Source organism: Nelumbo lutea, chromosome 1 (genome assembly GCF_056320005.1).
Source record: "Nelumbo lutea isolate HS-2025 chromosome 1, American lotus-T2T, whole genome shotgun sequence".
Classification (NCBI taxonomy): domain Eukaryota; kingdom Viridiplantae; phylum Streptophyta; class Magnoliopsida; order Proteales; family Nelumbonaceae; genus Nelumbo; species Nelumbo lutea.
In genome coordinates this window covers 177,741,786-177,813,874 of record NC_142684.1, presented here as the reverse complement: position 1 = coordinate 177,813,874, position 72,089 = coordinate 177,741,786, and the positions used below count along the sequence as shown (strand labels likewise).

The 72,089-nt window shown below is 37.8% G+C and overlaps 3 protein-coding genes, 1 long non-coding RNA gene and 1 other non-coding gene across 13 annotated transcripts; 3 read left to right on the top strand and 2 right to left on the bottom strand.

The window, feature by feature from the left end:
* Window positions 1-5,047: 5,047 nt before the first annotated feature.
* LOC148879461 (urea-proton symporter DUR3-like) lies at window positions 5,048-9,414 on the top strand. The gene is given in 10 exon segments (XM_088960989.1): window positions 5,048-5,159; window positions 5,162-5,247; window positions 5,813-5,920; window positions 6,028-6,123; window positions 6,245-6,327; window positions 6,574-6,794; window positions 6,902-7,164; window positions 7,324-7,562; window positions 8,187-8,836; window positions 9,003-9,414. Coding segments are annotated over 10 exon segments (2,118 nt in total). The 5' UTR covers window positions 5,048-5,062; the 3' UTR covers window positions 9,278-9,414.
* Window positions 5,637-5,717, bottom strand: TRNAL-CAG (transfer RNA leucine (anticodon CAG)). The gene has a single exon. It is a non-coding gene; the product is annotated as a tRNA-Leu (tRNA).
* A 2,781-nt stretch (window positions 9,415-12,195) lies between the features above and the next one.
* Window positions 12,196-24,267, bottom strand: LOC148879460 (uncharacterized). Of its 3 annotated transcripts, none has more exons than XM_088960987.1 (10): window positions 23,711-24,267; window positions 22,533-22,899; window positions 22,125-22,249; window positions 20,702-21,540; window positions 18,576-19,999; window positions 15,125-15,204; window positions 14,944-15,039; window positions 14,785-14,858; window positions 14,236-14,368; window positions 12,196-12,415 (listed from the first exon to the last, which is right to left on the bottom strand). In XM_088960987.1, exons 2-10 carry the CDS (start codon window positions 22,609-22,611, stop codon window positions 12,335-12,337), a joined length of 2,931 nt encoding a protein of 976 aa, XP_088817113.1. In that variant the 5' UTR covers window positions 22,612-22,899; window positions 23,711-24,267; the 3' UTR covers window positions 12,196-12,334. The 3 variants fall into 3 exon arrangements, with proteins under 3 accessions (XP_088817113.1, XP_088817112.1, XP_088817114.1); XM_088960986.1 differs by having other exon boundaries at window positions 22,807-22,899; window positions 23,711-23,913; XM_088960988.1 differs by lacking the exon at window positions 23,711-24,267 and adding an exon at window positions 23,326-23,545.
* Window positions 24,268-24,578: 311 nt separating this feature from the next.
* On the top strand, window positions 24,579-32,033 carry LOC148879459 (uncharacterized). 5 transcript variants are annotated; one of them, XR_016104233.1, is made up of 6 exons: window positions 24,579-24,712; window positions 24,812-24,900; window positions 25,021-25,147; window positions 30,496-30,607; window positions 30,725-30,784; window positions 31,756-32,033. It is a non-coding gene; the product is annotated as an uncharacterized LOC148879459 (long non-coding RNA). The 5 variants fall into 5 exon arrangements; XR_016104234.1 differs by having other exon boundaries at window positions 24,582-24,712; window positions 24,812-24,881; XR_016104231.1 differs by having other exon boundaries at window positions 24,582-24,712; window positions 24,812-24,881; window positions 31,707-32,033.
* Window positions 32,034-37,933: 5,900 nt separating this feature from the next.
* Window positions 37,934-71,856, top strand: LOC148879458 (zinc finger protein CONSTANS-LIKE 9-like). 3 transcript variants are annotated; one of them, XM_088960995.1, is made up of 6 exons: window positions 37,934-38,189; window positions 39,086-39,782; window positions 48,058-48,273; window positions 55,117-55,332; window positions 69,889-70,199; window positions 70,402-71,856. In XM_088960995.1, exons 2-6 carry the CDS (start codon window positions 39,195-39,197, stop codon window positions 70,529-70,531), a joined length of 1,461 nt encoding a protein of 486 aa, XP_088817121.1. In that variant the 5' UTR covers window positions 37,934-38,189; window positions 39,086-39,194; the 3' UTR covers window positions 70,532-71,856. The 3 variants fall into 3 exon arrangements, with proteins under 3 accessions (XP_088817121.1, XP_088817118.1, XP_088817119.1); XM_088960992.1 differs by having other exon boundaries at window positions 37,991-38,330; XM_088960993.1 differs by having other exon boundaries at window positions 38,047-38,330; window positions 39,048-39,782.
* Window positions 71,857-72,089: the final 233 nt, after the last annotated feature.

Sequence of the window (72,089 nt, the reverse complement as noted above, 5' to 3'; positions counted from 1 at the left end):
GAGAAAAACTTATCTGAAGTTGTGCTCACATGTCCTCCATCGAATTCTTGTTGAATGATTCAGTTCTTGTGAAGAACCACCTGTTGATTTTGCTTCACCCTACATTGTATCATCTTCAGTGGGAGTAGTTTTTGGAGATCTCCTTGGGCGTGAACACCTTCATTGGGAGTTATTATTTCTCTGTATCAGGTATCTCCCTCTCCTACCCTTTTGGTTTCAGATCTGGTTCGGTTTAGGGTTCAAGACTAGTCCTTGAAAATGCAGTTTTCTAAAACAGAGAATATGATTCCCACACGGGAGAGAGAAAATTTTGAAATTTCGCCCTACCTACCTGCAGAGTTCGGCTATCCGTATGATAGATCTCTCATCCCTTCAAAATATGTTTGAATCTTTTCTAATAGGATTGTAAATTTTAATTTTTTTTATTTTTAAATAAAAAAGAAGCATAATAGTTGACATTATAAAGAATCACAGGGAGTGGGGATCCCCGTGGAGACAAGAATGGAGATAACTTTGTCCTCATTAGTGGGGATGGGGACAAGGACATGGATAGGGATTTTCACGGGGATGGGGATGGGGAGAGGCTCTTCGTCTTAGCCCCGCCCCGTTGCCATTCTAAATCAAACTAATGAAACTGACCAACCATATTTTGTTATTTAAGATATTTAGTTATTGAAATATTTAAATAATATATTATTTTTAATGTTATATTTTTATTATTTGAATAACATTTAGATTGAATAATCCAGAAACTCATAATTTATGATTCCCACACGGGAGAGAGAAAATTTTGAAATTTCGCCCTACCTACCTGCAGAGTTCGGCTATCCGTATGATAGATCTCTCATCCCTTCAAAATATGTTTGAATCTTTTCTAATAGGATTGTAAATTTTAATTATTTTTTTTATTTTTAAATAAAAAAGAAGCATAATAGTTGACATTATAAAGAATCACAGGGAGTGGGGATCCCCGTGGAGACAAGGATGGAGATAACTTTGTCCTCATTAGTGGGATGGGGACAAGGACATGGATGGGGATTTTCACGGGGATGGGGATGGGGAGAGGCTCTTCGTCTTAGCCCCGCCCCGTTGCCATTCTAAATCAAACTAATGAAACTGACCAACCATATTTTGTTATTTAAGATATTTAGTTATTGAAATATTTAAATAATATATTATTTTTAATGTTATATTTTTATTATTTGAATAACATTTAGATTGAATAATCCAGAAACTCATAATTTATATTGTCTGTACATAATTTCGTGATAACTTTTGTAAATATATATAATTATTAATAATATGAATATTATTAAATCTATTATAATTATTTTTTGTCTTTTTAATAAATATTTTAAAATTATTATATAATTTTGTTAGAATATTTAAATAATTCTTTAATTTTTTAATTTAAACTTTCTTTAGATAGATGTAGATAAAAAGTGAGGGAGAAGATAAATAAGAATTAGAGATAATTTAGGAAAGAAACTCTCTACTAAATTAGAGATAACTTAGGAGAAAGTTGTGGATAGTGGGGGAGATCGACTTCCCTCAGGGCAAGCCTATATCCACACCGTTCCAACCGCTATTTGCAACCTTGCATTGGGAATATCTCCCCATGAAATAAAGCACATAAGTATGGAGATATTCTCGATGCAAGGTTGTAAAGGCTGCTCTAATGGGCTTTGCCCTGAGAGAAGCTAAACTCATAGTGGGGGAGGTTGATTAGGAGAAATTTTAGAATGTTAGATTATTGGAACGTGTGTGTGGGGGGGGAGAGAGAGATAGATTTTAGGAAGATTTTTTTTTGGGAAAAAAGTAGAATTTCTAATTGGTAGTTTCGAAAATGACATGGATTAAAAAAATCAAAATTAAAAAAAAATGAAAAAAAATTCTAGACTTTCTTGTTTTAATATATACTAGCAGGACTCGTGCAATGCACGAGATTTATTAAGCGAAAGATAAATAATAGAAAGGATCATTTACTAAAATACCCTTATAGTTTCATGGATTTTCTAAAATCTACCCTATAATTAGCATTTTACTAAAACACCACTTATAGTTTGTAACGGATTTAATCAATCTTCCATTAGATGATAGAGGAAAATGACAATGTTGACCCTAATGTTCATTTAAATAAATTTAATCAAAAGAAAATAGAAATAAAATACCATTTTTGCCCTTAATAAGACACATACAACCACTCTATTGGTTATATTTGGCCAATTTTATCTTCTGTATAAAAAAGTGTTAAGGGTATTTTTGGAATAAAAATCATGGGCCTAATTGCAAAACAAACACTCCTTAATGAAAGGTTGATTAAGTAAATAAGTTGTAAAATATATGGGATGTTTTAGTAAAATGAAAAGTATAAGGTAGGTTTAAGTAAATATGTAAAACTATAAGGGGTGTTCTAGTAAATGACCCTAACAAAAACACATAAGAGTATATAATTGTTTTATATTTTCAACTTTTAAATAATTAATAATTATTTATATTTTATATACTACTTTTAATAAATTTTTTATAATATAAAAATAACAATAATTAATTTCAGTTATGTTTGTCCATCAAACTTATGAAACCGTCCAACCCGATCAACTCGACCTAATTTGGTCGGTTTTCTAGTATTTTATGTTGGCTTTGGTTCAAAAAATTCCCAATTCGACCAAGTTGGATCAGTTTCACTTTGACCATTTGTAAACCGACCAAAATCGAACAATATATATATATTCTAAATATAATTTTTAATATGAAAAAGTGAGAAATCTCTCATATTTCTTGGTCTAAAATGTTTTATTTCATAAATTTATTTTTTAATAATTGTACTATAATTTTGTAAAATTTAATTTAATTTTTAAGTTTAAATCTTTTGAACTGACTGACCTTTTGTGAAAACTAACCCAAACCTATACAACTTGAGTTGGTTAGTTTTCACAAAATGTCAGTCGGTTTCAGTTGACCAATTCCCCAACTTGATCAGGTCAATTTGGTTGGCCAAATAGCCTACGGCTGGGATCAAACCAACTCATGAACACTCATAATTTTAATTAAATTAATACTCTTATCTTTGATAAATAACAATGGTTTAATCTCCAATAATTATTGAAAATTTATAGCGAAAATACACAATTATTGAAAATATATTGATAATGAAAAGTACAATAAGTACTAAAAATAGTTTAATCTCAAATAAATAGTATAATCTCAAATAATAGTTTAATCTCTAATAAATATTAATTAATCAATAAGTTATAACAAAAATACAATAAATAAAATAAGTATAATAAATTAATTTAAAAAAAAATCAATAAGAATAGTTTAATCTCCAATAATTATTGAAAGTTTTCTGTTAAATAACAAAACAAATTAAATTTATACATAATCATTGAAAATACATATATCACAAAAAACAATAAATAATTATTGAAATACAATAAATATCAAATTAAGAGTTTAAAATTATTATTAGTAAATATTAAATTTTTTAAAGTTATTTTCTCGAATTATTACTTGATATAAGTGAAATTAGTTATTTACAATATTATGTAAAAATATTTAATTATTATTAATTTCAATATTATGTTATAATTATTTTTCTACTCTTTGGAATTTTTTTTAATTTATTATATAAATTCTTTATTTTAACTATTTAAAATCTAGTTATGTTAAATATTTAGTTATTTAAATACTTAAATAATATGTAAAATATTTAAATTTTAAAATATTAATTATTTATTGAATTTAATTATCCATAAAATCATAATTTATTCTATTATTATATAATTTCATTATTAATTGTTTAATATATTAAATTATTATTAATTTAAACATTATGTTATAATTATTTTTCTACTTTGAGTTAAATTTATTACATAATTCCATTTTTTTAACTATTTAAAATCTAGCTATGATAAATATTTAAATAATATATAAAATATTTAAAATTTTTCGTGATTTGATTTTTATTTATTTAAAGCTATTACATGTTATTAAATGTTTGAAAAACATTTAAATTGATAATCAGGAAAAACATAATTTAAATTATTAGTACATAATTTTGTGATATATTTTGTAAAAATATAAAATTATTTTTTGTATTTTTAATAAATATTTTAAAGTTATTATATAATTTTATTAGAATATTTAAATAATTCTTAATTTTTTTTTAATCCAAACTTTCTTTAGATAGATATAGATAAAAAGTATGGGAGAGGATACATAGGAATTAGAGATAATTTAGAAGATAAATAGGAGTTAGAGATAATTTTGGAGAAAGTGAGGGAGGTAGTTTAGGAGAAATTTTAGGAGAAAAGATTATTTAGGTGATGGGAAAGTGCATCTGATTGGTTGTTTAAAAAATGACATGGGATAAAAAAATCAAAAATCAAAAAAAGGAAAAACAGTAAATTACTAAAGAATGTCTTCATTTTAAACTATTAATTAATTCACCCATACAAATGGAGTTCACATGAATAAACAAATAACTTAATGAAAGCATAAAATTAGGTAATCCAAGCAAGGGGTATCGTTTGTATATCCACTGTGGATGAGGAGTGTTTGTCAATAATGGGATGGGATGTGCCGAAAATTAGGACCATAGCTGTTGGTTGAACAAAAACTGGAAACTATGGAGTGTTCCATCGAACAGTTCCACTCAAGAAGACCAATAAAATCCAGGCCGTATATTTTCATGATAAGATCCCAACCAAAACTGATTAACCATGGATGATGGGTCCACCATCAAGTGATGAGAATGATGATATTCATATTATGGGAGAGGAACAAAAGAGGTGAATATTCCAATTTGCCACTTGCGAGATTGAGATGAGACATGAGAGTGAGGGGTAGGCGGGTAGCGCCAAGCCAAGATTCCAAGACTTTTGCTTGTTTGACTTCCTCTGTATTCTTACCTACACTACACAACACAACACAGCCTACAGCTTTCCTCCGTCCACGTCCAACTATATTTATAATTGATGAAGGGAGATGAGATGGATAATTGATAGATAAATTAAGAGTTCCCCTCTTCCCCAGTCCCCCCCCCCCCCCCCCCTCGCTCATGGCTTCTTCTTCTTCTCAGTGTCCGCCGTTTGGATTCTCCGGCAAATACTACCATGTGGCGGATGGAGGTGGGTGCGTGCGGCAGAGTAGTTTCTTTGAGGGCAAACTGTTCTTAATCAGGGACTTGGCTATTCCGTTATTTTGGGTTTTGGGGCTTTGTTTGCCGTTTTTACTTCTTTCTTGGTACGTCTCTCTCTCTCTCTGTGTCTCCGTTAATTTGTTTCTGCACTACAGCACTGGTGTGGTGGTTGGCTTATCAAGAAGGCCCCGCCTAGATGAGATGAGCGCTTAACATAAGCAAGGTACATACAGACTTACAGAGAGATAAACACGTTGTGGTTGGCCTTTGTCCTATAAGGCTGTTTTCTGAGAGCCTGAGACATGGCCCCACCAAGTGGGCTTGGGCTCTTTCTTAATCTGACTCATCTTCTGTGGGACCCACTATCGAGCAGATCGTAAACTCCTTAATGGGGGCCCATGGCATCATGTTGGGTTCAGTTCTATCACGGCCGCATGCATGGTAATGGTATATTGGTAGCGCTTAGGCCTTAAACATGGGCGAAAAACAAATTTGTCAAGAATGGGATTCGAACCCATGCCCTTTCGGACTAGTACCTGAAACTAGCGCCTTAGACCAACTCGGCCATCTTGACAACCACACTATATTTTTGCGTCCCTCTTCTTTATATAGCTCATTCCTAGTAATCCATGGCTTTATTTGTTTGTGCACTCCATCTGGCTTAACCAGGTATGGCTTGAAAAGCGATATGTGGGATCTCGCCACACATCTGAATGGTTCAACACGGCTGGCAGAAATGTTAAGACAGGACTCATTGCCAGTGTGATTGTATCCCAGGTGTTTGTTCCTTGTTAACCAGAGGCACCTACATTCTTGAATCTTCTCCAAATTTTAGTTTAAATTGGACTACTCTTCACTTACAATTTTGATCTTGGAATTTGCAGTGGACCTGGGCTGCCACAATCCTGCAAAGTTCTAATGTTGCTTGGGAATATGGTATTAGTGGGCCATTTTGGTATGCAAGTGGGGCTACCATCCAGGTCTGTCTAGTATGAAATATTGTTCTTGTTTTATAGAATTAACTCACAGTTCTGTATTCTTCTTTCTTGGCAAGGAAAGAAGAAAACAATTCAATTGCTCTTATTCCATTCTGCCTTGTAGGTGCTCTTGTTTGGCATTATGGCTATAGAGATCAAAAGAAAAGCTCCTCATGCTCATACTGTCTGTGAAATTGTGAGAGCCAGGTAACTTATTACAGTCACATGGGTTTCCTACTTCTATGTCTATATTTTGGAGGTGAATTCCCCTGTGAAATCCATTGCAGACTGATTAATGATTATGAATCACTAAATGCACACAATTTAGGGTTTAGGCTGCAATCTCTATGTAGAAGGAAAAATAGGTTTCACATGATGGATGTACTGTACCTGTTATTTAGTCTTACAGGATGGATTTACTCTTCCTTTAATGCAATTGAATCTTCCTTTCAGATGGGGGACTGCTGCTCATATTGTCTTCCTCTGTTTCTGCTTTCTGACAAATATAATTGTGACGGCCATGCTTCTTCTTGGTGGTTCTGCTGTGGTAAATGCACTTACTGGGGTGGACATTTATGCTGCAAGCTTTTTAATTCCTCTGGGAGTGATAGTTTACACATTAGCTGGTGGACTAAAAGCTACTTTCTTGGCCAGCTACATACATTCTGCTATAGGTAGTCCTACCTCACATTAGATTTAGGCTGCACCCATATATCAAATGCTATATAGTGTCTAAATATCTGGATTTACAAATATTTTCTGCTTTTTATTCTACTCTCAGTGCATGTGGTTCTGGTCATCTTTGTCTACCTTGTTTATACGGCAAGTAGTGAGCTTGGCAGCCCACATGTTGTATATGATCGTCTCTTGGAAGTTGCCAGCAAATCAAGAATGTGTCAGGAACCATTTTCTCATGATGGACAGGCTTGTGGACCTGTTAGTGGAAACCACAAGGGTTCCTACTTGACAATGTTGAGTTCTGGTGGCCTTGTTTTCGGAATCATCAACATTGTTGGCAACTTCGGTACTGTCTTCGTCGACAATGTAAGTATTACTGTCCTCTTGGCAATTTCAATATGGCAATAATTTGTTAGAGTAATCAATTTCTAGTTATCTCCCAAGTGTTTAGATTTGCAATATGTAGTTGCTAAACTAACTAATATTTTCAGGTATATTTATGTTTTCCTCTGTCAAGTTTTACAGGGATATTGGGTTAGTGCCATTGCAGCACGGCCTTCATCAACTCATAAAGGCTATTTATTGGGTGGGCTGGTTTGGTTTGCTGTACCTTTCTCACTGGCAACATCATTGGGAATAGGAGCTCTAGCTCTTGATCTACCAATAACAGCAAGTGAAGCCAGTCATGGACTTGTCCCTCCTGCCACTGCTATAGCTTTGATGGGAAAAGGGGGTTCCATCCTACTTCTTACAATGCTTTTTATGTGAGTTTCTTGCATCTATATAACAGCCAACCTAGCTAACTTTAGTATTACAAAATGGAAACAAAAAATAAATACAGTTTTCTTGCTAAACTGAAAATATTTTCCTCTGTTGAGCTAATGGTGCATGCATGCTAACTATATCCAATTGGCCTCCAAAGTCATTCCTATCTGAAGAGTCTTCTCAAAATATAATTCATTCAGTTTTTTCTAATTAAATTTTCATAATTAAAATTTTCTATTTGTAGCGCACCAACCTTTTTTCCTCCCTGTTTTCTTAAACTCTTGGCATGCTTCTTTCAGTTAAACAGTCTTGATGGGTGTTATGAGCTACATGTTGAGTGTGGTCTATTGAAAAAATAAAACAAGAATATCAATGCAAGTAAACAAAAGTCTAGATGGCAGCAAATTACAATATGTTGCAATTACATCTATTGGCAAGAACATCAATGAGTTTTACACCAAATTTTCCATATAAGGAATATCAGAAAACAAGGTAAAGTGGCATTGAAAAGTAACATCTAAACCATGTAGAACTCTGGCCCAATGTATTCCCAGAATTTATTTGGTTCCTATGGCAATCCTGATAATGAGAAAGAAGCTAACTTGGATTTGCTTGCATTTCAGGGCTGTGACATCTGCTGGTTCCTCTGAGCTAATAGCTGTTTCTTCTTTATGCACATATGACATATACCGCACCTATATAAACCCAAATGCAACTGGGAAGCAAATTCTCAAAATTTCAAGGGGGGTTGTTCTAGGGTTTGGATCTTTCATGGGAGTGCTAGCAGTGGTTCTGAATAAGGCAGGAGTTTCACTTGGTTGGATGTATCTAGCCATGGGAGTACTCATTGGTTCAGCAGTTTTCCCTATAGCCTTCATGCTTCTATGGAAAAAGGCCAACTCAACAGGTGCCATTGTCGGAACCATCGTTGGCTGTATTCTTGGAATTATTACATGGTTATCAGTCACAAGCATTCAGTATGGTCGAGTTAATCTGGACACTACAGGCCGAAACTCGCCAATGCTTGCTGGAAATCTGGTTTCTATACTGACTGGTGGAGCTGTTCATGCTATATTTAGTCTTTTATGGCCTCAAAACTATGATTGGGGGACTACCAAGCAGATAACCATGGTTGAGAAGGAAAAGAGTGAGTTACCAGCTGGAGAGTTCAGAGAGGAAAAGCTGTTAAGAGCTAAAGCCTGGATAGCAAAATGGGGTGTTGCTTTTACTGTTGTCATCGTGATAGTATGGCCTATGCTCTCACTTCCAGCAGGTAAATTCATTTGTGGGCTGCTTTCAGTTCCTTGGATGTTGCATGAATACACAATTACCTTTACAGATGAACTAGTTAATGTTGACAGTTAAGGTATTTCCTTTTAAAATCTTTATTTATCTTCTATTATCATTTTATTGAGTCAATAATGATTTTGTTAATGCAGGAGAGTTCAATTTGGGGTACTTCACATTTTGGGCAGTCATTGCTATTGCTTGGGGTACCATTGCATCTGCTGTGATTATTGCTTTACCATTGATTGAAAGCTGGGAAACAATCCAAAATGTCCTTGTTGGCATGTTTACAAATGACAGACTAATTGAAAAGATTGAAGAAATTAATTTCAAAATGAATGCAATAATGTTAGCGATACCAGAGGCGGAACAAATGTACTTATTAGAGAAAGAGAAGGCTAAGAAACAAGAAGCTTTAGAGCATTGAATTAATTCTGTTTCAGCATAAAATCCAGCTCATAGACACTGTTGCCGTTAACTCCTTGTATTCTGGTGATGGTTAAGTTTTGAAGTGGCAAACTCAAATGGTATGATTACTTGCTTTGCATCATTTTCTTCTAAAAAGGGTTGTGCACTTGAAAGCTTAATCTTAGAGTTACAGATTAAAAATCGTTATGTTTTCTCATTTGTGATCATTGCTCTTGTCCTTGGTTACTCTAGAGAGAAATAACTGTTAAATGTTATATCCTTAGGCTTTTCTACCACCAAGCTTTGAAAAAAGATAGTAAGACTGGCTTTTATTAATTAGTTGAAAGATTACATATATATACCTCATATTGGACGAGTTTCATCTCTGTATCATGTCAACTCTTTTTTGTGGAAAATTAGGGTTCTAATCACTTTCCGTCCCAAGCCAGGAAAATGAGGGCTTTGTTAGGTTGGTAGCTGGGACTAAAACTTTTGCCAAACTCTTATATATATAGCCGACAGCATATGGTTGGGAGAAGGATTAGATGATGATGATGATGATGATGATGATCAAGGTTAAAAGTATCAATATGCCCGATATGCCGGTAGGGGTGCATCGAGCGATATCGGTAGCTTTTTTTTTCAAAAACCAGTTCAGGGGGGCCAGTTTAGGGCTTCTCCACCCCCTGAACCGATCAGACCCCGATACACCCACTAGGTGTATCGGAGAGGTCTCAGAATGATACATATCGGCCGATACGGGCCAATACGTAACAATTTTTTTTATCAAATCATATAGTTTATAGAGTAAAAAGGTAAAAAATAACAAAATATATGTATCATGTCTTTTGGCTCCTATGCCCTATGAGAGTGCCCCAATACCCACCAATGAGATTAATTCACATCAATTGTAACAACATCAGAATCAAGTGGGCAATTGACGGGGAAGTACGGTATCGTCCCTAGTAAGCAATGATATAGGCAATTGTGTCACAACCGATGGCCAAAAATATGTTTCGGGCAATGTTTTAAAAACTGACCTGGAATGGGAACCGCTTTGGCCACCGGTTTTCAGGCCAGCAATTCAACCGTCCGGTTTAAATAGATGACCTGTTTTAATTTAAAAAATAAAATAAAAAATAGCCAAAAGCCATTGTCTGGGTCAAACAAGATGCCAGTTTGACAACCCGGGTCAGTGGGTCACTTACTAAATCAATGGTTTTTGGCAAAAGACCAGGTCATAAGTGAAACGGAATCAGTTGCCTGGACGATTTCTGGACCGATCAGTCCAATCATATGGATCAACAGTTCGAAAACAATGGGGTTTTGGATACTCAAAAATGTGTTGGGGACCTTGGGGTGCAGTGCGTTCTTGGACAGGAGATCCAGTGATCGATTCGACCCTGGCCTTGTTATGATACCTCCAGAACCTCCAGATTGCCAGAGCTTAATAAGAGTTTGGGGGAGATTAAAGGTTTAGTTTTCCAACTTCTCTCCTTTCACAATTTGAACTATTTCCAAGGAGGCCAAATGGGTATGGAATGCTGATACTCCCGTGTTTTCTTAAGCAATCTGCAGACTGCAGGTATGGAACTGGGCATAGCCGATTCTTAATGCTAAAACTGGGCATGATAAGAGATTAGAACACCAGAAATCAAGTCATAGGCCCACTGATCCCTATCAGTCGTTTGCTTTCATTTCGTGGCCAGATTTTTCTTCTGGCTAAGAGGGAGGCAAAGGGGGATGGAGGATCCAGACAAACTCGATATTGGCCGCATATGCCTAGGCTAAATAGTCTTCAAATTTAAAGAAACATTCGTTAAAAACCAGATATTCGTAGAAGGGAGAAAATGATTCAAGATTCACATCTGAGAATAGAAAATTGGAGTCTCATAAATTAGAACCCATTACATTACATTCTATTGATGATGATAATACATCAACACCCCAATGTGTTAGTACATTAATACCAGTGTTGTCAGCAGGGGACTGGATACAATCATCGATTCATTCCCCATTTTGTTCACTAAACCATGGTTCAAACGGTCCAATTCAAGTATTCAACCATTAGACTAGTTCAAAAATTAATAATATATACTAAATGGCTCCATATTATCTTTCTAATCCATTAAATATAAAAAAAAAAAGAGTTTAAAAAAATGTTAGAGACAGTTCAGATAGGCTTGAACACGCCTAATATCCTTTTTCGGCTGCCGGATACCATTCTTCACGGTCCAGCAGTAGTCCAAGTCCAGCCCTAACAACATTGATTGATGTCGGTGCTTTGTTGTCGCTTCTATCGGGAAGAAATGGACAGCATTGAAGCTTAAAAATTAGGAAAAATTCTCGATTAGTACCCTGCACTTTGGGCCCAGTGCCACTTTGGTCCTCAAACTTTAAAATGCGACAATTCAGTACTCAAACTTTTAAACATGACAATCCAGTACCTGCCATTGACTAGCTATTAACAGCCGTTAAGTGGCATTTAAAAAAGATACAAATACCCTTCAAGTGTTACTTCATTTTCTTTATCAGCCATCTAAACATTGACAAAAAAATTGTCTCAAATCCTTGCCTTTTCCATTAAAGAAAGTTGGGGTCATGTTTGAGTGGGCATTCTGATGATCCCAACTTTGTTGAATAAAAGAGGCAAGGATCTAAAACTGTTAAATTTTTGTCAATGTTTGGATGATTGATAAAGAAAATTAATTAACACTCGAAGGGCATTTGTGTCTTTCAAATGTCACTTAATGGCTGGTTAACAGCTAGTTAACAACAAGTACTGGATTGTCATATTTTGAAAATTTGGGTACTGAATTGATGCATTTTAAAGTCCGGGGACCAAAGTGGCACTAGGCCTAAAGTACAGGTTACTAACCGGGAATTTTCCCTAAAAATTAAAAAGGAAAAAGAAAAGAAAAGAAACACCCAAAACAATAACAAAACTGCAGCGAGCTTTTATATGCCAAAAAAGGGCACATCGAAATAATTATACATCCCTGATTTGGAAATATGAATTTTCATTTTAACAGCCTTGGACAGGGAATTTCTGATCTCAGAAAAATAGTGAAATGCATCACGTGGGTTTGGTCCAAGTTGTCTCTGAGGTAAGCACATTCCCATAGTACACCTCTTTTGAGGAATCATCCCAATACGCCTGAAGATAAAGAACCGGAAACATGTTTAAGTAACTCAAATCTTCAAATTTTAAGAGCAAATGAAATAGAAACAATAACCCCGGCAATTCATCCTCTCTACCAGTCATCTGTAACCTCAGGGTACTCAACAAATAAACAATTTAGTCATGGCCTCAATAACTATGCATGATGAGACAAAATGAGAAGCAGACTTAAAACCTTATTGAACATATAGTTACAGTCATTCTATAATTTTAGTTGATTATGAAAAGGAAAATGTAAGTAGTACAGAAACAAATGAAAGAAACCAAGGAATAAGATAACAATTTTCTATCGATTCCACACCAAGTCATGGTTTTGGGTGACTTGATTTTTAATATGAGCCTTTTAATAATTACTTCCCAGTTTTAGGAATTGGTACACTTGTCTTTTATTGGTTCCATGAATAGGCATAGTTGTCAAGGCATCAATTAGATGCCTCTTATTTATTTATTAGTGTAGTAAATAACTAGACCCAAAACCCAGTCCAGCCCATGCTTACCCCTACTTCCACTACCCAGATAGATTGGGTAATGGCCTTTATATATCACTCGTGCTTTGTTTTAAGATTTTAGTATTGGAATTTAAAGATCCAAGGGTTTTAAGAAGAGAAAAAGGAAAGAAAGAAGACGGGTTTTGCTACAAAAAAGATATTTATTTTTATCATAAGTTTTCCCTCTTTTTTTCTATAACACTCTCTTTTATATAATAAAACTGCGGCTCCACCCCTTGTTCTTTTATCTTTTCCTTTGGATTTATCTTAAATCTTAAATTTTTATTATGCAATTGAATACTTTTTATGGATTTGTTATGGAATTACGCAATTGATACCTTTTATGGATTTGTATTTATCTTTTCCTTCACTAGTTGCTGATTTGTTATGGAATTACGCAATTGAATACTTTTTATGGATAACAATTACTCGATAAAATATTTATTATATTATAGTGTTGTTTTTGAAAATATTAATAAAGAAATTGCTATTTTCAGTTTATATGCACTTTAATTGGTTATTAAACAATGGAACTAACCTAGACCTAGAATTTAGTTTTTTGTTTTATAAAATTACATAGCCTCAGCTAAGTGATTAAGCACTAAACTGTCGCCAAAAATCACCAATATACCTCAACAACTATAGAACAAGGTACAATCATAGAATAGGGTTACCTCTCCTAAAGGATCATGATTAAGATGTTTTAGTATTTTGAAAACTTAAGATGGAATCATGTCATTTTTCTTTCAGCCTATTTCTCAAGGGTCAACATGATTGTGGTCCTCCCTCCCACTCATGATTTGAATCCTTAATTCCACTTTACCCTCAGTGTTCACCTCAGTAGGCATGTTCTCACAAACAAGAGTATCATTTTTGGTTGATGGATCAAGAAACATTTGTGAAGATATGACATTAAATATTCGATGTGCAAAAGGAGGAGAAGAAGAACAGAAGTTTACTATAGGAGGAGGAGCATTTGTAAAGTGCATTTAACATTTATTTTTATCATTATATATAATGATAAAAATAGACGATAGACAGAAATGTAGAGTGCATTTATGATGGTGGGCCGCCTATGACAATGTAATTGAAGTGAATCTTGAACTCACATCCTAACATTTTGGAATGCAATTTTATAACATATTTCTTGTGAAAGTATGAGTTCAAGCTCCCAGAGCAGGAGCACCATCTAATATGCACAGATTGGAGCACTGAGGTCTTTCTTCAAGTCTTTTCTGTTATGATACTATTTAATTTTCAATAAAACAAAAACAGATATTGAGAGCTGTGACATGTTTCTAAGCATACCTGCCATCCAGCTGGGAGATCTTTCGAGAGTTCAACTAAATCAGGTTGCTGTTTTTCATTAGCAGGTATCTCTGATTGAGTCTGCACACTCTCACTGATTAATTGGGCTCTCTTACGCTTCACCCGTTCGCGCCTAAACCAGATAATAAGACATCAGTGTAATAGGTAGAGGCATGGAAATGTAAATGACGATATACAGCAAATCCAGTGTACAGAAATGTGATTCAAACAGTGTTGAAAAATAAAAGGAAGGTTCAAATAAAGAAAAAAAGAAAAAGCAAATTTGAACAACATGATCTAAATCCTTGGCCAAGATTGTCTAGGCGTTATGCTTCTTGCTAGCATAGACTAGTAGTAAGCAGCTAGAAATTGCCCTTATTGTCAATAATTTGCGTTGACCTCACATGTTAAAAGTACTTTTTTTAAAAGGCATGTTAAAAGTATTTTTATGACCAGAGGATTAATATATATGAGTGCAATATATGACTGGTAAGATCATTCATAAAAAATAAATAAATGACTGATAAGGAGGGTCCAAAACCAACATACCAGTCTCCTCCAAGAGGTTGAAAATTAGCATTATCTTTAGCCTCTCCACTGGAAATCTGTTGTGCATGCCATTCCTACAGCAGACAAACTGAATTGTAAAACAGAAGATCCATGGAAGAACAGTGAGTCAACACAATATGGGAACAAGTTTGGAGATACCTCTATTTCTTTCTGCCGCTTCTTTTCTAACATCTCGTAAGCATTTTCCGGTTCATCTTCCTCATCTTCATGCAACTCCTCTTTCGCAGCCCTCCACTGGTAAGGAGAAATTAAGGTTTCATCTTTACAGTATTAAGTAATTAAACCATAACATAGAGAAAAAATATATTGCAAAATGCACCTTGTCCACCAGGCTGGAGACCTTCTTATTAGATCGCAAAGTAGGTGCAACAGCAATTGTTCGTTTCTTCCCACGTAGAGCTGGTAAAATGGGAAAAAAATCTTAAGGTCTAGCCTACAAAAATTTAAGAGAGCAAGAGACTGTTTGGTTGCAAAATTTAAGTGGTGCAGCATCAACTTAACTGTGGCACAGTTGATCAGATACAATGGGAGAAAAGAAAATATGAAATTTTAGCCCTTCAATAACTTTGCTTGCCAAGGATTAGAACTTGAAGGAGGAAAAAAATAGGACTTTTTAATGCAAAAAGAAGACTGGTTAAAATTTGAAAAGAATGAGAAATGCCAACAGTACAGAGAAGAGAGAGAGATAATAGGAAATAGGAACTATAACTCCTCTTCTATGTGCCCCCCCCCAACACAAGATAGGATTAGTTTAGTTTTTTTTTTTATCAGTAAAAACAGAGCAAGCTTTATGGAGAGCAGCCTTGGCTACCCTTGTGACAATAACAGGAAAAAAACAGAAAGACAAACCCAGAATTTTGCTATTTAAAATTACAACCATGCGCAGAAAGTCTGTTCTCTTCTAACCCCTTTGTTTTGCTAATTGATATACTAAATTGTTTGCCGACCTTGGAACCCACCGGATTGATATTTGCATATCTTTAGACAGACTTCTGAATGTTTTGATCTCATTTCTGAACCACCAAGGACTCTTTCTCTCCTCTCAACCAGCTTAGGGTCACTTTAGAGTCCCCTTCGATTATCAGTTTCTGAATGCCTAACTCCATTGCTGTAAGTCATACAGAACTGCCTCCAACTCAACTCTTGTGGAATTCCCTTCCCCAATTGGTCCCAAGAACAACCCCAAGATTTCTCCCTTATCAACACTCCTATTCCAAAAGAGCCTGGATTACCAACACTGCTCCTGTTAACATTCAGCTTGAGGAAATCAGATGTTGGTGGACCCCACTGCCACAAAAGGCTTTTCTTGGAGGATGAGAACCCTGCAATCACCCTCCAGTTTCTGAGTAAATCATCAGCAATAAATTCAGAGAACAAGCTCACTGTTTTTGCCCAATACACTACTTTCACCAGCACACAGTCGAGCACAAACTCTACACTTCTTTCCTTATCTTAGGATATTCTGACTACTGAAGTTTCTTTCTTCCCAAATCATCCATATTACAGCAGCCCTTGTGCACCTCCACATCATCCTCCCCCTATTTCTTGGCCACCTAAAGGTAGATGGATCAAAAAGCCTATCCAAACTTCTCAGAGAAGTCCACCTGCAACCAAAAAGAGCAAAAATTCTATCCTAAATTTAACCAGCAAAGGGGCAAGAAATGAAAAGATGAAAGGCAGATTCACCGTCTAAATTGCACAAGATACACCTGTTTGGAGAGAGGCACCAGCCAGGTCTTTTCCTTTGCAGCCTATTGCATGTCTTGATTGCACCATGGTGAACTTCCCAGCAAAAAGCACCCACTTTGGGGGGGAACAGGATGGTTCCAGACTTCCTTAACTGGGAAAGAGACTGATGGGAATTGTGGGGCAGACAAGGCTTCAAAAAAGGACAAAACACTAAAGACCCCTGAAAGATTACCAGTCCACACCCGAGTGTCTCCTCTATTACCGTCAAGGTACACCCCATTCAGTAAGAGAAGGAGATTGGATACATGAATCAATTCTGAGTCTCTGACATTTCTCGGGAATCCTAAATTCCACCCAAACCCCGAGAGCAAGGGAGAAGGAATTAAGAAGTCACAAATAGGTTCTACCCTTGAGAGATGATAAAGCAAACAAAGAGGGAAAAGAAATCTTCAAGGGATTTTCACCCACCCAAAGATCTTCTCAAAATCTTACTTTATTTCCCATGTTTAGGTCATACCTGATGTGATTGAGGAAAAGCAGAAGGACCTTGTGGATTGTTTTCCAAAGTGCAGCTCTGGAAGTCCTGCTAGAAACCCCAGCAACCCACATGTTCTCAAAGAGCCCATGAATGCTAGCCACCACTTTTGCCCAAAGTCTATCTGTTTCCCATGGGAATCTCCACACCTATTTGCCTAATAACGCCACATTTTTATCCTTAAGCCTTCCCAGTCCCAAACCACCATTCTTCTTCCCCTTACACACAATATCCTATCTAATGAGATGATCCGATTGATCCCTCTTCTCCTCTCCCGGTTCCCACAAGAAATCCCTCATGATCTTCTCTAATCTTTTGACAATGGGCTGAGGCATATCAAACACTGAGAGAAAATATACTGGGAGATTTGCTAAAGTGGATAAAATAAGAGTTATCCTACCCCCTAAGGAAATATAGTTCCTCTTCCAAATAGACAAACTTCTTCTCGAATCTTTCCACTATTGAATCTCAAGAAATTCAATGATCTAGGGTTAGCACCAAAAGGGAGTCCTAAATATTTCAATGGCCAATTGCTTGACCCACACCCCAATTCTCTAGCCCAAATGTCTATCTCCTCTTAACCCATGTTGATCCCTGCCACCACACTTTTGCTATCCATTTGCCACTGAAGGATGAAGCTATTCAGTAGCTTTGGCGATTGAGGCCCAGGTTCGATGAAAGGAAGCAGAGACCCCAACAACCTATTTCCAGGGGCAAAATAGTAAAGTAGGCAGTTATCAAATATTGAAAGAATACCCCAACACAAATACTCCTAATTCTCAAAGGCTCTGAAAAGCCAAAAAAAAACATATCTACCACTTTTTAGACATCAGACCTGAATAATAGATTTTTGACTTTTCAGACATCAGACTTCAGAGTTATCAAACGCCACATAAGAGGACAAAGAGCACTGTTGGTTCTTTTTTTCAGTAAATAACAGTACCTTTGGTTCCTTTCATCAAATTTTGAAAAAGGCATGGTTCAAAGTATCGATACACTTTTGTGTATTGGCATAGGTGTATTGATATTTTAACATACACCTTTTATTTTTTCTTAGTTTTTTTCTTTTTCAAAGTATTGATACACTTTTGTACACAGGTGAATATACGATTTGATACACCCCGTATTGGGCGTATCGTGTTGATACTTTGAACCTTGGAAACAGGGCACTGGATGTAGACACTTTACCATAACGTAAAGTCATTTTCATTCAAGATAGTTTCTCCATGTTGCAATAAGAATGTGATAATGTAAGTAAAAATACCAGATTGGTTGATTTTGGGGCATGTGACCGTTTCAAAAAAAAAAAAAAAAAAGATGGACTCCCTACAAGATACCTGGATACTCCAGTTTCCATGAGTTCTAACCATGGCACAGCTATGTCAATTGTTCATCCTAAAACTAGTAAAAAATATTCAGACCTTTAGAATTACTTAAAAGTAACCAGGATTATCCTGCACAGCAGATATACATTAGCCTAACATTACAGTTAATGTTGAACTTTTGAAGTCAAGTGTAGCAAAAGTTTTTCAGAAATTGTACATACCTTTAGATTGAGCCTTGGAAGCAGCTGAAGCAGAAGCAGTAGTTGCTGCTGGGGCAGGAGCACTCTCACATACTACAGTGATTGTTGATGCTTGAACTGCGGGTTGTATAGATGGAACCTGTGCACTGACTGAGTTTGTAGAAAAATTAGGTTCAACCTTTGCACTTGGTAATGAACTGGATCCAGACTCCGTAAGGGCCTCAGCAGATCCCATCTGAACAGAAGCAGCAGTATCATGATAACCTACAGAACCAGATTCACAATAGAAACCCAATGACTCCATGCTACTAACTACAGGTCCAGATTCATTGTAGAAACCAGCAGATTCTGAGCTAGTGATCACAGCTACAGGAGGCATTGTTCCATTAGGAAGGTCATAGTACACTACAGGTTCAGTAGGCACAGGATTGACCATTGCAGGAGCAGCTTCAGGATAGGCGTTCTGTACTGTATCATAATACTGTACTGGCTGGGGTTCAGCTAGCTGATGTGTTTCCCCATGAGAATAATAATTAGCCATTGGCACTTCTGTCATCGTGGTGCCATAGTAGTTAAAATTAGAAACTGGATAACCCAAATTGTATTGCTCTGCATAACTAAGAGAAGTAACTGTCTCAGAATATGGTGGGGGTGGAGGATATGAGGGGAGTGGTTCATCGGGTGGGGGTGGAGGAACTGGTTCAGTATAAGGTGGAGGTGGAGGAATCCACTCCTCATCTGGAGGTGGTGGGGCAGCAATTTCATTTCCAGGCTCTAAGGTTAGGCACTCCACAGAAGGTGGAGTCATCTGGTTTTGTTGCTCCAATGGAGGAAAGACTTTGATAACTAATGAATCTCCAGTTATGCTATTTGCAGGAGCTTCATCAACTTCCATTTCCACATCCATGTCTGTATCTCCAGTCCGGGTTGCATTTTTAGAAATAAATGCATCTAGGAGTGCTGTCTCATTGTCTTTTTCCATTTTTCCTTCCACTTCCTTGCTCAGTTCAGTGGGAAGTCCAGAAGACAATGCATGATTAGTCATTATATTGTCAACACGTATATGCCTACCATGAGCTTCTTTGTGAACCAGATTTAATTTATCAACATCTGGAGAAATGTGTTGTGTTTCATTAGCAGAAGTCAGTACTTGATCCTTCTCACCCACTTCAGATTCTCCTCCCATGCTTTGCAAGGAGATACCATCTCCTCTGAAGGATGAAACAGGATGATGTTCAACTTTGTTTAGCTGCTCAGACTTATAAAATTGCAAAACTTGATCATTAATGGCACAACCAAGTCGTTTAAACTGTGCTTCGCAATGCACCCAAAATGGAAGAAGAGGGGAACCATAAGCCAAAAGTGACTTGATATCAGAAAGTCTGACCTCAACTTCCATGGTGTACTTTGATATCCAGTCATATCTTTGGCCATGATCCTTGTATCTGAAAACCAAATATATACATCTGTTACATATGCAAAAAGCTTTAAAAACTAAGAATAAGCAAACATCTTTCCATGAATCAATATTCAAAAGAAAATTAACAGCAGAAGCAACTTTTGGAACAAAACCAGTCATATCCTTGGTCATGATACTTGTAACTGAAAACCAAACATATTCAGGTATTAAATGTGCAAAAAGCTTTAATGACTAAGAAAGAAAGCACAGAAACTTAAGCAAACAAACATCTTTTCATGTACCAATATTCAAAATAATAAACAGCAGAAGTGTTTTTCAGAACAAAACCAACATGTAATTTCCATTGCAGCACATAGAAGATATACAAATTTTGGATGGATTGGCCAAACTGCAATACCGTAAGAACTAAAATACTATTTATGTGCAGATAAAGGTTCACTTTTGGACAGTTGGCAGTCTAAAGTTCAAAAAGAGCCAAGTCTGGTTTTGTCCAATCTTAATTGTGTCCAATTTTCATACCAACGACACTGTTGCATGAGTTTACTATCCTAGTATTAGAGGCTTGCCTACATTCATTTTCCAAAGAGACCTTCAATCATAAGGTCAAAATTAACAATAGAGTATGGCAATACACTCATAATTGAGTCATAATTCTGGACCTAACCATATACATGCATACACATTTTGGAAAGAAAAATCACTAACAGTGATGCCAATAATATAATACCCTTCAAGTGACATCAACCGTTTTAACAGGCTTTCACCATATTTTACAAGAGAAGAAGAAAGAGCCACTGCTGACTCATGCTGCTCATTGACTACTGTTGGTTTTTCATCCTTATCATCATAAACTGTCGTAGCTGGACCAATTGTGCTAGAAAGAGCACTATTTGACTGCTGCACAGGAACATAATCACCTAATGACAAAGCTTGGTGATGCAATACAGTAAGTGTGACAGAACTCTCAGTCGATTCAATTTGTTCCATGTTGGAACTTGAATTTAGAATATCTTGACTTTCAACTCTGTGTCCATTCCATTTCTTCTGATGAAAGCCACTTTCACAGTTTTCTTGGGTTTCAGGAGCTAAGATGGAGCCTTCAGGTTCATTAATAGCAGACATGTTCGAATGAAAATTTGGGCTTGATGATGCATGCATATCTCGGGAAGCATTCTCCTTTTCTTCAGTAATATGAGATGTGTTCAGTTCAGTGGTTATTTCAGATCCCTGAGCCAACACATCAGGTGGTTCCCATGAAGTTTCTCCGGTCTCAGTATTCCAGTAATAATACCGACCACTCTCTTCATGCATCACTATTTTCCACCCAGAAGCCACTTCTCCAATGATTTGTACCCCATAAGACCCTGGATCAGAGACTTGTGCAGCTGCATCTGCTTGGTTGTGAGGTTCTCCTGAAACAGTAGCATCACTTCCTCTGATTTCATCATCATCCAGATTTGAACCAGCATCCTTCTCCACATCCTCTACCTTGGCCTGCTGAGCTGCAACGTCTTTGCCAGTATTGTTTTCTAAAACTCCAGATTCTGTATCACCAGCCTCCTTTACCTGCCAAAACAAATGTTTAAGTTAAACTAGCTGTCATTTTATACATGGCAATAGTACTACATAATTAAGACATACAATACCTAGGGGAGATGGGAGAGCTTAGAGCCTGTACTATAATGAACACATTTAAGACAGGGATGTTGGGAATTAGGATTTATAGTCATGCATGTATTAGAGAATTACAAGTACAGGAGAGAAGCCACAGTGCCAAGTGAGTATCAGTTTTTTACCAGATATCCACAAACAACAATCAAAAATTGAAAACAAAAGCAAATATTAATACAAGGATGTTGGTGCACAAATAAATAAAGACATAAAGAAGCAATGACACGCATCTTTGATTATTATTTTTATTATAGGGGCAGTTTATTGATGCAATGATAGTCATGCATGATAATGCAAGTCCAAGTATGAGAGCAGCCACTTCATATAAAATGTATGCCAAAGGTAAGCCCTGTATTCAGTCTTCCTTCCTAAGACCATAGATGGCCAGGAACATCATTGTGAAATGGCCCTTTTAGTATTCATGCATGTCAATAGATGCATTAGACTATCAAGTAAAGACCATGCAACATTCAGCTAACCTGTCCATTATCTTCAATCAATGAATTCTCAGTAACATCATTCTTAAGCCCCTTATTTGATTCATCCTCCAATTCATCGTCACTGTATTGTCCAAGTAACAGCAAAGGATTCTCCTGGTGTTGAGCTGAAGACAGAATAGCAACCCATTACATACTTCTCAACAAACAAAATATCTACTTAGCAATTTTTTTGATAATGAATATCTACTCAACAAACAAAAGTAATCTGCGAAAATCATCACTTGAGATGCAACCATGCAAGTATAAATAGTTTTAACAATATAGTAACTATTGACTGTTAAAGCCTATAATGAAATCCATAGAAACAATTTGACCATGGCCACCTGGAAGACACTTGAAGATATTGTTAGAACACACAAAACAAATAAAGACAGAGACAATACGAACCGATAAGGCAAAATTTCCCTGCTGAAATCTCCAAAACGCTTAGTTGCTGCCAAAAAGGGCATAACAGGTTGGGAGTCATTCAATATTTCATTGTGGCGGGGCTGACTTGATCTGACCATTGAATGTTCCCAAGACCTCAACCACCCTACAGTCTGAAAACCAAATTCTTTGGGCAAATAATATGACTTGTACAATATTTCCAATTTCCACCAAATATATGCTGTGAAGGCATGTCTTCTTTATATAGTCCTTGAAGATAACTGACGGAACCCACCTGAAGTAGATGGTGAATTGGGGACTCCATCACGATAACTCTGATCTAGATCCCCTCCAACTTCATCATGTGCAGAGGAGCCACCCAAATCCCCTAGAAAATTTATAAAAGCACTTCAAGTTAAAACAAGAACTCAGCAAATTAGCACTGACCGGTAGTCACCGCTTAGGCATATCCAAGTTACCGTGTTAGCAATACAAAAGCACCATCGTCGAGAATACGTAAACAAAAAAGTGAAAAATCAGAATACCCCGATTTTTGGCTAACATAAAAAGAAGAAAAAAAATTAAAGAAAAACAGAACCCCGTTTATCAATTCCAAATATGAGCACCAGAAAATTAGCATAGTTATCAAGTTAAAATTGCCAAAATGAATACAAAAAGTTCATCTGAAGTTTAACTTCAGCAAGCCCGACTATTTGCATATAATCACAATGAACATAAAATCCGAAATTTTCTACAACATTTATGATAACAAAAAAAAGGAGGCAAGAGTCGAAATTAGACTGATTCTATGTACTTGTTAATCTGAGAGGGAGAAGAAAAATCGTCCTTTCAGCATTATTTTCAAGACCAAGCGTCGTTTTCAAAAGAAGTAACGATAAGAAGAACAAATAATCAATAAAGACGCGCTCGAAACCTAAATAGAATAAACAGAATCGAAACTTTGTTGGCTGGCCCGTCAAGCTGACCGGGGGAGGGCCCGGAGGGGGATATATTGAACCTTAGTCCGTAGAGTCAAGCTAAACCCTAAAAATCAACCCCTTACATATTAAAGAAAAAACACTTAATATTACCAAAATAAAACTTGAGAAGGACAAAACAAAAATCAAGAATCAACAAAGAAATCCAAAAAAAAACATATTTTCAAGAGGAGAATAGAATGCATAGTTCGCAGTGAATACCAGAGGGTTCCGCAAAAAGATCGAGCTTTACTCTTCGACCAGCCGCGCTTAGAGCTGCGAGGCTGCGCTCCTTTCTCTTCCCCATCGATATGGAGTTTGGTCCCAGAAAAGATCACGAATTCGAGCTTTCTGAGTTCTCTGCAACAACGATTGAAACGGGCCGAAACGCGATGGCCTCTACTTACTTGCCCGATAAATCGCGCCGAATAATAGAAACGCTATATAGGTACTTGTTTTTCGAAATTACAAAAATATCCCCATTGAACTTGGAACCCGAGCGACCCGGAAACGGCCCAACCTCGGTAACCCACGTAAGCTAGAATTGGGATTTGATCTTCGCACCGACCTTACAAGGAATGGGATCTGATCGTCACATGGGCGTCTCATAATAACATACCGTGAATAATATTTTATAAGTACGAAAAGTGTTCCAAATACATGATAGGATGTGCATGTAAGATCAGTGTAAGGCGCCCTGTATAAGAAATAGAACCGATCTCACCTTACAGAACATCTGACATCCCACCGTGTACCAGAACACCTCCTACGAATACAACACAGGATAGGGAAGATGTTCTCGATTATATATATATTATTACGGAATGAATGTACTCTCCAGTAAATAGAATTTATTCGTGCGAGTAGATTGACGTTATCATGTGCAAGCAACTCGTGCGTGTATATAAAGCTAAACAGAGTGTTTGAGAGGGGAGTTTTCACCTTTCTCTAAATGGATTCTTTCTATTGTTTTACTATAGTTTGTAGCGACACGTGTGAATAGTTCGAGTTGTATGATTCATTGCATGGTGAGAACGTCCCATTTCTCTCTCCGTCCCTCATTTTTGCATTGCATGACACACACGTGTTCGGACTTCACTCTCCATCCATCATCTCTCGAATCACTTCTCCCATTTCTTCTTCGAAATGCTTCCTCCCACCCTCCCCATCTTCTCCCTCTATCTTCTCGTTGCCTATCTCCGTTCCACTCGGCCAACGCATTCGGTAAGCAACTAGCAATGGGTTTTAATTTAGAGCCAACTAACAATCGGTTTTAATTTGTTTATGGGTGTTCTTCTGTGGGGTGTTTCCCAACTCCTTCAGAATCGGAAACAACTTTGGGTTTTCTCTCTCTCTACAAGTCTTCACCATTGCTTCAACTAAGGGGAGAAAGGTGAAACCGTTGCATGTCTGTAAGGATTGATGTTTTTGTTTTAGGTTCCATTCGTTGTTCAGCTCCATTCATGATTGCTGAGCTTTCCAATCTGGTTTAAATTTAGAGCCAACTAACAATGGGTTTTAATTTGTTCCAGGGGTGTTTTTCTGTGGGGTGTTTCCCAACTCCTTCAGCATTGGAATCAACTTTGTGATCTCTCTCCCCCCCCCCCCCCCCCGCCTCCTCTACAAGTCTTCACTGTGGCTTCACCTAATGGGAGAAAGGTGAAACCGTTGCATATCTGTAATATGTTCCCATTTTCACTTACGGGTTTCTTGAGGATTAGATTTCTTCCAATTTTCCATTTCTTGAAATGGCTATATGAAGTTGGGTTCCCTCTGCATTTCAATTTTTGTATATACTCTCTTTTGTGTATGATATTAGGATGTTATTCGTGAATTCAACTGATGTGGGCATGCCAATGGAATTTGATGTAACCTTTTTCGGCCACGTACCAATGTTTTGTGATGTAAAATTTTTTGGCTAAGTACCTCGTTATTTGACCTGGTGGTGGCATGCCTTAGTGACGAGCTACTTGGTGGCGAACTCCCTGGGGGAGAATTGCTTGGTGACGAACTGCTTGGTGGCGAACTGCCCGGTGGCGAGCCCCCTAGTGGAGAGCTACTTGGTGACAAAATGTCGGGTGGCGAACTGCCTGGTGGTGCTCCCTGGTGGCGAACTGCCTGGGGGCGAACTGCCTGGTGGCGAACTGCTTGGTGGCGAACTGCCTGGGGCGAACTGCCTGGTGGCGAACTCCCTGGTGGCGAACTGCCTGGTGGTGAACTGCTTGGTGGCGAACTCCCTGGTGGCGAACTGCCTGGTGGCGAACTGCCTACTAGGCGGCCGATGCCTTAGAGAATGCTGGAGCTCCCTGGTGCGGCACAATCCGACTGCTCTCAGCATGAGGTGGTCTTCTTTCCTTTGTAGGCTGCGGGAGATGAGGGACCTGCGAGAACTTCATCTTTTCCTCCTCTTTGTAGGTGGCGGGAGCTGAGAGACCTGCAAGAACTCCATCTTTTCCTCCTCTTTGTAGGTGGCGGGAGCTGAGGAACCTCCAAGAACACCATCTTTTCCTCCTCCTTGTAGGTGGCGGGAGCTGAGGGACCTCCGAGAACTCCATCTTTTCCTCCTCTTCGTAGGCGGTGAGAGCTAAAGGACCTACGAGAACTGAATCAGAGGTCCCGAGGGTATTTTCCCGGTGGGGGCTCTCCGATGCTTAAGTTAGCACTCTTATTGTGGAGAGCTTTGAAGATAATATGAGAGAGCTAGAGAGAAGGGTTACTTCCCTTTTTTTTCATCCCTCTCCCCTTTGGGGGGTGAGGTCTTTATATACCAGAGTCCTAGCGGGTTAGGTGGGTGAAAAGCCTCCAAACGGTAAGATTCATCACATCCTATCAGAACCGGGGTACGGTGGTGAACTCCTCGAGGTCGTCAGGCTGGCGCTTGTGTCAGGCGGCCAGGTCGGCGCCTGGGCCGGGTTGTCAGAGGGGTGCCTGCGTCAATCGGCGGGTCAGTGTCTAGGCCAGGTCGTCAGGTCGGCGCCTGTGTCAGTCGGCGGGTCAGTGTCTAGATCAGGTCGTCAAGCTGGCGCCTGTGTCAGTCGGCGGGTCAGTGTCTAGGCCAGGTCCATCGGTGGGCACCTTGGTCGGATCATGCGCTAGGCTGGTCCAGGTCGGCCAGGTCGCGCAAGCCGTGCGCAGTTTGCACAGGCGCACGTCAGGTCACGCGCAGGTCGCGCCAGGCCGGCCAGACTGGTGCCCGGGTGGGTCACCAACTTTGTAAGTTTGTTGGCTGGGTGTTTTCCTAGTTGTCACGAGGTGCCACGTGTCACAATTTCACTGGAGGGCCAAATCTGCCCACATTAATAGCCCCCCACTCCCGAGCTGATAGTAACTCAGCGAAGGGAGTAGATTTCTTTTGGCCCGTAAGTCGATGAGTTAGTAAGTGTTGATCCAATTACTAGTGTGGCCCATAGGCTTTGGGAGCGACTCGTAGTCTACTCTTTTTTTACTTTGCCCCTACCGGAGGGGTGACCGGGTCTTAAGCAGTAATGTGGCCCGTAGGCTTTTGGGAGCGACTCGTAGTCTACTCTTTTTTGACTTTTGCCCGTGCCGGAGAGGCGACCGGGTCTTAAGCAGTAATGTGGCTCGTAGGATTTTGGGAGTGACTCGTAGTCTACTCTTTTTTGACTTCTGCCCGTGTCGGAGAGGCGACCGGGTCTTAAGCAATAATGTGGCCCGTAGGCTTTTGGGAGTGACTCGTAGTCTACTCTTTTTTTACTTTTGCCCGTGCCGGACAGGCGACCGGGTCTTAAGTAGTAATGTGGCCCGTAGGCTTTTGGGAGTGACTCGTAGTCTACTTTTTTTTTACTTATGCCCGTGCCGGAGAGGCGACCGAGTCTTAAGTAGTAATGTGGCCCGTAGGCTTTTGGGAGTGACTCGTAGTCTACTCTTTTTTTACTTTTGCCCGTGCCGGAGAGGCGACCGGGTCTTAAGTAGTAATGTGGCCCATAGGCTTTTGGGAGTGACTCGTAGTCTACTCTTTTTTGACTTTTGCCTGTGCTAGAGAGGCGACCGGGTCTTAAGTAGTGATGTGGCCCGTAGGCTTGGCCTGCATCAGCTTCGTAATGCCGGTCACCTACTCCTACAAGAAGCTACTAGGGGCTCGACCTTCGAGGGCAACACTACTAACTTTAGGTTGCCAGCTCACACGGGAGCCTTGAAAGGCTCGACCCGTAAGGGCGCCTATGTAGTCAGTTGGCCGCTAACTCCCGTGGAAGCCACGAAGAGCTCATCTTTGTAGGGGGGACCTTGCGGAGAGGAATGATGTGGCATTATCTGAATTGAAAGTAAGGTTGGTATTGCTACTTAGTCCGTTAGCTCCCTGCATAGTCTCTGAGTTCATAAAAAATGTAAACTATAAAGCGATAGCTTCAATTTATAAAAAGTGAGGACTTAGTTTTGGCAAGATGAGAACTTAGCTTTGGTAGGATGAGAACTTAGCTTTTTGTAGCGTGTTCCCACAGACGGCGCCAATTGATGTAACCGTTTTTGGCCACGTACCAATGTTTTGTGATGTAAAATTTTTTGGCTAAGTACCTTGTTATTTGACCCGGTGGTGGCGTGCCTTAGTGACGAGCTACTTGGTGGTGAACTCCCTGGGGGAGAACTGCTTGGTGACGAACTGCTTGGTGGCGAACTGCCCGGTAGCGAGCCCCCTAGTAGAGAGCTACTTGGTGACAAACTGCCGGGTGGCGAACTGCCTGGTGGTGCTCCCTAGTGGCGAACTGCCTGGTGGTGCTCCCTGGTGGTGAACTGCCTGGTGGCGAACTGCTTGGTGGTGAACTGCCTGGGGGCGAATTGCCTTGTGGCGAACTCCCTGGTGGCGAACTACCTGGTGGTGAATTGCTTGGTGGCGAACTGCCTGGGGGCGAACTGCCTTGTGGCGAACTCCTTGGTGGCGAATTGCCTGGTGGCGAACTGCCTGGGGGCGAACTGCCTGGTGGCTAACTCCCTGGTGGCGAACTACCTACTAGGCGGCCGATGCCTTAGAGAATGCTGGAGCTCCCTGGTGCGGCGCAATCCGACTGCCCTCAGCATGAGGTGGTCCTCTTTCCTTTATAGGCTGTGGGAGATGAGGGACCTGCAAGAACTTCATCTTTTCCTCCTCTTTGTAGGTGGCGGGAGCTGAGAGACCTGCGAGAACTCCATCTTTTCCTCCTCTTTGTAGGTGGCGGGAGCTGAGGGACCTCCGAGAACTCCATCTTTTCCTCCTCCTTGTAGGTGGCGGGAGCTGAGGGACCTCCGAGAACTCCATCTTTTCCTCCTCTTCGTAGGCGGTGAGAGCTAAAGGACCTGCGAGAACTGAATCAAAGGTCCCGGGGGTATTTTCCCGGTGGGGGCTCTCCGATGCTTAAGTTAGCACTCTTATTGTGGAGAGCTTTGAAGATAATATGAGAGAGCTGGAGAGCAGGGTTAATTCCCTTTTTTTCATCCCTCTCCCCTTTGGGGGGTGAGGTCTTTATATACCAGAGTCCTCGCGGGTTAGGTGGGTGAAAAGCCTCCAAACGGTAAGACTCGTCGCATCCTGTCAGAACCGGGGTACGGTGGTGAACTCCTCGAGGTCGTCAGGCTGGCGCTTGTGTCAAGCGGCCAGGTCGGCGCCTGGGCCGGGTTGTCAGAGGGGTGCCTACGTCAATCGACGGGTCAGTGTCTAGGCCAGGTTGTCAGGTCGGCGCCTGTGTCAGTCGGCGGGTCAGTGTCTAGATCAGGTCGTCAAGCTGGCGCCTGTGTCAGTCGGCGGGTCAGTGTCTAGGCCAGGTCCGTTGGTGGGCGCCTTGGCCGGATCATGCGCTAGGCTGGTCCAGGTCGGCCAGGTCGCGCAGGCCGTGCGCTAGGCCGCGCGCAGTTCGCGTAGGCCGTGCATAGTTCGCGCATGCCGCGCGCACGCCGTGCAGTTCGCGCGTGCCGTGCGCAATTCGTGCAGGTCGCGCAGGCGCGTGTCAGGCCGTGCACAGGTCGCGTTAGGCCGGCCAGACTGGTGCCTGGGTGGGTCACGAACTTCGTAAGTTTGTTGGCTGGGTGTTTTCCTAGTTGTCACGAGGTGCCACGTGTCACAATTTCACTGGAGGGCCAAATCTGCCCTCATCAGAATTGAAGTGGATGACGTTAGGAAGATGTGCTTTGTTGCAAGTTGAAGGGGCTAGAAGGGGTAGGGACTGGCTGTTCTACTTTCCTCATTTTAATATTTATTTATTCTGCTTTTATTATTTTCGTTATTTGTTTCTACTTTCTAGCTAGGATTCTGATTTATTTTGGTTAACATATGGCTTGATGGATTAGGTGTTTTGCTATTTCCTACTCATTCTCTCTTCATTCTACACTCTACATCCAGAAGTTGAGAGAGAGAAAATAAAAACAATTACTAAATAACCTAAGAAAACATTCTGTTTGATGAGACAAGTCATAATAGAAACACCAAAACAACATAAACCCATTAAAACTGGCGTGTTGTTGATGAGGCAAGTCATAATAGATACAACAGAAAAGCAACAACCATTAATTATGTTTCAAACCAAATACTATGCATCTAGGAATTATAAGAGTACCCATAACAAGAAACTTACATTCCTGAGGCACAGATGGAAGCAACAGCTATGGAGAAATTGTATAATAGCTTTGCTTGCAAAGTTGCAGTTTTCATCAATTCCCCACAAGGATTTCTTATCAGAATTCCAAACAAACCCTACTTAATTTTAGTTTATTGTCATGAAGACTCCGTTGTTATCCCAGGCAAACCCAGATGTGAGCTTGTGTGGAATGAATTAGAACTTTGATATGATACAGCGCCAACATCGATACTACTATCACCATCCACCTGAAACTTGACATAACAGAACACTATCAGATAAACACGGTATACACTTTGTTTTCCTAATGCTTCTTTTGTTGCTTGATAGGAAGATCAAGCACTACAACATGTACATCCACTTGGGACCCACCAAGCTAACAAGCTAGAACGTTGTTCTCTTCTATGTGATGACTGACTAACTTTTTGCCTTCAATTTTTGCAGGCTATCTACGTTGCTTGGCTTCATTGGAACTCCTCAATGGAGTTATGAATTCAAGTTCGATCAGAATTTTTAAGTTTGTTCTTTCATGTTGAGCCATGGTTGTATCATAAAGGTGTGATACAACCTCAATTTTATAGTTTTATACAAACTTTGAAAATACCCATTATATTTAATTTGCTGAGTTATTTATTTATTTATTTTTATACTTTTTGACCTTCATTTTTTGTAGGTTATCTACATTGCTTGGCTCCATTGGAACACCTTAATTGAGTTATGAATTCAACCTAAGGTACCTCTCCCTAACTCATTTTCTCTCTTCCTTTATCTGATTTAATACCTGCCATATTAGCATTGTTAAATAATATTTACTGATTAATTTGCTAGGAGTTCTTTATTTATTTTGCACCTCTTTCTTCCTTTTACCACCTTACTACTACTGCATTTTGGAGTTATGTTTTCTTAGTTATGCCTTTTAGGCAAGCATGCTTTCCTAACTTTGTTATATTCATAATCTAAACTAATACTTAACTTTGTTATTTAGTTCTGTAATCTAAAGTACTACTTTCTTACTTTTATTTACTAGCTATTTAATGGCATAGTTTGAAAGCTTTCATATAAGCTTATAACTTATATTGATTTGCTATAGGCTTATAGCAGAGGAAAAACCATGACAAAGAAACCCCACCACCTAATACTCCCCCTAGATAAACAGTAACTTGGGATGATGAGAATTGCTGATTACTAAACATTTCGTAATAGAAATGACAACTTGGATTATTAGCATTTTAATAGAGAATTCAATCATTATTTTTTTCTTTTTTCTTCTTGTAAAGTATAACAAGTGTTCAGTTCTTATAGGAACATGAAATCTTACAATGGTTAAAATATAAAATACAGAAATTCATTTTATAAGTTATCTCTTTTATGGGTCATCAAGCAAAGCACATGGGTAATGATCTTCTCTGTTTTCCAAGGTAACAAGATCTTTCCACATAAGTGGCAGGTCTTTGTTCTCCATAGGTTGTATGATCTTTCCTTGGCCCTAAAATTTCCTATGTAACAAGGTCTCTCTTTGTTGTTGTGATTTGTGCTGTGGGTGCCTTTCATTACCCATTAATTAGATTTAGTGTTCTTTAATTGCTTTTCAGAATTCATATATCTGTAATATGTTTTTGGGATTATCTACATTTTATCTTTTGAAAATATCCAAGGTTGGATGGTCTTGATCAATATTCAACCATATTTTCTCTTGAGAGATAGTGAGGGACTTCTGGTTGATTTGGCAAGAAAGAAACTCAAGGATGTTCCAAAACAAAAGATGTCAAGAGGATGAAGTGTGGCAGAGAATTGTGGAGTAACCGTACTCTTGGTCTGTGGTACAATTGAATATTGATAGTTCCTTTTATAGGTCCCTGCAAAAGCCTGTTTGTAATGGGATGGTGGTCTGATTTTTTTTTTTTTTTTTTTTTTTGCATTCTCCTTTGTTGTACATTTCAATCTTTTTCTTTGAATGAATGGATACTTTACTTCTTCATCGACACATTGCCTAATTTTGGTTCTTCTTGTTTCTCACATATGCTCCAATGCAGTTGCATCTAATAAGAGAATGCTCGAATGAGTTTCCAGACCTATCATCCAAGTGTGATTCTTTAAATACATGCAATGCAAGTCAAATTGTAAGTAAAACATCCATATAAAACATTTCTCTTTGAAACTAAACTTTGTCAAAAAGACCATCCAGTCACGATCTTGTGTTTTCTAATCTAAATACAACCCCATAATGCCAATAAAGATGAAATAGAAAAACATCATTATTTTCTGGCTACACTTATAACTTGGTTGGAAGTTAGAACACAGAGAATAAAATCAATATTAACTTTTGAACTCCAATCACAGCTATATATAAAAAGCAACCATAACCATGAACAAAGGATAAAAAGTAGCATAGACAATACAAAAGAAAAACATGAATTTATCTTAAAAATCCTACCAGAATAGGATAGTTTAGGACTGAAAACTAAATGGGCTCGATAGGATAATTAAATGCACACCTTTGTGTAGAATCTTGGTTCATAACAGTGTGTAGGGTTGTTTTTCTACTTATAATCTTTGGATTGATGAAAACAAGACTCTCTGAAGAAAATAAAGCCTCCAACCTTCAACCATTTGGCCATCCTTTTCAGCTAGATTCTTGACCTGCCAAGTGCCAACCACAATAATAAATGAAATAAAAAGCTAACTTAAATGACAACAAACTAATTCAGGAGAAAAAGCATTATATAGTGACAAGAAAGTTATAAGCAAAATAAAAACAAAGCTAAATTGGTAAATGAAGCATCAAATCAAGTAAATAAAATAATGCCAAGTTATTGGATATTTTACATATGAATTAATAAAATAAATTTTTTTAGATAAATGCAAAATAAAATCTCACAACCTATATATGGGATGAAATACTTGTAGTGGGAGGTTTAAGTTTTAGCTTTACCCATTATTAGCCATCTACATGTTATCTTTCTGTTGTCCCTCAAGGATGCTTGCACTCTCACCTAGGTACATGCCATCTAAATCCAATTCATTGACACCCCTTTCTGTTCATATTTCATATTGGTTGTTAAAGGTTTTATTTGCGACATTAGCAATTAGTTGACACCCTTGAGAATCATTTCAGGTGTTTAAGGCATTGTTCCACAAACATTTGGTTGGTTCGCAGGATGGATAGGGTGTTATTTTGGGAATTATATGTTTAATAACTTAATTTGCAACATAGTTCTCTTCTGAAACATATAAAATTTGTATTTTTTTTTTTTTTGCGAATTATATGTTAATGACTTTGTTAGAATGGCCTGTTCTCATACATATAAATTTTGTGTTTCTTCTCTTTTTATTTAATATATATCTTCCATATATTAGTTCACTTCAGTCCCACTACCACAACTTTTATTATTCTTTTTCTTTATTTTTCATTCTCCCAATTACTCGGTATTATTCGCCCATGCTTAGCACAGGCGCCCCTCGCTAGTTTTGTCATATTCTGTATGGGTTAGAAATCAAACCTGAGCCCAATGTAGTTGCAATTCTTTTAATTTGGGCAAGTCGATGTGGGAGCTAGGGTTTCCTAATTCCAAATCTACTATACACAAAACATGCTTGAGATGTGTACATGTAAATCATGTTGGAAGCCATGTGGATATCAAATCATGTTGGAAGCCATTGCAAAATGTACATTTATTAGGAGTGCAAAATGGGTGGAATTGGGCTACGAATTAGCTAAAACCCTGGGCCCAATGTAGTGTAAATTTCTCAAATTGGGATATTCGACTTGCACCCCTAACTAGTGGATTGGCCGGTTTTTTTTTTTTTTGACCAAGAGGAAATTTAATAAATAGAAAACACCAAACCCCTAGGCTGTATTTGGAAATGATGCAAATATGTAGTGTAAAACGGTCCATATAAATTACAAAGTTGGGTTAGTTTTGCACTGACAAATTCTTAGTTTGGACGGAGTATAAATGCAAATATATAGAGTACAAAACCTTTTATTTTGTATTATTTTATATGTATTTGCACTCTACATATTTGCATTTGTACTCCTTCCAAATTGAGCCTTACCAAACAGACTGTTAGTTGTAATGGATGTAAACACAAATTCTAATAAAGCATATGTTTTTATTTTATCAAAAACCCACTTGAATGCAAATTTATTTATTTTTTATTAATGTACTTTTACATCTTATTATCAATGTAAATATGCATTGGTCTGTCATTTATCAATGCATAAATGTAATGTTGCTAAACATAGGCAAAAGTGAACTAGAGTGCAAATTTACCCTGAACTGGGATTTACACTCCATTTGTATTGTTTCCAAACACAGCTTAAAGGGTGAAATACATCCTCATAGTCCAAACTATGAAACCGGTCAAACCAAATAGAGAAATCAATAGAGGACTGAGCACACACACACACATTTATATATATAGCAAGGTTGTCCACGTCACCATGCCTCTCCTTGCTCCAAACCCATTCCCAAATTCTTTTTTTTTTTTTTTTAATTTCACATGATTGCCCATTAGACCAATAAGAATTATCTCTAACAACTAATAGATAACTAATAGATAGAGAAATAGGGATTTGTTTTTCAAATGTCTAGCCAATGACACCACTATCCCCCACTTCCTCCTAAATTATTTTTATTTCCTATTTATCTCATAAATTTTCTCTATTTCCTATTTATCCCTTACCCTACTTTTTATTTGTATCTATCTAAAGAAAGTTTGAATTAACAAATTAAATAATTATTTAAATATAAAATGAAATTATATAATAACTTAAAATATTTATTAAAAAGACAACAAATAATTATAATAGATTTAATAATATTCATATTATTAAATTTTCTTATTTTTTTTTACAAAATTCATCACGAAATTATATATTAGCAACATAAATTATAATTTTATGGACTATGCAATTTAAATGTTATTTAAATGATAAAATTTTAACATTCAAAAACAAAATATTGTTTAAAATTTTCAATAAATAAATATCTTAAATAACAAAATATTAAAATTAGCTAAATAATTATATAACAAAATATTTAACATTACGTAATAAATTTAAAAATAAACAATTTTCAAAAAATGAAACATTTTTAATATTTTACATATTATTTAAATTTTTAAATAACTAATTATTTTAAATAGTGGAATATTTAACAGAACTAAATTTAATAGTTAAAATAATGAAATTATGTAATCAATTTAAAAAATTACTTAAAAGTAGAAAAATAATTGTAATAGATTTCATAACATTCAAAATAATAATAATTTAGTATTTTATAGAACTAATAATGAAATTATGTAATAATAGTATAAAGGGAAAATTCCACTTTAGTACCCTGAACTTTGGGGGTAGTGTCAAGTTAGTACCCAAACTTTCAAACGTGTCATTGTAGTACTTAAACTTTAAAAAAGTGTCAAGTTGGTCCATATTGTTTACCAATCGTCAATTATTTGTTGAAAATGTTAAAACTACCCTTCAAAAGAAGACAATGTTCATTGTCTTCTACCTTGAGATTGAACCGGTTAAGGTGTTTGAGATTCTAGACTAATGAAGTCATTGTCTTCTACCTTTAGATATGAAACACATTGTTGTCTAGTTATTTCTTTGCTTTTAATTATTGTTTTCCTCTATCATATTTCATGTTTTTTTCTCTCTTGTTCTTTGAAGATAACCCGTTCGGTATCAAGGTAGAAGACAACAAACAATGCATTCTTTTCAAGGGTAATTTTGACATTTTCAATAGATAACCGACATTTGGTTAACAACAAGGACCAACTTGACATTTTAAGTTTAGGTACTATAGTGACACATTTGAAAGTTCGGGTACTAACTTGACACTACCCCCAAAGTTTAGGATACTAAAGTGGAATTTTCCCTAGTATAAATTATAATTTTATAGATGATTGAATTCAATAAATAATTAATATTTTAAAATTTTAAACAATGATATTATTTAAATAACTAAATAGTATTGTAAACTAATTCGGTTTATATCAATTAATAAATTTAGAAAATAAATTTAAAGGAATTAATATTTATTAATAATAATTTTAAATCTTAATCTATATTTATTATATATTTATATCTAACAAATTTAATGTTTATTGTATTTTCATTAATTACTCATTATTTTTCTTGTGATAAATATATTTTCAATAATTGTGTATAAATTTATTTTTGTTTTGTTATTTAACATAAAATATTCAATAACTATTGGAGATTAAACTACTACTACTTAACTTTTTAAATTTAATTTATTGTACTTATTGTATTTTTTGTTATAATTTATTGATTAATATTTATTAGAGATTAAATTATTATTTGAGATTACACTATTTATTGACAAATTTAATATATTTTCAGTATTTATTATATTTTTATTATAATTTTATTTCCATTAATTGTGTATTAATTGTTGGAGATTAAATTGTTATTTATTAGAGATTAGACTATTAATTTAGCTGAAATTATGAGTGTTTATGGGTTTGCAGGCTATTTGGCCAACCAAATCGACTTTGCCAGGTTGTGGAGTTGGTCACTTGAAACTAACTGACCACTAATGAAAATCGACAAACTTGGCTTGTATTGGTTTGGGTCAATTTTTAGGTTGGTTGATTGGTTTAGAATATTTAAACTTAAAATTCAAATTTAAATTTTAAAAATTATAGTGGTATTATTAAAAAATAAATTTATGATATAAAATATTTTATGCTAAGGAACATGGTTGGGTTTCGATTTATAAATGGCCAAACCAAAATTGATCCAAACTAGTCAAATTGAGAAATCGTTGAACCAAATATGATTGAAAATATTAAAAACCGATCAACTTAGGTTGAGTTGAGTTGGATTGGTCGATTTCGTCGATTTGATGAACAATCTTAATTGAAATTAATTATTATCATTTTTGTATTATAAATTAAAAGTAATATATAAAATATAAATAATTATTATTTATTAAAATTTTAAATATATAAAATAATCATATACTATTATTTAACAAAGCTGTTGCATCCCATAAGTCCCCACTAATAATATAAAAAAGGGTGGAGAGCGGAGGCTAGGTGAAAGATATATTTGAAAGAAGCCAAAAAGGCAAGAGAGATTATTTAGCAAGTAGGACGAGCAATGGCCCAATACGCCAATACCAGAAATTAGTTAATGGCCCAAAACCCCATTTTTAATGACAAAAAGTTTGCCCTAAAATGAAGGGTAAGGTTGCGTCATGGTACATTGAAGTGGTATATCCACATGAGACAGCATTAATTCATGTGTCTCTCCTCTTAAATGAGCCCAACAAACTAACTCGTATTAGTACTCTCTCTCTCACTCTCTCTCCCAATTCTCAAAAGTCAAAGGTGCAAGACTTGATGCTTTACCCAATCAAGAGGCACCATCTGGTGTGCCCAAGGCAAAACTACTGTGCTTCTCTTGCAACAAGGATTCGGTTTGGAAAAGGGACAATGTGCTTTGTTGTTCTGTCCAACATTTTTTTTATTTTAGCCATGGAATCTCGGAGATGAAGATCCGAAATCTGGACTAGTGGGTCCCGCACTCGCTTATTCTAATAGAATAGAGAACGACACACGAGATATATATATATATGTAATTTAGAGCTTGCTTGGGTTCGCTTTTTGGGCTGACGTGTTCTTCTGAAGCATCTTTTTGCTACATCGTGGGGCTGTGTCACACGTCACAGGCGTTGATAGTTGTCTAATCCAAATCTAAGTCATTTGAAGGCATAATTCTCGTGCAAGACGTACTATGGTATTATATTACGTTGATACCAATCTAAAGGTTAAAGCCTGGGACATTTGACGTAGAAGATTGGGTCCCACTTGTAAACTATAATTCTAAAGTTTGATCGCAAGTTTTTGCGTCAACCACACGACGATAACGATCTATACGAAAAAAACCCTTATCCGGAAGAATAATTTTTCCTTCCTTTTCTTTTTATTTATTTATAATTTATATTTGTTTATCGGAGCGGAGCGGAGGAGAAACAAAAGGAAGAGCTCGACGCGAGGGAGAGAGGGCCTAACTTCCACAGTTCCTACGCGAAGAGAGCTCACCACCTGCTTGCTCTTTTATCCTGAATCTCTTCACCAGACCTTCGAACTTCGATTAGGGTTTTGTACGAATTGCAACTAGCTTTCTAATTCATATCTCTTCCATTTCCACCATTTTCTTTTTCTCTTTCCCTTTCTCACCCTGTTTATTCATATCTCTCCCTCTTTCATCTCTATACTTCACGCTCAAAGATCTCTGTTTATTGGTAACTCTCTCTCAATTCTAATAATTTGCTTACTTTTTTGTTTTTTCTTTCTTTTTTTCTTTTTTCTTTTTTGAAACGGATTCAACGAACTTTTCGTCGATTTTTATTTCTTCTCCTTATGATGGGTTTCGAATTTCTAATGTCCAATTGGCTTCTTTCTCTGTTAATGCCATATTTTTATTTTTTGTTGTCTGCTAAAATGAAGAGAATTTCATATTTTTTCATTATTATGTGAAAAGTCTGAGGATTGTTGGGTTGAGATTTAGAAATTTGTGATGAACATCTCCTATCTAGATTTATGATCTGTTGGAGACTCGAAAGAGGAGGTTCTGATGTAATCTTTTACAGAAGGTCTTCTTTTATTCTGAGCTAATTGTTCGCATTTCAGGAAGGAAGTTCTGTTTATTTTTATTTTTTAGGAGAATTTAAAAAAATTGAAATATGAATTTTGGTGGTTTAATTGTGTAAATTATCTACTTCTCATCCTTTATTTTTGAAGTCTTTTATTTTTTTCCAGTTTTTGTAGGGGTCGTTGAATGGGAAGGGAATAATGTTACCAATATGGGTTGTCTGAGTGGGGTTTATTTGCCATTGTCACCCAGACAATAAATTTTGTGCCAATTAGCTGATCTTGATAGATTAAAGGGCGAAAAACCATACTTTTAACTGATAATATTTTTTTAATGTTTTTCTGCAAACTGCCTTCTCTTATTACAGGGGCATTATTAATTTTTGACTTCTACGTGATTCTGAAGGTTATAAATGCATTCATCAAGCTTGCAGTGCCCATAAGAAAGTAATCTCAAGGGTTAGCCTTTCCCTTGGTTGGTCAGATTCGATCGCAGAGAAGGGAAGTAGTAAAACATGGGTCAACTCTGTGATTTCTGTGGGGAACAGCGGTCCATGGTATACTGCCGATCTGATGCTGCTTGCTTATGCTTGTCCTGTGATCGGAACGTCCATTCTGCAAATGCCCTGTCAAGGCGTCATTCGAGGACCCTCTTGTGTGAAAGATGCAATTATCAGTCTGCCATAGTTAGGTGCATTGAAGAGAAAATCTCACTTTGTCAAGCTTGTGATTGGAATGGGCATGGAAACTCTACCTCAGGTTCAGCACATAAAAGGCAGACAATCAAATCTTACTCTGGCTGTCCTTCAGCTGCAGAGCTTTCTAGGATCTGGTCATCTGTTTTGGACTTCCCTTGTATGGATGATTCTAACTGCGAGCAAGGATTGGGTTTAATGAGCATAGATGAGAACAATATCAGTAACTGTTGGGATCATCCTGAAAATAATAACATCATAGACTTTGCTTGTGCAAGCGGATTAGATGAGCTTGAAAATGCAGATAAATTTGGTATTTGGATGAGATCCTCTTCAATGCCTGCACTAAGCCCCATGGAATGTGGTGTAGATCATCTGGTTGGATCCATTGATTCAACAACAACAAAGGTGACTTTCGACTTTAAAAGGTTTATTATCTAAAAAGGTGCAAAAAAAAAAAAAGGAGTTTGGAAACCTCAGGGCTCTAAAAGTGGGCTTTATATAAAATTTACCTTGGACATTCTGGTGCATGACGGGTACATGCAGGGTGTATGGGACCCATATTCAATTAGTTCAAGGTAGGAGGTTTCCTATGCTAAACTTTGGGTTGATTTAATAACTATACCTGGGTCCTCTGACATTTCTCTGGGACTGTAGTTTTTTTCCTGGTCTTTCCCAAAATGGTTCTATTGATTCATTTGGTCATATCCATTACATTTCAGTTAATTTTCCATGTCAATGAAATAAAGGCCTTATACTTGGAAAATTCCCTTACTGATCTTTTTCCTAAACATAAAGGTGTTTCACCCTGGTTTCATTGAATGATATCCATCCCTTTATGCCTAGGCCCACCTCAGGCATGCCTTTTAAATCACTGAGCTAGAATAGTGTTTGGTTATTATATTTGAACAGCTCCGATTTTGTTTAAACAACTACCAGGTACTATGGTTGGGATGTAAATAAATAGCTAAATTGTGCTTGATTCTGATAGTTAAACAATTATAAACTTGGCTTAAAAGAAAACTGCCACCGGGAATTTCTGTTATTGAAATTATAGAAACACAATCCATTTCCTACCAGTTTAGGTGAACATTCCCTAGAATGTGTGAAGGGCATTTCATTTTGAAACCAGGCCAGCTCTGATCCAATACTGTACTTGTGTGTCAGGTCAACATCTCTATTATAGGGAGTAATGATTTATCACATGTCTATTATCCTTCAACTATTTTTTTTGTGTACAGTATATGTTTTACTTTTTTTATATAAATCAGCTTATTGTTTTTTACTGGTATTTGAATTTAATTTCTTAGTTTATTGTAAATTGATTATTTTAATATTTCATGTCCAAACTAAATTATGATAGTATGATACATTGTTGTCAAGGCACTAAAGCAAGGCTGGGTCACATGGAACATCTCACCTAGGTGACTAGGCACCCACCTAAGTATTGCTTAGGCAACAATATTTATTAAAAAACTTTGTTAAACTTGTTTTCCTAGCTTTTTTTATATGAGTTACCTTATGTTCTTATTATGATTCAGCCTGCCCTTGAGTTCTGTTAGTCTGATAGCAACCAAGAAGAGAGAAGAAGAAAGAAGAAAGAAAGAGAAAGAGAGAAAGGAGGAGAAAAGGAGAGAAGAAAAGTCTGGTTCGAATGAGAGAATAATTACCTCTCCCATTCGGCCAAATGTGTTTTATATTACTTACATAATGGAAAAGACACATGTGCCCCTACTTAAGTGAGGGACACTAGTTCTAACATAATATTACACATCAGCAACCTCAACATAAGTATAAAGATAGAAATACCCCTACATACTCGACACTAACAATCCCCCTCAAGCTGGTGAGTATGTATCATATAATCCTAGCTTGTTACATATGTAGTCCACTCTTCCCCGACTCAACCCTTTAGTAAATAAGTCTGCCCACTGGTTCCCTGTGTTAACATATGCAGTGTCTATCACTCCACTTAGCACCTTCTCTCTCACAAAGTGACAATCAACCTTTATGTGCTTGGTTCTTTCATGAAACACTGGATTAGAAGAAATATGAATTTCAACCTGATTGTCACAGTAGAGCTTCATTGGAGTGTTAACATTGTATCCTATCTCCTATAGAAGGTTCGTTAACCACACTAATTCACAAGTAGTATGTGCCATAGCTCTATATTCTGCCTCCGCACTACTTCTCGCCACGACTGTCTGCTTCTTACTTTTCAATGCCACCAGGTTACTCCCAAGAAAAGTGCAATAGCCTGTGGTAGATCTCCTATCAGACATAGAACCGACCCAATCAACATCAATATATCCTTCTATTTCAAGTTTTCCACCACTTTTGTATATCAAACCACGACTATAAGCCCCTTTTAAATACCTCACAATTCTTAGAACCGCATCCCAATGAGGAACCAGAGGTTTCTGCATGAACTGACTTACCACACTAACCGCAAATGAAATATCTGGCCGAGAAATGGTTAGGTAGTTCAGTTTACCTACAAGTCGCCAGTATCTTCTAGGGTCTTCAAACACCTCACCCATATCACTGTTCAACTTAGTATTTGTTTCCATAGTGTTTTAGCTGGTTTAGCACCTAACAAACATGTTTCTTCCAACAAATCAAGCACATATTTCCTCTGACACAAATTAATACCATACTTAGACTTTGTTACTTCTATCCCCAAGAAATATTTCAATTTACCAAGGTCCTTTGTTTGAAAATGTTCCTTCAGATAAGTCTTCAACCTGTCAATGCCCATTTTATCATTCCTAGTAATAACAATATCATCTACATACACCACCAATAGGATTTTTCCTGCCTGAGAGTCATGACTGAAGACTGAATGATCAACTTGGCACTGTTTCATACCAAACTTCTTTACCACCTCACTGAACTTACCAAACCATGCTCGAGGAGACTTGTTTAAGCCCATAAATAGCCTTCTTTAGTCTGCATACCTTACCATCCTCCCTCTGAGCAACCAACCCCGGTGGTTGCTCCATATAGATCTCCTCGAGCAAATCACCATGCAAGAAAGCATTCTTGATATCAAGTTGATAGAGGGGCCAATCATATATAGCAGCAAGAGAGATCATAACACGAACCGAACCTATCCTAGCAACTAGGGAGAAGGTCTTTGTGTAATCAATACCATAGGTTTGGTAATACCCTTTTGCAACCATTCTAGCTTTCAGTTGCTCTACACTATCATCAGGTAAATACTTAACAGTATAAACCCACTTACATCCGACAACCTGCTTCCTAGGAGGAAGAGTGGTGAGGTCTCAAGTATGATTATGAGTTAGAGCTGAGAGTTCTTCTTCCATTGCACGACGCCATCCTGGAGAGGCAAGGGCTTCTTGGACATCCTTAGGGACAAGAACATAGGATAACAAAGAGATAAACTGGCGATGGGAAGCAGAAAGGTGGGTGAGTGAAACATAATTAGAAATAGGATGAAGGGTACAAGTGTGTTTAGCTTTCCGCAAGGCAATGTGAAGATCAAGATCAAATACTGGGTTTGGGGCTGGTGTGGGGACAACTGCCGGATCTGTCAACGTTGATGGAGCTGGAGGAGGAGCAGCTGGTACCTGTGGGCGATGTGTATACACTTGATGGATAGGTGGCCGTTCAACAGGTGGTGGCACTGGAGGCAAGGACTTGGTCATAGTTGGAACAAGAGGAACATAATCCGCAATTGGAAGAAGAAGAGGAAGAGGTGATGAGGAGGAAGAAACATCATCTGACCCCAAGAAAAACGGAGTAGATTCAAAGAAGGTAACATCATCACACACAAAGGAATGTCGAGAACTAGGATGATAACACTTATACAATTTCTGGGTCCTGGAATAGCCAAGGAAGATGCACTTAATGGATCGTGCATCTAACTTGTCCTTTCCGGGGCCCAGATTATAGACGAAGTACACACCCAAAAACCCGAGGAGAAAGAGGAAACAGAGACAAGGTGGGAAACAAGATAGTGAATGGGGAAAATGACCATCAAGGATAGATGTGGGCATCCGATTAATCAAGAAGCAAGAAGTATGCACCACATCACTCCAAAAGGGTTTGGGAACATTCATGTGATGCATGAAGGATCGGGTTGTTTCCAAAGGATGATGATTCTCTCTCAGCCACCCCATTTTGTTGTGGGGTGTAGGCACATGAGGTCTGATGTATAATGCCATGTTGGTTCAAGTATTCTTGAAATGATGAAGAGAAATATTCACTGCCATTATCAGAACGAAAAATTTTAATGTGAACACCAAATTGGTTGAGAATCTCAACATAAAATTTTTGGAAAATAGTAAACAATTCACTCATTTCTTTCATTAAATAGAGCCACATCATCCTTGAATAATCATCAGCAAAAATGAAAAAATATCTATATCCATTGTATGCCATCACTTTATAAGGACCCCAAACATCTGGATGAACCAAAGAAAAAGGACTCGACGCACGGTTATCAACCCTAGGACTAAAGGGAACATGATGATGTTTCCTCAACTGACACGACTCATAATCTAAAACAGAAAGGTAAGTCAACGAAGGAACCAAAGACTTCAAAACTTTTAGTGAAGGACAACCAAATTGACAGTGCCATTGGAGAGGAGAGAGATGACTGGAGAGTTGTTGATGTTCTTCCACGACTGTCAAGATAATACAATCCACCAATTTCATGCCCTCCACCAATCTTCATCCTTGTCTTGAGATCCTGAAAAACACACAAAGAAGGGTAAAAAGTAATAGAGCAATTGAGTGACTTGGTCAACTTACTAATAGACATAAGGTTAAACGAAAATTTAGGGACATACAAAACTGAGGATAAAGATAAGGGTGTCATGTTAACATTGCCAACACCACAAATGGAGGATGTGGAACCATTATCAAGGGTAACAGATTGTGATGTTGAGCAATGAGAGAGGGAAGAAAACACACCTGGAGATCTAGTCATGTGATCGGAGGCTCCAAAGTCAATAATCCAGGGATTGGGTGTGGATGCCAAACAAGCCATACCTGAGTGTGCGAGAGTAGCCGTGTTTTGCTGAGATGTGGACTGGACAAACCTCTCATACTCATCACGGAGGACACTTATCATCTCCTTCCCGGGAACATCTGTGGGTGTAGGAAGCATCTGATCAGCTGAATGACTCTCCTTTCTGAAGCTGTTGTCACTAGTCATGGCATGATTGGCCTAAGTTGAGGGTGGACCATGCAAGTCATAGCAATAATTAAGGGTATGTTCATCCATACCACAGTGAGTACACCTCCTCAGACTCGAACCACATCCCCTGCCACGGGCTCCCCCTGAATCTCTAGCTCTAGTACGACCACCACCATGGTTATATGTAGGTCCACCACCACCACTCCGACCATATACCGGACCACTGCTACCACTATGGCCAGACTGAACTCCCCGAGCTCCACCTCTGACACCACGACCCCTTGGTACTACAAAGGCTGATATATCAAAAACATTAGAGTTCTCAATAGATCCAATGGAAATCCTCCGAAGTCGAGCAAACACCTCTTCTAAGGAAGGGAGAGTTGACCCTCCTAATATCTGAGCCCACACTGGTTCATACTCAGATTTCAACCCCACCAAAAATTGAGTCAAATCAAGTTGTTCTCTTTGTTGTTGCTGAATTTTGACATCAGAAGTGAGGGGGTGATAAACATTCAACTCATTACGAATGTTTCTCATACTAGCATAGTACTTCTCAAGACTCTGATTGCCCTGTTGTAGATTAAAGTATTCCTGATACAGCTGATATACTCTGCTTGTATTGTCTTGACTAGAATACAACTTCTTAGCATGGTTCCACACATCTTTAGCAATGCCAAGAAACATGAAATTTACACTAATCTTGGGTTCCATACTGTTCCATAACCACGTGATAATCCGTGCATCCTCTTGTTCCCAGTCATCATACTCATGAGAATTAGTGGAGGGTTTTTCCTCCCTTATGTGTTTCACCTTCTTCTTTGCCTTAAGAAAAACTTTTACAGATTTAGCCCAAGGTACACAATTCTCTCCATTTAGTTTAATGGAGGTCATTTGAACATTCAGGTAGTTAGTAGGTATCATCACATTAGATTTGCTATCACTGCTATCTCCCATTGCTGAATTCGGCAAACTGCACACTAGACCACACATCACACTGATCACACTTGTTTCAGCACTTATTATTATTGATGATTGCACTCTTTACACCACAAACCCTACCCCACGACACTATATGAGGACAACTCCCCCTTCGAATTACACTGAAAACAGCATAAATCCTAGCACACTACAGTCTGAAATCCCACCATACGATCTGAAACATACTTCTTATTTGATTCATAACAAAAAAAAAAAAAATCATAGAAATCTCTTACCTCATCACCTGAAAATCAAACCACACAAAAATCAGACCACACAAGACACCCACTGCACCACATGAATCAGCTCTCTTCTCTTCATCGATTAGGGGAGGGCTTCTTAGAAACCATAGCAACCGACCACGAATAGCACAATTGGAGGCATAGAAAACTCCAAGGGAAGAGGGCGACCACTCCTTTTCAGCCTTTTCCCTTATCTCCAACCGATGATAAAGAAACCAAGAGAAAACCCTAGACTGGGTGCGCAGAAAACAAAAATCTGGGCAGATCCGAGTTGCTTAGTTGTGCTCTGATACCATATTATGATTCGGCCTGCCCTTGAGTTCTGTTAGTCTGATAACAGCCAAGAAGAGAGAAGAAGAAAGAAGAAAGAAAGAGAGAGAGAAAGGAGGAGAAAAGGAGAGAAGAAAAGTCTGGTTTGAATGAGAGAATAATTACCTCTCCCATTCGGCCATATGTGTTTTATATTACTAACATAATGGAAAAGACACATGTGCCCCTACTTAAGTGAGGGACACTAGTTCTAACATAATATTGCACATCAGCAACCTCAACATAAGTATAAAGACAGAAATACCCCTACATACTCGACACTAACAGTTCTAATTTACCCCAAACTAACCACTGTTGGTACCCTAGATTAATGATTCATAATGAGGGGGAAATTAAAGAGGATGTTGCATGCAAAATTAGAGCAGGTGGTTGAAGTTGATAGGTACAACCACTGTGCCGTATGACCTGCATATGCCAATGAGACTAAAATGAAGATTCTGAGACAATTATAAGACATCACTATTTGAGAAAGAGTGTTGGGCAATCAACAAACAACATGTTTTAAAAATTTAATGCAACTCAGATAAGGAGGCTGAGATGGATGAGTGGCAAGACTAGAAAGGACAAAATCAGAAATGAGTTCATTAGAGAGGACTTGAGAAGAACTTCAACTACTGACAAGATGAGAGAAAGTTGATTGAGATGGTTTGGTCATGGTTATGGATGAGCAATAACTGCACCGGTGAGAAGGAGTGCATTGGTGCAAGTAAAAGGCTCTATAGTATCTTACCTTTCAAAAAAAAAAACAAAGTGCAAGGAGAAGACTAAAGAAAATGTAATATGAAGTGGTAAAGATGATCTAAAGGCTTATAATTTGACAGAAAACAGGGCTCTTGATAGAGCACACAGTAGCAGGACAGGATTCATGTAGTTAACTGCAAATAGCTGGGATCAAGGCTGAGTTAAATTGAGTTGTTTTCTAAATTCTAATTATAGAAGCTAGTATCAATAATTGAAAATGGTATCAATATAGTACCCATTCAAGGACCTCACCTAATAGCTTAAGCTTTTAGGTTGAATGGTTCCTTGAGATGGTATCAAGGAACCATTCAACCTAAAAGCTGAAGATGTTAGGTGAGGTCCCTGAATTGGTTTTTATTCTCTAAAATGCCCCTCACCTGAAAGCCCATTGGGCTTGAAGCATGGATAATGACAGCCCACCCATACCTTGTTCTGAAATTTAATTAATTGTAATGGGGGCGACCAGGATTGAACACTAGACTTCTTGGTCAAACAGGCTTTGATACCATGTCAAAGAACCGTTCAACCTAAAAGCTTAAGCTGTTAGGGAAGGTCCCTGAATAGGTTTTTATTCTCTAACAAATATGAAAGAATCAAACATTAAAAGTAGAATGAAAACAACATTACGTGGTCTATTTGGGAAAAAATTGGGAGGGGGTACACCTATTCTGAAAATACCAACTGTTTTTTGATTTTTTATTATATCTGGCCTGCCTTTGCAAGTCATTTTTTGTAGACCTTCTTTCTATTTCATTTCTAAGTTATTTTGTGAAGAAGGGATGTCCTGAAGAGGAAAGTATCCATATTCTTGAAATTCTGAGACATCTATAATGCTACTATTTTTTGGGAGTTGAACTTAACCTCGGTGTAATCCCATTCAGAATTGACATGAAACGGGCATGTTTCATGTTATGGAGTGGCATTGTTAGACCTGTGATCATATTTCATAGTTAACTTTGACCATAGCTCTTATTTGCTACAAGATTATGATAGGTCCACCCTATTAAAAGTGAACACAAAGGATTTTATTGTTACAAGGGAATTTTTGTGCACTAAATGATGATTAAATTTATTTCAATAGACTAAAATTAGGTGGTAATCTAGTTGAGGCCTTAATTTCTGATAAAAAAAGTGTAGTTGAGGTCTTAAATCTTAATATACACGAAGAAGTTTGAGCTACCTATTTTTATTAAGTAAATGTGAATTTCTTTGTCCTGTCTTGCAGCTGCAATGTCCTGGAACAAAAGACATTGGACTTGGCAAAGATTATGATCCTTGCGAAGACTTCAATGTGGCTGATGTTGACTTAAATTTTGAGAATTATGAAGAACTTTTTGGTATATCTCAGAATCAATCAGAGCCGCTCCTTGAGAATGGTGGGCTTGGGATTAAGGACATGTCTGGTGCTGATTCCAACTGTCAAGATGAATTTATTGCAGAGGTACTCTCTCCATAACTTGTTCTTCTATTTTCATAATCATTAATCATGTCTTTTCTTATGGTCTGCCCTGAGATTTGAAGCTTCCATTATCAGTTTTGAGTTATCAGATTCCATATTTTCTTGAGAGTTAGGGAAGACATAGGTTTGAATTTGATAAACGTTGGAGCCAAACCAACCAGATTGGACCAATCTTGGCTCCTACCCACCTTTCTATGAATAGAGAAGGATGGGGTTTTGTTGAGGCCATTGTTTTAAAAGGTATACCTCAGGCATGCCTAGGCACATTTTAAGATTTGCACTTCAATGCAAGCACAATGACTTTAAAAAGGCGTGCACACCTAGTGCTGAAGCTGAAGCTGTTAGGTGAGGTCCCTGAATTGGTTTTTATTCTCTAAAATGCCCCTCACCTGAAATCCCATTGGGCTTGAAGCATGGATAAGGACAGCCCACCCATACCTTGTGCTGAAATTTAATTAATTATAATGGAGGCGACCAGGATTGAACACTAGACTTCTTGGTCAAACAGGCTTTGATACCATGTCAAGGAACCGTTCAACCTAAAAGCTTAAGCTGTTAGGGAAGGTCCCTGAATAGGTTTTTATTCTCTAACAAATATGAAAGAATCAAACATTAAAAGTAGAATGAAAACAACATTACATGGTCTATTTGGGAAAAAATCGGGAGGGGGTACACCTATTCTGAAAATACCAAATGTTTTTTGATCTTTTATTATATCTGGCCTGCCTTTGCAAGTCATTTTTTGTAGACCTTCTTTCTATTTCATTTCTAAGTTATTTTGTGAAGAAGGGACGTCCTGAAGAGGAAAGTATCCATATTCTTGAAATTCTGAGACATCTATAATGCTACTATTTTTTGGGAGTTGAACTTAACCTTGGTGTAATCCCATTCAGAATTGACATGAAACGGGCATGTTTCATGTTATGGAGTGGCATACTGTTAGACCTGTGATCATATTTCATAGTTAACTTTGACCATAGCTCTTATTTGCTACAAGATTATAATAGGTCCATCCTATGTAGTTAAGTTAAAAGTGAACACAAAGGATTTTATTGTTACAAGGGAATTATTTTGCACTAAATGATGATTAAATTTATTTCAATAGACTAAAATTAGGTGGTAATCTAGTTGAGGCCTTAATTTCTGATAAAAAAAGTGTAGTTGAGGTCTTAAATCTTGTAGAGAAGATGGGCCGAATGGCCCGTAGGCTGTTTATCCTTTTTTATCTTTTATGTTCTTTGCTGTAATGGGCCTTAATCTGGGCTTTATTCTTTCTTATGCTATGTCTTTTTAATTCTTTGCCCAACTAGGGGCTTCTCTGTAAATTACTAAAGTTTAACTTAATGAAATAGAATTAAGGGAGTAAGAAAAGAGATTATGTTCGACAATCTCTCTCTCTGAACCCAAGTTGCCGCCACCTTCTTCTTCTTCTTCTCTCCTCTTGAATTCTGATTTCTACTAATTTCTTTTGAATTTTCGCGACTTTCTAAACAGTCATTTCTTCTCAAAAGGCTGTTTTTCTTCTTGGTATCAGAGAAGGCTCGTTTTTCCCTTTTTTTCACATTTTTCCCATACACGGTGTGTGTGGAGAACTGAATCGTATGAATAGTTAAAGAAATCTATATCAGCCTAGTTGTTAGTGGTTTCTGGAGAGAAGGGGACTGGTTTTGTCGTGAGTGCTCAGTGACTAGCTTTGTCGTGTTGCCCAAAACCCTATTTTTCTGGAGAAATCTGATTGCGGGCCCCACAGGGAATTTGACCTGAGCGCTCAATGACTGAAGGCCTTCTCATTCTTCTTCTTGAAGATCGAATCAAGTGGGGTGGTGTTCTGTGAAGTCTACAAGGAGAGGTTGAGTTTTCTCTGTTTTTCCCAACTTCCGAGTGTGACGCAAGTTATTGGTGCGACTGCATAGAGGTTGGCTCACAATACAGTTTTTGTTCTGTCTTCATTTGTTGTTATTCGAAGTTGTTTGAAGTCATTTTTGAAGTATTTAAGAAGATGAACTCCTCAGACTTTGAAAACAAGCATGTTGCTGAATCCAGACAAGTTCTGGGAGCCTTTGTAGACTCTACTGGCTGTGACCACAGTCAAGCTGGATGGAACTAATTATCTAGCTTGGTCACAATCAGTAAAAATTCATATTTGTAGTAGAGGCAAATGGGGTTTTATCTCCAGGAGCAAAAAGGCTTCTCCGGAAGGTGATCTATCATATGAAAAGTGGATGCAAGAAAATTATAGTGTTATTGGATGGCTTGTGAAATCAATGCAACCATAGATTAGTCAACACTATTTGTGGATGAATTCAGCAAAGGAAATTTGGGATAGTGTTGCTGAAACATATTCCCAAAAATTAAATGTGGCCAGGGTTTACAAGTTGAGAAGTGATGTGAAGAATTTGAGACAAGGGGAGAAACCATTAGCTGTATACTTCTCAACACTGAAGTTTTTATGGCAAGAAATAGATTTGATAGAAGCTGTAGCCTGGGACACCACTAAGGATGCTGAGACCTATAGAAAACTTGTTGAAAGAAACATGATGTCTGAGTTCTTGATAGGGCTAAATCCAGAGTATGACATTACAAAGCAAAATATTTTATCCAATGATAGTGTCTCACTGTCTCAAGCATATGCCTTGGTAAGTAGTGAAGAAAGCAGGAGACTTGTCTAGATCCAAGGGGCTGGTCTAAATGATCACTTTGCTAATATGGGAGTGAAACCCAAGGGGGTTGCGGGGACTCCAAGTAGCTCAGGGAATAAAGAAATTATCTGTGAATACTATAAAAAGCAAAACACACTAAAGACAAGTGTTGGAAATTGCATCTTGAGCTCCTACCACTTCGGTTTCAGAAGAAGTCTGATAATATAAAGGTAGGGAGTGCCAATGTTGTTGTTGGTCTAGATAGTGACAGATACCAAACTGAAGAGATGACGACTAGTGAGCTATGAAGGCAGAATATGAGAAGTTTGGTACGATGGTCAGTCACCTAGAGGGTGTGACCTCTTCTTCCAACCCTCCAGGAAATTCAACCTCTTCTGCATTTGCTCATTCAGGTATACGGGCTTCTGCCAATCATACAACAATTTCAGGTAATCGTCCCTTGGATTATTGATTCTTGTGCTTTTGATCATATGATCGACCTTTCTACTTTGTTTGTTTCATATGATTTACTTCCTGGACGTGACAAAATCACCTTAGCCAATGGCTCTCTTGCCCCTATCTCCGGCAAGGGAACCATCAATGCTACAGGCTCCTTGGTTATTCCTTCTACTCTTCATGTACCCAGACTAAATACAAAATTGTTATCTATAAGTAGCCTAACTAAGTCATTAAACTGTTGTGTAACCTTCTTCCATTCCTACTATATTTTTCAGGATCTGGAGTCTCAGAAGGTGATTGGGAGTGGCCGTGAGGCGAATGGAATATATTTGCTGGATACTCCTGGACAGTGCCATGAACAACCTAGAAAAACTGCTTTTGGGGTCTACATCTACAGAGTCCATCAGTCGAGTCATGTTATGTCATTTTCGTTTGGGTCATCTTTCTTTTTCTGCATTAAGTCATTTATTCCCAGAACTGTTTAAGGGAATTAGTTTGTCCAGTCTTCATTGTGAGTCTTGTGAATTGTCAAAACATTGTAGAAACAATTATCCTTTGAGTAATAAAAAATATTCTCCTTTTAATATTGTGCACTCTGATGTGTGGGGGCCTTACCACTTATCTTCTATAGGTGGCTACAAATATTTTATCTTGTTCATTGATGACTTTTCTCGATTCACTTTGATATTTTTTATGAAGTTCCGTGATGAAGTTCCCAGACTTGTGAGGCAATTCCATGAATTTGTCCTAACCCAGTTTGATACCAAAATTAAAATTTTCAGATCCGACAATGCAAAAGAATATTTTGAGAAAAACCTGACCTGTTATCTCATTGATTTAGGGGTTATTCATCAAAGCTCCTGTGTTAGGACCCCAGAATAAATGGAGTTGCTGAAAGAAAAAATAAACATATTGTTGAAGTTGCAAGAAGTATTCTATTTGCCTCACATGTCCCTACAAAATTTTGGGGTGATGCTGTTCTCACTGCTACCTACCTTATAAATCGTATGCCATCCAGGGTTTTAGGGTTTAAGTCTCCCTTCAGTCTTCTTCACCCGGACAAGGATCTTTTTCCTATTCCTCTTCGTGTCTTTGGTTGCACTTGTTATGTATATATCCCAAGTGTCCAGAGACATAAATTTGAACCCAAAGCCCACAAGTGTATCTTCCTTGGTTATTTCCCCACACAGTGTATCTTCCTATTCCTCTTCGTGTCTTTGGTTGCACTTGGTATGTCTCAATGGATGTCACATTCGATGAGCTTTCTTCCTTTTATGGTTCTTCTCTGGAGAGACATTGTCCAAAGGGGGAGGATTTGTCACAGGTGTTTGCTCCTCCTCTTCCTGTCCCAGTTGAGTCTTTTGCTGAGTCTCTTCCTCCTTCAAATGAGTCAAGGGAGGATCAGTCACTTCACTCTCATTTCAGTGTTCCTACTCCTCATCCTTTACCTCATCGACCTCTTTTTAATCCCAGGTTGTACCAACAGCATAGAACCAGAAATAAGTAGATTGTTTCCCCTCCAACACATGAGCCTCATGCACATCCAATTACAGATGAGACAACAGGTACTGTTACAGGCCCTTTGGAGCCATCCTTCCTAGACCTTGATATCCCCATTGCTATTAGGAAAGGAAAAAGGAAGCATATTGCACATTGCATTTCCAAACACCTTTCTTATAGTTTGCTCTCTCCTTCATATTTTGCCTACCTTTCTTTTGTTGCTTCTAACCCAATTCCTAGGTCTGTGTCAGAAGCTCTTACTATTCCAAAATGGAGGGATGCTATGAGAACAGAAATTGATGCCTTGCACAAGAATGACACTTGGGAAGTGGTTAATTTTCTTGAAGGGAAGGATCCAGTAGGCTGTAAGTGGGTTTTTACTATCAAATATCATGCTGATGGCACCATTGAAAGGTACAAGGCTAGGTTGGTTGCAAAAGGCTATACACAGACATATGGGATTGATTATCTGGAGACCTTTGCCCTTGTTGCCAAGATGACTTCTGTGAGAGTTCTGCTATCTTTGGCTGCACACTCAGACTGGCCACTTTATCAATTGGATGTAAAGAATGCATTTCTGAATGGAGAGTTACATGAGGAGGTCTATATGTCTCTTCCTCTAGGGATGTATGAAACAGATATGAAAGGAAAGGTCTGCAGGCTAAAGAAATCTTTTTATGGACTCAAGCAGTCCCCTAGAGCATGGTTTGAAAGGTTTAGGGCTGTCCTTGTTAGCTTTGGTTATGTACAGACACAGTCTGATCATACCCTCTTTGTGAAGAGGAGAGGATCCTTGGCTGTTTACCTGATTGTGTATGTTGATGATATTGTTGTGACTGGTAATGATGTCTCAGGGATTAATGATCTCAAATCTTTCCTTCATACAGAGTTTGAGATCAAAGATCTGGGGGAATTGAGATACATTCTTGGCGTAGAAGTTGCTAGATCCAAGGATAGGATCCTTCTCTCAGAGAAAGTATGTTCTTGATTTTCTCTCTAAAACAGGGAAGATGGGTGCTAGACCTGTTGCTACTCCTATTGATATGAGCCATAAATTCTCTGCTTCAGATGAAATATTGTTAGAAGATAAGGGAGTCTTCTAGAGACTACTTGGAAAACTTCTTTATCTATGCATGACTCGACCAAACATTGCATATGCTGTCAGTTGCATCAGTCAGTTCATGCATGCTCCCAGGGATACTCACATGGCAGCAGCAGAGCGGATTCTGTGTTATTTGAAGAGCTCCCCTGGAAAGGGAATTCTATTTGCTAAGCATGGCCATATGAAACTTGAAGCCTACACAGATGCTGACTGGGCCGGAAACATTGATGACAGAAGATCTACCTCTTGTTACTGTAGCTTGGTGGCAGGTAATATTGTCTCTTGGAAGCAAGACACAATCAGTTGTTGCTCGATCTTCAGCTGAAGCAGAATACAGAGCCATGGCTCATGGAGTTTCTGAACTATTGTGGCTTAGATCCTTGATGGAGGAACTGGGTATTGAGCATGATAAGCCAATGATGTTTTACTGTGATAATCAGGCTGCCATCAACATTGCTCACAACCCAGTGCAACATGACAGAACTAAGCATATTGAAGTTGACAAACACTTTATTCGAAAAAGAGTGGCTTCTGGAGAAGTGTGTCTACCTTTTATCACCTCTGAAGGATAGTTAGCTGATTTCCTCACCAAGGGCCTTCCCAAGGCTAACTTCAGCATGATACTGGCAAGCTTGGCATGATTGACATCTATGCTCAGCTTGAGGGGGAGTGTAGAGAAGATGGGCCGAATGGCCCATAGACTGTTTATCATTTTTTATCTTTTATGTTCTTTGTTGTAATGGGCCTTAATCTGGGCTTTATTCTTTCTTATGTTTTGTCTTTTTAATTGTCTACCCAATTAGGGGCTTCTCTGTAAATTACTAAAGTTTAACTTAATGAAATAGAACTAAGGGAGTAAGAGAAGAGATATGTTCGAAAATCTCTCTCTGAACCCAAGTTGTCACCACCTTCTTCTCCTTCTCCTTCTTCTTCTTCTTCTTCTTCTTCTTCTTCTTCTCTCCTCTTGAACTCTGATTTCTGCTACTTTCTTTTGAATTTTTGCAACTTTCTAAACAGTCATTTCTTCTCAAAATGCTGTTTTTCTTCTAATCTTAATATACGTGAAGAAGCTTGAGCTACCTATTTTTATTAAGTAAATGTGAATTTCTTTGTCCTGTCTTGCAGCTGCAACGTCTTGGAACAAAAGACATTGGACTTGGAAAAGATTATGATCCTTGCGAAGACTTCAATGTGGTTGATGTTGACTTAAATTTTGAGAATTATGAAGAACTTTTTGTTATATCTCAGAATCAATCAGAGCCGCTCTTTGAGAATGGTGGGCTTGGGATTAAGGACATGTCTGGTGCTGATTCCAACTGTCAAGATGAATTTATTGCAGAGGTACACTCTCCATAACTTCTATTTTCATAATCATTAATCATGTCTTTTCTTATGGTCTGCCCTGATGATTTGTAGCTTCCATTATCAGTTTTGAGTTATCAGATTCCATATTTTCTTGAGAGTTAGGGAAGACATAGGTTTGAATTTGATAAACGTTGGAGCCAAACCAACCAGATTGGACCAATCTTGGCTCCTACCCACCTTTCTATGAATAGAGAAGGATGGGGTTTTGTTGAGGCCATTGTTTTAAAAGGTATACCTCAGGCATGCCTAGGCACATTTCAAGATTTGCACTTCAATGCAAGCACAATGACTTTAAAAAGGCGTGCACACCTAGGTCACCTTGTGCTTTGGCACAAGTTCATGCCTTTTTAAGTTTGCTTTTTTATTGCTTTTATATACATTATTATGTGTTCCACACTTTTGTAAGCTGAATTACCTTTTATTGGTGCTTTTGCACTAATAATAATCAATTTTAAAAGAAATAAAAAGACAAACACCTTTTGATACCTAAAGCCCTAGTTGTTGCAGATAGGACCTCAAATAGCAAAGTTAGGAACTGGAGTTGTTCACTTGAAGAGTTAATCAAGAAGATCATGGGCACCATTCACTTTGGCTGGTGTCAACTGATCAATTCATTAATGTTTCTCATCATAGTTATTTTGATCCTGCCACCTTGTTTTTATAATCATTGGCAGGGGAGTTACAATTGACATACACCTTTTGTATGGTATCTCACTGTACAGGATTATACATGTACACAGTGATATGATTTGAAAGAATGAATTAATATACCTTACATTTTTCTCAAAAATAATACAACTGATCTCTAATCCCTAATTATAAAACAGAATGAATTATGACCAAAAAACCCAACCCCCTTGTATATACAAGCTAAAAATTTGGGTTAGTGGCCTTCGAACTAGGGGTAACAATTTGTGTTCTCGTGTCGTGTTGAGGCAGGAACATTTGAATATATGGGTCGACAAGAATACAACACGATTAACTAATGATGTTAAATTTTCAAACACGAACATGACCTATTTATTACACATGTAACATGACACGACCCGCATAGCATGAATTAATATGATTAACCTATTTAATTATTTACTAAATGACACGTATTAACCTGAATTAATAAGAAATCAACATGATTAACCTGTTTAAATTAAACAATAAATAGGTTTTAATAATAAAATAAACGCTTAATAATTTATTAAATAAATTTATAAAAACCATTCAATGTCATACTTACCATAATAGTATTTCATCCAAATATACATAACATGATCTAATACTTGAAACTTTTGGGTCATAAACAGGTCATTTTCAAGTTAAGTGGGTCAACTTGAAATTGACACGTTTATTAATTGTGTTAAATGGGTTGACACGATTTTGACACAAACATGATCAAGGTAAACCCAAACCCACTAACTTTGTCTTGTGTTCAAGTTGTGTTCACGTATCATGTCAAATATTGCTAGCCCTACTTCAAATGTTCGCATGGGCTTGTTTGACTTGCTTGTTTGATAGCTCTTACAGAAATTAGAGCTATCAATGTAGATGTCCCAACCACCTAGCATTAGGCATACAGTATGTCTAACATCACATTAGCCAGTAGCTACTTGGAGTAATGCAAACAGGAGATAAACAAACACGTGGAGAATTTTACATGCTTGAATTGTTGAGTGCTTAAAACACTTTATGGTGATGTACTTTTCTTTGCTTTTACTTTCACAGTTTCACTTTGAATTTGTTTTCTATGTTCTACATATACATTTTGGTTTTAGTTAATAAGCTTTTTAAAGCATTTAATTTCTTCTAAAGTTCAGTTTTTCATATTTTATTCACTAATGTTATTTATTTATTTTTGAATTAAAAAAAAAGAAAAACTTGTGCTTTGCTTTGTCCAACCATGCACTTTGCTTTGCACCTTGTGCCTCAAGTGCTTGAAGGTCCTTACAGTTAAATGTATAGAAGCTACTGAGCTGGCTGCACCACCACTTCATCTCAACTAACCTGAAGCTGCTTAATGTCCAAAAAACCAACCCATATGAGCATGACTATGTGCATTACCCAATTAGCCTGCTCCATTGTCCATGATTAAAAATAGTATTGGTAGATTGCATTTTCTTTAGTTAAAAATTTTTAGGCAGGTTCTAACATACCCATGGATCACTCTGTTATTTTTCATGAGATTGTGGTTTCTAGTCTTAGATCAGCCACTTTCTACAGGTTAGATTTGTATCTGGTCCACTTCTCCTAGACCTCAAATTGCCATGACTGCATTGGGCAACAACCCATTTTAAGAATGTTTTTCAAGAAAGCATTGACAGAGATCATTTCTTTAGTATGGTGACCAGTATCTATAAAATTCTGGTTTAAGTGCTGTCATTGAGATTGAAAGTGGTCCTCCCATCATTGATTAGCCAGTTCCAAGGGGCCTTCATTCAAGGTAGAGAGATCATTGATCAAATTTTGGTAGCCAATGAATGTGTAGAGGAAATGAAGAGGAAAAAGAGAGGCTTTGTGTGTAAGTTGGATTTGGAAAAGCCTATGATTTGGTAGATTGGTCCTTCCTACTCGAGGTTTTGAGGAATTGTGGGTTTGGGGATAGATGGTGTGCATGGATTGAAGGTTGTTTACACACCATCAAGCAGGGCTTAAGGTAAGGAGACATAACTAAGATTACATCACTCCCCCTCAAGTTGGGGTGTAAATATCAATCATCCCCAACTTGTCACAAAGATTGTAGTGCTGCATGGAGTGTAATCCTTTCGTAAGAATGTCTGCAAGTTGTTCCTCAGAGCTGATGTAGGGAGTGCAAACTTCTCCTTTTTCCTATTTTTCCCTAATGAAGTGTTTGTCAACCTCTATATGTTTAGTTCTATCATGGAGAACATGATTGGCTGCAATGTTGATTGCTGCCTTATTGTCACAGTAGAGTGACATAGGGTCACTGAAAGGAAAGCCCAATTCACCCAAGAGATTATTTATCCATAGAAGTTCTGCCACACCATGAGACATGGCCCCGTATTCAACTTATGCACTCGATTTGGCCACCACACTTAGTTTTTTACTCCTCCAAGTAAATTTCCCCAAACAAAAGCACAATAGCCACTAGTGGATTTTTTGTCATCCACAGAACCAGCCCAATTTGCATTAGTGTAAACCTCAACTTTCATATGTCCATGTTTTTCAAATAGGACTCCAGTCCCAGGGAATTTTTTTTAAATATCTAAGAACTCAGTATGCTGCCTCCAAGTGTGTGGTCCTGGGAGCATGCATAAATTGACTAAGGACTCCCATTACATACGCAATGTCAGGTATTGTCATAGATAGGTAGAGAAGTCTGCCTACCAATCTTTGATACTGCTTTGTGTTTGCTATGGGCTCATCACTGCAATCACCAAGTCTGTGGTTAACATCTATAGGAGTGTCAGCAGGTTATGCTCCAAGCTTCCCTGTATCTTTCAAGAGATTTAGAATATATTTACTCTGGGAGATGAAGATACCCTGATTTGAGCGGGCAACTTTAATTCCAGGGAAATAACATAAAGGCCCCAAATCCTTCACTTCAAACTGAGTAGACAAGAATCTCTTCAATCTCTGTATCTCCGAGTCCCAGTCACCGGTGATAATAATGTCATCGACATACACAATTAAAGCTGCCATTCTCCCTTGTTCTCTCTTCACAAAGAGTGTGTGATCAGACTGGCACTGCTTAAAGCCCATTTGTTGAACTGCCTTATAGAACCTACTGAACCAGGCCCTTGGAGACTGCTTTAAGCTATATAGAGATTTCTTCAGTCTATAGACTTTCTGCTCATTTCCCTTAGCACAAAAACCTGGAGGTTGGTCATGTACACTTCTTCTTCTAAGTCACCATTCAAAAAGGCATTTTTAATGTCCAGATGATGAAGCTCCCAATCTAGATTTGCAGCTAAAGAAAGAAGGATTCAGATAGAATTCATCTTTGCTATAGGTGAAAAGGTTTCCACATAATCAACTCCATATACTTGTGAAAAACCTTTTGCAACTAGCCGGACCTTGTACTTTTCCACTGTGTCATCTACCTTATGTTTCATAGATAATACCCATTTGCACCCCATAGGCTCCTTTCCCTCAAGAAGATCTACCAACTCCCACGTGCCATTTTTGTGAAGGGCATTGATCTCCTCCATTGCATCTGTCCACTCAGGAATAAGTAAAGCTTCTACAACACTTTTGGGAAGGGAAACACTGTCAATAGTAGAGAGGAAAGCACGGAAAGAGGGTGAAACATTCTCATAGGATAAGGAGTGAGCCATTGGGTGGTGAGTGGTGCATGATCTGACACCCTTCCTCTTAGCAATAGGAAGGTCCAAATCACAATTAGAAGTATCAATATCAATAGGTTTAGGGACATAAATTGGAACAATAGTACCTGGATGTGGTGACGGATTCAACCCTTGAGAGTCCGATGGCATAGGTTGCACAGCTTTAGGATGTTCTGTGTCTATTGAACTTTGTTGACCTCGACCTTGACTTTTGTACCGCTGTCTATGGAAGACCTGGAATGGAGGAGGGTCAAGAGGAGAAGGTAACAAAACCTCTCTGTTTCTCCTCACTTGGACTCTCCCCCTTAGGAGAAGCAGGGAAGAAAGACACATCTTCAAAGAAAGAAGCATCCATGGATACAAAGTACTTTTGGAAATTGGGTCAAAGCAACGATAACCCTTTTGGGAAAGGGGGTAGCCAAGGAAAACACAAACAATGGCTTTGTATTCCAAGAGATGAGATGGCATTCCGATTGATAAGATAAGCCACAATCATAACAAAATCCACCCAAAATCTTTTGGAAACATTCATGTGTATCAGCAACCCCCGAACCACCTCTAAAAGATGATGTTCTTTCTCTTTGCAACTCCATTCTGTTGAGGGGTTCTAGTACAAGAGCTACGGTGAAGAGAGCCACAAGTTTCGAAAAATTCCGTGAGGTCACCATGAAAATACTCTCTAGCATTGTCTGACTGGAAAATTTTAATCTCTGCCTGAAATTATGTGTACACCATATGTTGGAAGGCTTTCACAAGTTCAGGAACTTCTTCTCGAGAGTGCATAGGGTACACCCACGTGTATTGAGAGAAGTTATCAATGAAAGAAATGGATTTTCTATAGCCATTCTCCGTTGGAATATTTACAGGTCCCCAAACATCAGAATACACAATGGAAAAAGAAACATCTGATCTTTTATTACGTAAAGAAAATGAAGTTCTAGAATGTTTACTTAGCTGACATACTTGACACTGAAAATCATTAACTGACACTGATTTAAACAATTCTGGAAATAAGTATTTTAAAGACTCAAAGGACATATGACCCAAACGATTGTGCCACAAGGTAATCCGACTTTTATTTGATTGACTCAAAGGTTCTGAGGCCGCAAGATCAACTTTATTCTCCAGCACATAGAGACCATTCACCATGTTCCCTTTACCAATCGTCCTCCCGGAGGCCAAATCTTGAAAGACACAAGATTGAGGAAAAAAGGTCACTGAGCAGTTCAAAGAGTGTAATGCTACTAATAGAAAGTAGATTAATAGGTAATTTTGGAACATGTAAAACATTGGAGAGAGGTAAGCCGAATGGCAAAGATATAGATCCCCGACCAGCAATGGAGGAGAAGGATCCATCGGCTAGTCTCACTTTATCTTTGCCAGAAAGAAGGGTGTATGGTTGAAAAAAGGTTGACTTACTAGTCATGTGCTTGGAAGCACTAGAATCAATAATCCATGGAGATTTAGAGGTATCAGTATACACATGGAATGTAGAAACTAAGTTACTTGAGGTAGAAGCGAAGGAGGTTGAAGGAGTGGGTCCAAAATCTACTTGTGTGAGAGCCCTACTATTATTGTTCCAAATGGTCACACGGAAGGCAGAGATAATATTTTCCTTGAGATCAGACCTAGGGGGGCCATGTAATTGTTCCAAATGCCCACTTCGTCTTTCCATGTAATTCCCAACATGTCTCCTGTATGTGACGGGGTTTCTGACAATGAATGCACCACAGTTTATCTTTATCATCAACCCTTTTCTGACCATCTCCCCCTTTGGCTGAATTAGTATTACTTCTTGCAGCTAAAACAATGGTCTCCCCCTCGGGGGGGTTCATGGCAGATTTTCTACTTTCCTCGGGCTAGACCAGAGCATACACCTCTTGGACAGAAGGAAGGTCCTTACTGCCCAAAATTTGAACTTGAACGGGTTCATACATAGGATAGGATTAAGCCCTAACAAAAAGGCAAACACCCGCTGCTGTGACACTAACTGTTTGTAAGCTTTGGCATCCTTTTCACTCTCCCAGTCAATGTTCTGATAGTAATCTAGCTCTTTCCAGATAGATGTAAGGGTAAAGTAGTAGGTGGATAAGCTTCTTTCCCCTTTTTTGCATGTTGCCGACTCGGCTTGCAATTGATAGATTCTGGCATAGTGTCTCTGCTCAGAGTAAGTTGACCTTGCTTGTTCCCAAATTTCCTTGGCTGTCTCAGCCCACATAAAATTCTGCTTAACCGATGGTAGCATAGTAGTCAAAAGCCATGACATAATCATGCAGTTTTCCTGGTCCCACTTATCATATTCAGCAGTATCGGTTCTAGGTTCCTTCACTTTTCCATTGATATACCCTGCCTTACCCCGGGCTGTGATGTACAGCCGCATCTCCTTAGACCATGTCAAATAATTTCTGCCATCTAAGGGAGTAATGGTTGTTGGAAAGTTCATAGAGTCAAGGCTGCTGTTCATTCCTCCCTGGTTAAAAGATGTTCCAGAAGTTGCAGTCTCTTCGGAGGCCATAACAGGGGCTGCAAGCAGAAGTTTCAGACTTACAACCCTCCTCACACACTCACTAACACACAGCCCCCACTGTAAGATTTAATGTGAAAAAAAAGATCCACGGTAAGTCAGCACCTGCTGTCACAGATTTTCAGGTCCAACTGGCCTCACAAGGGTTGCAGTCACAGTAACACAGCTCCTGCTATCAAGAATTTACAGGTCTCTCCGACCTCACAAGGGCTAGTTTAAGCCACACAAAACATCTATAATTCTGCTGGTGTATTTGTTGATCTGAACCAGGTCACACATGACCTACACAGGTTCTTTACCTACACAGTTTTGGATCACCGACCTATAGAGGTCATTGAACTTGCCTACACCATTCGGCTAGGGCAGATTTTAGGATGTTCTTGGTAACAATACCAAGAGCCAGTGATAAAAGAGAACTTCAGTCAAGGTTCCTGATCAGTTCGACTAGTTTTGGAAGTTACAGTCAAGAGAAGAATGGGAGAAAAGAGGAAACACAGCCACCCTCAGTCAATCATCCACCAATCTGAGTTTGAATTTTCTTCTCAGTTTCTGTTTAAAAGTTAATAGAATAGAGTCCAGCAACAGTTCTCAGTGCAGGTCGAACCAGTTTTCTCATTCTCAGTCCAGGTATGTGGTTTGAAAGATCTTCGATAAAAAAAAAAAAACTTTTTTACAGAGTGCGGTCCTGTTCTGATACCATGATTTTGTTCAAGAGTGAAGAAGAGAAGAGAGGAGGAGAGGAGAAGGAAGAGAAGAGAAGATGGAGATCGAAGCAACAGTCCTGGTGGCGCCAGTCTTTTTATTTAAATAATAGAGCGACCACATAAGAGAGAAAAAAATCTGAAAAGACATAAGTGCCCTTGCGGCACATAATTAAGATTACATCACTAAGCTAAAGATCAACTTCAAGAAGAGTTGTGTAGCTAGAGTAAACTCAAGTGGGGAAGAACTGAGTGCAATAATAGATTCCCTAGGTTGCCCTTCCTCTAAATGGCCAATGAAATACCTCAGTATCCTTTAGGAGACCACCCTCAAGAAAGTAGGTTTTGGGCACCTATAGAAGAAAAATGTGCTAAGAGGCTAGCAATGTGGAAAAGGAATTACATTTCTCTAGGAGGAAGGATAACTTTGACAAAATTCACTTTAACAAATTTTCTAGTCTACTACCTTTCAATCTTTTAGGATGCCATAGAGGGGGGTGTTGAAATTAGAGAAGGCTATGAGGGATTTGTTTATGAGATCTGGGGGAAGGGAGGAGAGATCATTTGATAAATTGAAAATTTGTGTGTAAAGGTAAAGAACAAGGAGGCTTGGGATTAGGTAATATAGGGAAGAAGAATTTTTTTTTTTTTTTTTTTGAAGGTAAAGTGTTGTATTGCAAAAAGAAAGCCAAATACATCAGCCCATGTACAATTGTTTTAGAAGAGTAAAGTATAAATTGTATTAATATACAAGTATGGTCCTCTGTACAAGAAGATTCTGTACAAGAACAACCCTTAAGGACCCCAAAAAAAATTATATTCAAAACAGAAGAAGAAAGCTCGTTAGAATTGAACCATGTGAGACCCTATAATTGAGAATTTACAAAAGGATCTGAGAATCAGTTAAAAAAGGGTCCAGCTTGCAAAAAAGTTAAAGGCTGGACACCATGAAAAGCTCTTTTTACACTTACCAAGAACACAGAGAACCTAAAACTTTGTTCTTGACTGAAGTAATGATTGCCAAAAGTCCGGTTGTTCCTTTCCTTCCTTAGAGCCCATAGGATAGCGGTTGGAAAAATCCTCAAAAGCAGATTGCCCCTTACATTCAAACCCTTGAGAGACCACCCCTGAAGAAGCTGAAGGGATGAATTAGGCAGGCAAGAACAAATGCCAGAGCAGGATAAAGCCATTTCCCAAAGCTGATGAGAAAAACTGCAATGGATGAAAATGTGATCAGAGGATTCAGGGACCTCATTGCAAAAAGGGCAACAGATGCTAGGAAGTTGCATCCCTCTTCTGAGCATCTGATCTGTAGTTAGGAACTTATCAAGTGCTGCAGTCCAAACTGGGAAGGCAATTTTTGAGGGTGCATAGGATTTCCAGATTACAGCCCAAGAGAAGTCTCCAGCCTCACCAACCATAAGGTTGTTGTAGAAAGATTGAGAAGAGAACTTACAAGAGGTCTCCCAAGACCATTTTCTTTCATCATATGACTGGGGGTTGGGCTTGAAACCATGAATATGGCTTGGAAGCTCTGTTAGAGGACCAATTTCCCAATCATTAAGATTTCTTCTGAAAGTAGGGCCCCAAATAATCCCACCATTCACTGATTCAAAGCAATTTTCAACCACAACATCTTTATCCTATGCAATATCAAAGAGAGAGGGAAACCTCTTACTCAAAGCAATGTCCCTAGACTCCCCACACCATTTGTCAAACCAGAACTTGAAGTGGTTACCCTTTCCAACCTTGCATCTAATCCCCTTCAAGAAGTGGTTGTGGTGATGGCCGATGGAGAGAGGCTTTGGCATGAAGTGGTGGAAAGCATACATGGGCGAGTAGACAATGGTTGGGATGCTGGTCTATCATGGAGAACGACGTTATCTTCACCATGGAAAGCCATTCATGGCATTCTTCCTCAGTTTTTAAGCCTTACTAGGTATAATGTCTGTACTGGAGATTAAGGTTTTATTTTGGGAAGACCTTTGAATTGGTAATTCTACCCTTGAGGACCTTTTCCTTTTCATTATTTAAAAATGAACTTATTCAAAGGTTTGCTTCTTTGTCTCCCTCCTCTGGTATTAACTGGAACTTGGGTTTCAAAAGACATCTAAGGGAGCACAAGTTTGACCAGGTTGCTTCACTTCTGAAAATCCTTGAACCATTTTCTCTGTATCCTTCTTTCCGGATTCTAGAATTTGGAACCCACCCCAAATGTGTTTTCAGTTGTGCCTCTTCCTTTTCCTCCTTGTGCAGTATGCTTAGGGATGCCAATGGACTAGTTTGGGTTGGACCCCATCCAAATCAAAATCAATTTGGGCGGATTTGACGAACCAATAAGACATTGAATTGGAACAATCCAGACTTAATGGTCCAAATTATTTATTGGATTGGATTGGGCCTGGTCCATCCATAATGAATTTATATTGGATTGGGTTGGATTTAATCAATATCTGGTCCATTAATAGAAGATAAGAATACAGGTGTCAACGGGCCAAGTTTGGGTTGGAACCAATCTAAATTAAAACTAATTTGAACAGATTGGATAGTCCAGACATTGAATTAGACCGATCCAAAATGATCCAGAGTATTCATCGGATTGGTTGGATTGGACCTGGTCCATCTGTAATGGACTCATATGGGACCGGATCAGATTGGACCAAATCTGGTCCAATTGGCACCCCTACTTGTCCCCTCTTTCCCCTCCAAAGAAGTCTGGGCCAAACCCATACCACCTAAGGTTAGTGCTTTTTGTTGGGAAGTCTACCATGTAAAGCTAAACACTTTGGATGCCTTGCAAATTAGATGACCTAACCTTTGCTTATCCCCAACTGGTGTTTTCTTTGTAAAGCTAGTAGAGAGAGCTGTTATCATTTGTTTGTCTCCTGCCCGGTGGTTGAAAATCTTTGGGAAAAGCATCTATGCAGGTCAGTGGCCTATTCGACCCTTCTTTCTTCAGCTGGTCTAAGTGGAGGGGTAGAATATTGTGGAGGTCTTCAAGGACTGCGTTGATTAGGACCATCTGAGAAGGAAAAAAATGCTAGAATTTTAAATGACAAAGAAAAAAACTTGGAGGTTCTATGGGTCTGCATCAAAACAAGGCCTATATATTGGGCTAAAACCTAAAAGCTGTTCTCTGCATTCTCCTTCGATGATATATGGAGGAATTGGGAAGCGGTGCCACTCTCAGACACTAAAGCCAAGCCTAATCCAGAATGAGCTCAACCGGAAGAAGGGTTCTTAAAACCTAACTTTGATGGAAGCAGTCTTGGTAATCCAGGCCATCAGGTATAGGGGGTGTTATAAGGGACGAAGATGGGAATATAATTGCATTGTTTTCTGGCCTAGTTGGTCTAGGGGACTCCATCTTTGCTGAGTTCCAAGCAGTTCTGCAGGGGGTGCAGCTTGCAAAACAGCTAAATGTAGACAAATTGATAATTGAGGGAGATTCCAAACTGGTAGTTGGATGGCTAATAGATCCAGACTCTGTTATTTGGACCTACAAGGAAGCTGCAAAGAAGTTAAATGGATAACCTCTAATGTGATTGTAAGAGTTCAGTGGCAAAGTCGGTTGGCTAATGGCTTATCAGATTCTTTAGCTAAGCAAGGGGTTTTTATGGAATCTATCTTTTGGCTGATAACAAAAAAAAAAAAAAAAAAACTCCTTTTAGCTGATGCTATGGGGGTATCTACCCCAAGACTATGTGTTTCAGACTAGGCTCTATGCCTCTTGTTTGTTTGTTTTCTTTTAATCTTCAGAAGCATAAAAAAATAAAAAAAACACCATCTTTTGGGCTCAATTGTAAGCTAATCTGTACCTGAGGCTGCATCTTGCGCCTCCTTTTGGGATGCCTGTCTATAACTGAAGTTTAAATTTAATCAATTCCATCCTGAACTATTTTAGCACAAGTATTATCTTGTGCCAAATTGCAGCATCCGGTTGACTAAGCAATTACAGTGAAAATATATATATATATTTTTTTATCTGTTCTCATAAAACCAAAGAAAACCAGTCTTGACCCTTAAAAATTTGAAATTTTATATGATATCGATCATCATCAGGATCCATATCATGAGAATCTTATATGATATTATTGATCAAAATATATCCTCTTTGACATTGACTAGTCATAGTGATCCTGAAGAGGCATATGCAGCTTATGAAATCTCCTGATACGATCTTGGTTTTCTTTGTAATGTTATGCAGTTCATGGGCATGTTCCTTGGTTTGATCTTTATATTCTTTCTTAAAACAATTCATGGGCATCATGCATCTCTTGTTCTCTAAGATTTTCCCTTGCATGAAATGATAAATAAGTTTAAGATTTCCATACATCTCAATACAAAGTTCATGGGTGAATAACTGAGGCAGTTTGGCATTAGAAACAAAGATTGAAGTATCGTATGGTACACCTAATACTGGGCGTATCGTATTCGTATCCATGCTCATCGACATAGGATACACTATAACTCTATGTGTATCGAGGGATATGACCCGGTACTGATACGGAGGGTATCAGACCCTAATTTGATGAAATATTCAAACCCTTGATCAAGGTTCGTGTCGTGTCGATACGTCAGTAGAGAGTATCGGCCTGTATCAGTACTTTTTTTTAAGTTTTATTTTTTTTTTCAAAACTGGTTCAGAGGGGTCGGTTTAAGGCCCGGCTACCCTCTGAACCAGTGTCTAACCCAATACAACCCTTGGAGGGGCATATCGGTAAGCCATCGACACGATATGTATCGGTCAATACGAGCTGATACGTATTGATACTTTGAACCTTGCTCTTGATTTAAGATTTAATTTCCCCAAAAATGTAATAAGAACTTCAAATTATAAAATTAATTTATTTTATTTATCTTAAATGATTTATATATTTTATTTTACATAAAAATTATATGTTAAAGTGAAAGCATATTTATAATTTGAAAAAATAGTTATTTTTTTATATTAAAATACTAAATAAATAAAATTTCCCAAAAATTTAAAAAAAATTGTAAATTATAATTATAAAAACTGAACTAAATAATTTAAGAGTTAATTTTCCCCAAAATTTTAATAAAAACTGAAAATTATAAAAATAATTTATTTTATCTACCTTAAATGATTTATATGTTTTATTTTAAAACTATATGTCAAATAAACAATTGTATGTTAAGAATAAAATATAGTTATTGTTTAGAAAATAGAGATTATTTATATAAAAATACCAAACAGAAAATTAATAAAAATTAAAAATTATAATTATATAAACTGAAAGAGTGATAATTATTGTATGATATGTACATCTTCCAGAGTCCATGTAAACTTATTAAAGTGTGCATTTCCCATGTATTTGTACCTCATTCATAGTTAATTCAGCTTTAGATTTTGTGTTATTAACATATTTATTTGATTTGTATGCATTTCCCTAGCGTGTCCAAGCATTTTTCATATCTTTCGTCCGTATCCATGCGTTTCCACAGCATATCCGTATCTGTATCCATATCCAAACTGTCTGATATGATACTCGATGCCAATAATTTAATCCTTGATTAGAAAGACATATTTCTGCACATATGCTTGAGTTTGACTCATAAGACTCTTCAGAACCATTCTGTAGCATCCAAAGGAAGACAAATTGATCATAAGTCGCATGTCTTGACTCAGAAGTTTGAATTTCTATCTTTAGTTTGAGTGGTTGTCTTGATGTTAGTGTTACAGCTCATATGGGGCTGGCTTAAGCAGATCTTAAGTGTGAAAATTTATACTTTAAAATCTAAAATTTTGGAATTCACAACACATTATTTCCTATCATTTAAGCTAGCTCGTATAGTCATATTGGTATTGTTATTAGAACTTTTATTTATATGTCTAAATATATTTGAAACATTATAACCTGATTGCATATGCTTATTGTCATTACAATTCGCTTCAAACAGCATTAATCCTACACTAGTGCTGGTTGGATCTGGCTGGCATTATTAGTCACAGTCGAGTGATGTCTTTTATAGCCAGAGAGCTACCATTGACCTTATATGGACAGGCACATAAGAGCAACTTTTTCTTTTATATCATATCTAAAGCATGTTTAGCTTATTTTGGTCATTAAGAAATCAAAAGGAGTAAGGGACAATTACCAATAAAAACCGAAGGGATACTGAAATTCCATAATATATCCACGTTTTGTGCTTAATACTGGATAAAAAAAGAAACTACAAGTCTTTATCTAATTAAAGTTTTAATTAACACAGGTGAAGTGCATATTTTATTGGTTGCAGATTGGATAACTTGCAGGAAGATTGGAGTTATATGACCAAGGCTCAAAGAGCAAAGACTTGATGTTAGCTAAATATATTGGTTCTAGTGGTAAGATTATTGAGAAAAATTGTATAATAAAAGCATAAATATTGGATATTTAAGTAAATAATCCCTATTTGAATTGAGATGACTCCTTAGGTTTACTCAATACTGATCAATTCCTTGTGACCAGAACTAACAATTATTGCTAAGACTTGGTGGGATATCTATGCATGTGTTTTTTGTGCATTAAGCAATTTTAGACACAAACAACTAACTATATGAGACATCTTCCAATTACTATGATATGAATCCAAATTACTTGAGTACAAACACATCTATTAAGCTCTGAATAAGGTTATCCTTTAAGATCATCTATATGTTTCTGTGAACAAAGTTCACTAAGTATGTCTCGGGGGTGTCTTGGTCAAGAGCCAACACTTCTGAATGATCGAAAACGTTTAATTTGGAAGTTGTTGAACTTGGTTTGATTGTGTCAATCTAATTTTGTTGTAAATCTCTGGTTTTATGTAGAAGTCATGTCAGGCACCATTTTGCATTGCCTCCTGAATTGCATGGTGCAGCAGCAGTGCCTACTGCACGTGAAGTGATGATTTCTTATCAATAAGCATGCCTTTGTTATTTAGTAGGTTATCATCTGTAATTAGTTGTAAGGGTACTGTTAAATGTAAATGTACTTATTGAATGGACCTATATTGTCTTTCCCAGGGCTCTTCAGCTGGACAGAAAAAAGCAATGCTGTCAACATGCAGCAATGCGGCATCTGCTGATTCCATGATGAGTTCTAAAACTGAGCGGAACCTTTATTATTCAGCTAGGCAAGCACATTCTGGCCTCTCATTTTCATTTTCTGGAACGACCGGAGAAAGTAGTGTTGGAGATTACCAAGATTGTGGAGTATCCTCAGAGCTTCTTATGGGTGAGCCACCATGGTATCCTTCCCACCCTGAGAGTTCATTCCCAGCAGTTAGCAGGGATAGTGCTGTCATGCGCTACAAGGAAAAGAAAAAGACACGGCAGTAAGTATTTTCTGCAGGACTTATTGATTCATTCATTCTTTTCTTTTTGGTAACCCAAGAATTGACTATAAAGTATAAACTATTACATAAATATGAATATAAACATGTTTTACATGAAAAAATAATAAAAGCAGAAACAAATAGTACATGAAAATATAGATATGCACATAAATATTTCACAAATCTTTTTGCTGACAAACAGGTTTGAGAAGAAAATAAGGTATGCTTCTCGTAAGGCAAGGGCTGATGTAAGAAAGCGTGTGAAGGGGCGGTTTGTTAAGGCTGGTGATGCTTATGATTATGACCCATTGTGCCAAACAAGAAGCTTCTGAGAGTATAAACTAAACTATACCTTGAAGGAAAGAAGGAATGGCTTAAGATCAACCTGGAAAGTTAATATTTTCAGAGAGTTTATATGTCCTTGCTTCCCTTTGTGATGACAAGCTGTATCATTGTTCAAAGGGGCAAGGCTGATCTAATAAAAAAGGCAGATGTTAAAGGTGGGCTCTAAAACCACATGTAGAAAAGTTTTGGTCTTCTGCCAATAATGATGCCACTGTGAGTCTTTGACGAAGACATTGGAGATGCCCTTGCCTCCATGCAACTTGACCTGTAAGGATCGTAGTTACCTTTCCTTTTCCCTTTCTGTTGGTCAGAACAAGGTCTAAAGTATCAACATGATTCAGCCAATACCAGCAATATGTATCCTTTCTTGGGCTAAGATATATGATATACCAATTAACTTTTATAGCAAATACATATCTAAATACAATTTTATGATAAATATATATTTTTAAAGTTATGCATATTAATTAATAATAATGGTTTTTTTTTTGTATTTTGGAGTTATGTTTCAGCATTCCTGTAAATTATCTTAAAGGTTACATTTTTATATAAAAATTTATTATGAGTATGTTAGTTTTGCATTGTAAATTATAATCGGTCCATGCCCAATATGTTGATTGCAATGTATTACGTAACACAATCTATTTAAACGTGTTTTTTGTGTTATACATTATTTATAGCCAATTAAGCTTTATAATTTGTGTTATTGGTGTATTTTTAAGTTTTATTGGATTTTCCTACCATATTCGTCCATATCTTAACTATTTCACCATATCCTAGTATTTCCCAAGTATCTCGATGCATCTCTCAAATTTGTCTTTCCAAAACTTTTTATGATGCTGATGCTTTGAACCTTATATTTGGCCCTTACCAGAAATCTAGCTGCTACCACCCACCATCATGGCCATATTTATTCTTCTATACCTTTCTTTTGTGGGTTCTCTTCCCTGTTTTTCTTATTGGATATCCGCTGTTACACTATGCCAAGATGTTTGAGATATCTGCTGCCAGGTGGATGGAAATACGTTGTTAGATGATCAACTGTGTGGAACAGGATCTTCTATGCATGTTATTACAGATATATTTTATGTCAAAGGGGACCATCAATCATGTAGGATAAAAAACTGTAAAAGGGGGAAAACAAACTGGTTCTGTAAATTTGGAGTCTTATTGGCACTTTGAGAACTAAGTGCTCTTGGATGTGTTAAATTCTCAAATTTAGTCAGTGCCTGTTCTGTAAATGCATTTAATGCTAAAGATTATCTTTGTCAGTATTGATCTCAATGAATTTCTTTAGTGATGTTTGATGTTATTTATGCTTTTATGAAGATCTGAAGGTAATTGGGACCTTGTCATGGTGAACAACAAATTTTAAGCACTGCTTTAGAAACTTCAGTGATTCAAAACGTTGCATTCAGAAATTTTTTTGTCAGCACTTCTCTGGTTTTGGAATTAGAACCCGAAAGAGAACACATTTTGAAGCTGAAATGTGTTATCTGTGTTATTGTGCTATGCCAATATATGTGTTATTTTGTCACATGCTGA

Coding starts and splice junctions, on each gene's coding strand:
- LOC148879458 (XM_088960995.1), top strand. CDS start 39,195: ATGGGTCAACTCTGTGATTTCTGTGGGGAACAGCGGTCCATGGTATAC. Junction 48,274..55,116: donor AAGATGAATTTATTGCAGAG/GTACTCTCTCCA, acceptor CCTGTCTTGCAG/CTGCAACGTCTTGGAACAAA. Junction 70,200..70,401: donor GAAAAGAAAAAGACACGGCA/GTAAGTATTTTC, acceptor GCTGACAAACAG/GTTTGAGAAGAAAATAAGGT.
- LOC148879460 (XM_088960986.1), bottom strand. CDS start 23,795: ATGGGGAAGAGAAAGGAGCGCAGCCTCGCAGCTCTAAGCGCGGCTGGT. Junction 22,900..23,710: donor TCTTTTTGCGGAACCCTCTG/GTATTCACTGCG, acceptor TAAATTTTCTAG/GGGATTTGGGTGGCTCCTCT. Junction 15,205..18,575: donor TTCCAAGGCTCAATCTAAAG/GTATGTACAATT, acceptor CCATTTTACCAG/CTCTACGTGGGAAGAAACGA.